We start from the raw sequence: 72,089 nt of genomic DNA on the forward strand, positions 1-72,089 counted from the left end.
ATCAGCGGCTCTTTAGATTAGCAGATCATTCAATGCCACTCGACCGACCTTTTCCCAGAGGCATGAATTTGATTGCTGTGGTTTCTGGCATTGACATTTGAAAACCACTGTTGTCTCTGCCTCCACCAATCTCACAGGCAGTGCAGACCAGATAATTGAACTGTATCCCAGGACATTGAAATAATTGTTGGAAACATGGAACTGAAAAATCTTATTTCTCAGATATCTTCATCTGCGAGTGCTGTGGCAACTGGAACTGATCGCAAATGACAACATAGGGAGTCTATGCGGATAATCATTCCTGCCCCAACATTCAGTTTAATCACAGCTGAGCTTCTGCATCAAGGTAATTTGCTGCCTGTTCCTCAGATACTTTCATTCCCTCAAAGTTCACTGTCGATAAGAAAAATCGAGGCAGACACCCACAGCAAAATTTCAAACCCATTTCGACATATAGATGGAGAACTCCAATCTGCAGCGACACAGATCTGGAAGTGGGACAGGTGATAGATTCATCGATGTTCACCGCATGGAAATAGGTGCGTCGGTCTAACTTGTCCATGCCTCCCAGTTTTTATTGCACAAAGCCTGGTTGATTCCCCATATTTGGTCATATTCCTCTGTACCCGTCTTCTCCACATAAATATCGAAATACTTATTAAAAGGCAGAATTGTAGACGGCTGTACTACTGCCAATATTTCCAACACTCACCACCCTCAGTGCGAACACATTGTTCACCTGGACACTTTTGTATCTCTCCTCTCTCACCTTTAACCTTTGCCCTCTACTTTTGGATTCCATTACCTTTGGGAACATCTACAATATCTATGCCCCGCATTATTTTATTGTCGCCGTCATGATCACTCCGAGGCTTCAAGAAAAATGTTCGAGCCTATCGAGCCTCTCCTTATAACTCAAATCATCAAGTCCGGTAGCAACCTAGCAAATCTTTTCTGCCCTCATTCTAGGTTAATAACATCCTTTCTATATTAGGGTGACCAGAACTGTACACAGTATTCCAAGTGTGTCCTCCCCAATGACTTGTTCAAGTTCAGCAAGATCTCCAAACTCCTGCATTCAATTATCTGACCATGTATCTGTATAATAGTAATAATGGCGACAGACACAGTAATTGTGGAACAAAGAGCCGCTTCTATGTTGTGAATTTTCAATTATTCATCATCTTTGCAGAGGTTAAAAAAAAAACAAAGTCACAGAATGTATCTGACTGGGAAAAATGTAGAAGAATATCTTGATCAAGAGACCCACAACTAATTAAATCTTCAGCCGAAACGAACAGAAACAAAACAGAAACAGAATAAAGGAGAATGGTAAAGAGAGAAAGGGGGAGAGCGGGTTTAATGCTGGAGTACATTGCACACCACTCCCTTCCACCTTACTGCAGCAAGCACATTGTTTCTATCTTACAGGATTAATGCAATTAGAAATAACTTAGATCCAGTTTCCTCTGAAGTGGAAGTTACATGATTCATTCCACCGTTGGAACAACAAACAGAGCCAGCACAATGGTCCAGTGGTTAGCATTGCTGCCTCACGACGCCGAGTTCTCAAGTTCGATCTCGGCTCTGGGTCACTGTGAACAAAGAAGTGCACAGGAACAGGCCCTTCGGCCCTCCAAGCCCGTGCCGACCATGCTGCCCGACAGAACTACAATCTTCTACACTTCCTGGGTCTGTATCCCTCTATTCCCTTCCTACTCCTATATTTGTCAAGATGCCCCTTAAATGTCACTATCGTCCCTGCTTCCACCACCTTCTCCGGTAGCGAGTTCCAGGCACCCACTACCCTCTGTGTAAAAAAACTTGCCTCGTTCATCTACTCTAAACCTTGCCATTCTGTCTGTGTGGAGTTTGCACATTAGCCCTGTATTTGCTTTGATTTCTCCCCCACAAGCAAAGATGTGCATAATAGGTGGATTGGCCACACGAAATTGCCTCTTCTTTGAAAACAATGAATTGAGTTCTCTATATTTATTGCTGTTAGGACAGAATCTATTGCCCATTCCCAGTTGACCTTCAGAAGGTGCTTATTTGAAACGCTGCAGTCCGTGAAGATAAACCTAACGTGCTTTTATGGAGGAAGCTAAATGATTTTCTTTCCCGTTACCGCGAAGGAACGTTTATATGGGTCCAAGTGGGAGTGGTGAGTGATTTAGAGGGGAAATTCCAGTTGTTGATTTTCCCAAGTAGGGGTTTGTCTAGTTCTACAAAATGATAGTGGTCGTAGGTATGGAAGGTGCTGTCTAAGGGACAATTGCCTGAGGACATTTGTTCAGTTATTGCGGTGCATTTTGGGATGGCTGTTGGAGGGATTGAATGCCTGTGGCAGGAGGAGTAATCAAGCGCACTGCTTGTTACGGGATGCTTTCGAACTCCATGATCGTTCTTGGAAATCTGGGGAGCAGCATTTCACTTAGAAAAAAATAGATTAATCAATTTGCCTGCGGAACCAATCTTGTTCTGAAATTTCACAAAATGTATAATAGATGATTGTTAATGCTCTTTCCACAATTTACGTTGTGAGTAATTGACAATGTGCGATAGGTCAGTTATTGTACAGAGCTGGAATCGAACTTGGGTTTCCGCAGTGTGAGATCAGAAAATAAAGACGTGGCATAAGCATCTTTTTCAAACAGGTTAATGTTAGCTCAAAACAAAATACACCTACTTCCAATTATCAATGTGCTGCTGCTTTCATTTATGCAACACACATGTTTTGGAAATATTAAAAACGCTAAGCAGCGCCCAAGGTGAGACAGGTCCGAACTTACAATTAAGTTGATGCTGTGAAGTAACCAGTGAGCTAAAGCTGACGCTGACTTAACACACGGACACATTGTAGAAAAGGATTACCGTGATCCTACTCGCCGTGGTGGGTCACATTCAGGGAAAACTCCAGGTGTTGATGCACATCATCTTACAGCCAGACGTGACCAAAAACATAAAAGTGCGTGAAGTAACGAAGGAGCACATTCATTCCGTTTGACATCAGCGGCTCTTTAGATTAGCAGATCATTCAATGCCACTCGACCGACCTTTTCCCAGAGGCATGAATTTGATTGCTGTGGTTTCTGGCATTGACATTTGAAAACCACTGTTGTCTCTGCCTCCACCAATCTCACAGGCAGTGCAGACCAGATAATTGAACTGTGTCCCAGGACATTGAAATAATTGTTGGAAACATGGAACTTAAAAATCTTATCTCGCAGATATCTTCATCTGCGAGTGCTGTGGCAACTGGAACTGATCGCAAATGGCAACATAGGGAGACTATGCCGATAATCGTTCCTGCCCCAACATTCAGTTTAATCACAGCTGAGCTTCTGCCTCAATGTAATTTGCTGCCTGTTGCTCAGATACTTTCATTCCCTCAGAGTTCACTGTCGATAAGAAAAATCGAGGCAGACACACACAGCAAAATTTCAAACTGATTTGGACATATAGATGGAGAACCCCAATCTGCAGCGACACAGATCTCGAAGTGGGACAGGTGATCGATTCATCGATGTTCACCGCATGGAAATAGGTGCGTCGGTCTAACTTGTCCATGCCTCCCAGTTTTTACTGTACAAAGCCTGCCCGATTGCCCATATTTGGTCATACTCCTCTGTACCCATCTTCTCCACATAAATATCTAAATATATTTTAAAAGGCAGAATTGTAGACGGCTGTACTACTGCCAATATTTCAAACACTCACCAACCTCAGTGCGAAATAAATGTTCACCTGGACCCTTTTGTACCTCTCCCCTCACACCTTAAACATTTGCCCTCTAGGTTTGGGTTCCATTACCTTTGGGAATATCTACAATATCTATGCCCCGCATTATTTTATAGTCGCCGTCATGATCACTCCGAGGCTTCAAGAAAAATGTTCGAGCCTATCGAGCCTCTCCTTATAACTCAAACCATCAAGTCCGGTAGCAACCTAGCAAATCTTTTCTGCCCTCATTCTAGGTTAATAACATCCTTTCTATATTAGAGTGACCAGAACTGTACACAGTATTCCAAGTTTGTGCTTCCCAATGTCCTGTTCAAGTTCAGCAAGATCTCCAAACTCCTGTCTTCAATTATCTGACCATGTATCTATATAATATTAATAATGGCGACAGACACAGTAATTGCGGAACAAAGAGCCGCTTCTATGTTGTGAATTTCCAATTATTCATCATGTTTGCAGAGGTTAAATAAAACAACAAAGTCGCAGAATGTATCTGACTGGGAAAAATGTAGAAGAATATCTTGATCAAGAGACTCACAGCTAATCAAATCTTCACCCGATACTAATAGAAACAAAACAGAAACAAAATAAAGGATAGTGGTAAAGAGATAAAGGGGGAGAGAGCGTTTAATGCTGGAGTATATTGCACACCACTCCCTTCCACCTTACTGCAGCAAGCACATTGTTTCTATCTTCCAGGATTCATGCTCTTAGAAATACCTTAGATCCAGTTTCCTCTGAAGTAGGAGTTACATGATTAATTCCACCATTAGACCGACAAAGGAGACAGAACAATGGCCCAGTGGTTAACACTGCTGTCTCACGACGCCGTGTTCTCAAGTTCGATCTCGGCTCTGGGTCACTGTCAACAAAGAAATGTACAGCACATGAACAGGCGCTTCGGCCCTCCAAGCCCGTGCCGATCATGCTGCCCGACAAAACTACAATCTTCTACACGTCCTGGGTCCGCATCCCTCTATTCCTATCCTATTCATTTATTTGTAAATATGCCCCTTAAATGTCACTATCGTCCCTGCTTCCACCACCTCCTCCCGTTGCGAGTTCCAGGCACCCTACCCTCTGTGTAAAAAAACTTGCCTCGTTTATCTACTCTAAGCCTTGCCCTGTCCGTGTGGAGTTTGCACATTGGCCCCGTATTTGCGTTGGATTCTCCCCCACAACCAAAGATGTGCATGATTAATGGATTGGCAACTCGAAATTGTCCCTTATTTGAAAAAAAAATTGAGTACTCTCTGTTTAACGTTAAAGAATGCAGAACAGTTCATCCCAGGCTCCAGCAATTCAAAGTATCAATGCATTAAAAAGATCACTTTTACTGGATGTGAAAGTTGCTGGTTAGGAGAGAATTTATTGCCCATTCCCAGTTACCCTTCAGAAGGTGGAGGTGAGCTGCTTTCTTCAAACGTTGCAGTCCGTGAGGTGTGGATACACCCAACGTGCTGTTATGGAGGAAGCTAAATGATTTTTTTCCCCGTTTCCGCGAAGGAACGTTTATATGGGTCCAAGTGGGAGTGGTGAGTGATTTTGATGGGAAATTCCAGTTGGTGATTTTCCCAAGTAGGGGTTTGTCTAGTTCTTGAAAATGATAGTGGTCGTAGGTATGGAAGGTGCTGTCTAAGGGACAATAGCCTGAGGACATTTGTTGAGTTATTGCGGTGCATTTTGGGATGGTTGCTGGAGGGATTGAATGTCTGTGGCAGGAGGAGTAATCAAGCGCACTGCTTGTTACGGGATGCTTTCGAACTCCGTGAGCGTTCTTGGAAATCTGGCGAACAGCGTTTCACTTGGACAAATAATGGATTAATCAATTTGCCTGCGGAACCAATCTTGTTCTGAAATTTCACAAAATGTATAATAGTTGATTGTTAATGCTCTTTTCCACAATTTACGTTGTGAGTAATTGACAATGTGTGATAGGTCAGTTATTGTACAGAGCTGGAATCGAACTTGGGTTTCTGCAGTGTGAGATCAGAAAATAAAGACGTGGCATAAGCATCTTTTTCAAACAGGTTAATGTTAGCTCAAAACAAAATACACCAACTTCCAATCCTAAATGTGCTGCTGCTTTTATTTATGCAACACGCATGTTTTGGATATATTATAAACGCCAGGCAGCGCCCATGGTGAGACAGGCTCGAACTTACAATTAAGTTGATGCTGTGAAGTAACCAATGAGCTTTAAAGCTGACGCTCGCTTAAAGCTCGGACACATTGTAGAAAAGGATGACCGTTATCCTACTCGCCGTGGTGGGTCACATTCGGGGAAAACTCCAGGTGTTGATGCACATCATCTCACAGCCAGACGTGACCAAAAACATAAAAGTGCGTGAAGTACCGAAGGAGGACATTCATTCCGTTTAACATCAGCGGCTCTTTAGATTAGCAGATCATTCAATGCCACCCGACCGACCTTTTCCCAGAGGCATGAATTTGATTGCTGTCGTTTCTGGCATTGACATTTGAAAGTCACTGTTGTATCTGCCTCCATTAATCTCACAGGCAGTGCAGACCAGATAACTGAACTGTATCCCAGGACATTGAAATAATTGTTGGAAACATGTCACTTAACAATCTTATCTCGCAGATATCTTCATCTGCGAGTGCTGTGGCAACTGGAACTGATCGCAAATGAGAACATAGGGAGAGTATGCGGATAATCATTCCTGCCCCAACATTCAGTTTAATCACAGCTGAGGTTCTGCCTCAATGTAACTTGCTGCCTGTTCCTCAGGTACTTTAATTCCCTCAAAGTTCACTGTCGATAAGAAAAATCGAGGCAGACACCCACAGCAAAATGTCAAACCGATTTGGACATATAGATGGAGTACTCCAATCTGCAGCGACACAGATCTGGAAGGTGGGACAGCTGATTGAGTCATCGAAGTTCACCGCATGGAAAATGGAGCTTTGGCCTGACTTGTCCATACCTCCCAGTTTTTACTACACAAAGCCTGCCCGATTGCCCACATTTGGTCATATTCCTCTATACCCATCTCCTCCACATAAATATCTAAATATATTTTAAAAGGCAGAATTGTAGACGGCTGTACTACTGCCAATGTTTCAAACACTCACCACCCTCAGTGCGAACAAATTGTTCACCTGGACACTTTTGTATCTCTCCCCTCTCACCTTAAACCTTTGCCCTCTATTTTTGGATTCCATTACCTTTGGGAACATCTACAATATCTATGCCCCGCATTATTTTATAGTCGCCGTCATGATCACTCCGAGGCTCCAAGAAAAATTTTCGAGCCTATCGAGCCTCTCCTTATAACTCAAACCATCAAGTCCGGGAGCAACCTAGCAAATCTTTTCTGATGTTAATCACATCCTTTCTATATTAGGGTGACCAGAACTGTACACAATATTCCAAGTGTGTCCTTCCCAATGTCTTGTTCAAGTTAAGCAAGATCTCCAAACTCCTGTATTCAATGATCTGACCATGTATCTATATAATATTAATAATGGCGACAGCCACAGTAATTGCGGAACAAAGAGCCGCTTCTATGTTGTGAATTTCCAATTATTCAACATGTTTGCAGAGGTTAAATAAAACAACAAAGTCGCAGAATGTATCTGACTGGGAAAAATGTAGAAGAATATCTTGATCAAGAGACTCACAGCTAATCAAATCTTCAACCGATACTCATAGAAACAAAACAGAAACAGAATAAAGGAGAGTGGTAAGAGATAAAGGGGGAGAGAGCGTTTAATGCTGGAGTACATTGCACACCACTCCCTTCCACCTTACTGCAGCAAGCACGTTGTTTGAACTTCCAGGATACATGCTCTTAGAAATACCTTAGATCCAGTTTCCTCCGAAGTAGAAGTGTGAGAAACACCGGTCACCTTTTAACAAGTTACACTTACTCAAATTCTGAAGAACTATTTATTATCGATCTTGCAAGAGCGGGTGCCGCCAGTAAGCAATAGTAGACACAAAGAATTCACACAACATCACTTTGTTATATACAATCCATTAAAATACAATCCGTGAGAAATACATCCCACAAACTATAGAAAGGGCAGTTCCCTTATCAGTGATCCCTTATTTGGCCTCCCCCTTGCCTAGTGGTTTCTGTCAGCTCCTGGTATATCCTTGGATCGTCAGTTTAAGATAAGAATGAGGCCCCCTGCTGGCACCTGCTATCTTCCCCCTTGCTTAACAATTTCTGTTATTGTACATCCCGTTCTTCCCCGAAGGTCAACCTTGTACATAGTTACAACAACTCGCTCACTATTGGTTACTCAGAACTTGACATGTTAATTTTCCCATCAGGCTTCATTGTTGACATCTTAATTGTGAACCAGAGTTTATACATGTAGAAACAACACAACATGTTCATTTCTCACAAGCCCCCTTTTTTTCTTTTTACTCTTGTTGCTTTTTACACTTTGTCGCCTCTTCTAACCTACCCCAAAATTGTCCAACATCCTCTCAACTTCCCTTTCTATGGTGCCGTCCTCTCCTTCAGTCTTCCCTCTTTCTAGTAGGCAAATTGTATCCTGGCCTCCTTTACCCAGGGGTAATGGCATCTGCTTGGTCAAGGCTGTTTCGTTGAGCCTCTGCACCAAGCCTCTTACGCACGGGATGATGCAACAGCCTATTGCCGCCAATGCTCCTATCACCACGATGATGGAGGTGAGGATGGACACAATTAACCCTTTCCATTTCCCAAACATTGATACAAGCCACCCAGTCATGGATGTGTCTGCCACTGAGTTGTCTGCCATTTCCTCAGCCAGAGTGGTTAACCCTTGTAGCGCACGGGTAATCGATCCGTCGGGTGCCGTGTTGTTAGGGATAAACGTGCAACACTGTCCCTTAAGCATAAAGCATACACCACCTTTCTCTGCCAAAATCATATCCAGAGCCAATCTATTCTCCCAGACAATTCTACTGGTTGCGTCCAGTTGTTCTGCTATGCCCTTCACGGCGTCCCTGGGATAATTGATGAACCTCTGTTGATTATAGTATATATAGTTTATCCAATCCACATTCTTATTGACCGTAAGCCACCAGAAGAGGGACTCGAACCCAGCTGCAATCTGATTTCGGGCTTTGAACTCATCTGGTACTCCTCTGGGAATGCCAACGGGGTCCAGGTAAATACTGTCATTAAATGAGGTGGGTATGCTTCGTTTAGATCGTTCCCCTTTTACACTCCCCCTCTCCTCTTGTCTTTCATAGGCTATACTGAACTGAATGGCGAGCTGAACTAATGCGCATGTCCCTTTCCATTGGGGGGGGGGGGTAGAGTGGGCCTTAGAATCTTTCCTCCGCAATACCACCATATATCCGCACGTGGTATTTTTAGTGATGAGTAATTTCCCTGGGTGGTCACGTTCTTCGTCTCAATACAAGTCTTGAGTTCTCCCATATCTTTACTTAGCCCTGTATCAGAACGACTTATACACGATTTCTGATGTGTCACGGTAACCAAGAAGGAGGGAGGGTTTGCTGATAGTTTCTTATTAACAGGAGGAAACATCAGAGATAGGGCAGTGCAGGTCTTGTTGCCCCAGGCTGTCTCATCTTGGTACAAGGCCATCATGCATTCCATGCTCCCTCTATTGTCTGTCCACCCCAGTGTAAAGGGCTCCATATGGGCCTGTGGTCTACCTGATGCGCAAGCATAACAATTGTCTTTCTTCTGCGTCTGGGCCGAATACCTCACCCACTCAATCCACGCATTCTGTTCCTCATAGCCGGTCTCTATCTCAAAGGCTTGCTCTAAATGTTTCACTTCAATTATTTTGACTCCCTGTCCTTTCTCCGCCTTGTCGTTCCTAGTTCCATTAGTGGGAGTTCCTCCTTGGTCTAATGAGATACGGAAGCAGCATTCAGTCTTGCCATTTCTCATGTTTACCCCGAATATCTCATGTCTAAGTGAACAAACCCGATTGCCTGTCTCAATCCAGGCCGTGTGTTTTACGGTGATATATACGAGGTGACAAGTTCCAGCCTTGCACGTTGAGGGGGAATTTCCATTAATCTGGTGAATAGTACGACCGGTGGTGCCCCTCTGGGGAATTGGCAGAACCTTTTCAGCCAACCCCCCCTCTCCGTAATCATTCCTCTCGGTAATAATGAAGAGAATCTACCCTAAATTGCTTTCCATTCCCCTCTGACTCGCAGTCTATGAGGGTGCATAGGTCAGTCCGTATTACCTGAGGGTACCGACTTTCTGGGATTGTTAATTTAAACATATGACCGATTCCTTCCCCCCCACATTATTAATGTTATAATACATCGTATAGTCCATTTTAGCTGTAGTTTTGTCATATTATTGAACAATTCAGGATTTTGAGCCTTTTTAATCTTATCTTTAATGATTCCTCAGTGGCCTCCACATGCCATTGTTCCTGTTCAGGTGGTGATTTCACGGGACCCTTCGTTCTGCTGTAATGAGTCCAACCTTTTTCCGCGGTTCGTATGGCAGTCTCTGTGGTTAACAAAACCAGGAACGGTCCGTCCCAAGTGGGTTGAAGCTTGGTTTCCTGCCACGATTTCACCAGTACCCAATCTCCTGGTTTAAATTTGTGGACTGCGAATTCAAGGTGCGGTGTCTGCGCTAGCAGTCCTTGTCTCCCGAGGAATGATAATGAGGAACAATGCCAGTATATATTTCTTTACATAGTTATCTTTATATTCTGCAATGGGCCATTCTGCCATTGTTCCAAGGTATGGCAATCCGAACAACATTTCGTATGGGGACAACCCCAAATCTTTTCTTGGAGCCGTTCGGATTCTTAGAAGGGCTATCGGTAAACATTTTGTCCAGGGGAGCCTAGTTTCTAGTATTATTTTTGACAAATGATTTTTCAGGGTTTGATTCATCCTTTCCACTCGTCCCGATAAGCGGGGGTGCCAAGGAGTGTGGAAGTCCCAATTTATCTCCAAACTTCTAGTAGTTGCCTTCTTTAATAGAATCGACGAATTCATCTACAGAAAACCTGTATGTTTAATAAGTTATTGTGTTTGATATTTTAAAATAAATGTTTAGAATTAGCCTGGAAATTAAAACTTAAAATGATGTGGAAGCTGGTCTTAAAAAAACAAAACAGCTTTGATTAAAAAGAACAGATCGTTCAAGGACATTTGATAACGGGAATTTGGCAGCAATCCAACTTTTACTCCCAGTCGATGAATTTTAGCTGAAATACTATTATTGAAATGTTACTGAATCAGTAGTATCAAATTTGATTAATTTATTAATTATAATAATTATTTTGAAATGCCTGGTTGTTGGGCCCCTGCGGTTGGCAGGTTTGTATGCTATATTGGGAACTTGCCGGACGGGGAACTGACACTGCTCTTGATAAGACCTTAGAGGTAAAGTGACTTCCCCTGTCCTCGTCTAGATTTTCTACCAACCCTTATCGGGGAACAATTTGCTCCAGAATGATTTTAGAGACTCCGCCTGCGGTGGCCGTGGTTGTAGGGTAAGCTTATTTCAGTCTTCGCAGGGGTGGTAGTTCAGTATTTGCAGCCTTCTCTGCAACAAACTGTCTCTCTCTCTCTCTGCATTGAAACACTGACTCCAGGCATGCTGCAGCCTTCTCTGTCCCTCTCTCTCTGTATTGAAACAGTGACTCCAGGCATTTTGCAGCCTTCTCTGTCTCTCTCTCTCTCTGTATCTCTCTCTCTGTCTCTCTCTATGTCTCTTTGTCTCTCTCTGTCTCTTTCTCTCTCTATCTCTCTCTGTCTCACTGTTCTCTCTCTCTGTCTCTGTATCTCTCTCTCTGTGCCTGTCTCTCTCTCTCTGTATCTCTCTCAGTCTCAGTCTCTCTCTCTCTCTGTATCTATCTGTCTCTCTCACTCTCTGTATCTCTCTATCTCTGTTCTCTGTATCTATCTTTCTCTGTCTCTCTCTGTCTCTCTCTTTCTCTCTCTGTCTCTCTCTGTCTCTTTCTCTCTCTCTCTCTCTGCCTCTGTCTCTCTCTGTATCTCTTACTCCCTGCCTGTCTCTCTCTCTCTCTTTATCTCTCTCTCTGTCTCTCTGTGTCTCTTTCTCTCTCTGTATCTCTCTCTCTCTCTGCCTCTCTCTGTCTCTTTCTCTCTCTGTATCTCTGTATCCCCCTCTCTCTCTCTGTTATCTGTATCTCTCTCTCTCTCTGTCTGTCTTTCTCTCTTTCTCTCTCTCTCTGTCTCTTTGGATCTCTCTGTCTCTCTCTGTATCTCTCTGTCTCTCAGTATCTCTATGCCTCTCTCTCTCTCTGTCTCTCTGTTCTCTCTCTCTGTCTCTGTATCTCTCTGTTTCGGTCTCCCTCTGTCTCTCTCTGTGTATCTCTCTCCCTGTCCCTTTCTCTCTCTCTCTCTCTCGCTGTATCTCCCAGTCTCTGTCTCTCTCTGTCTCTCTCTGTCTCTCTGTTCTCTCTCTCTCTCTGTATCTCTCTCTCTCTCTGCCTGTCTCTCTCTCTCTGTCTCTCTCTGTCTCTCTCTGTTCTCTGTATCTCTCTCTCTCTCTTTCTTTCTCTGTCTCTTTCTCTCTGTCTCTCTGTCTCTCTCTCTCTCTCTCTGTTCTCTGTATCTCTCTCTCTCTCTGTCACTCTCTGTCTCTTTCTCTCTCTGTCTCTCTGTATCTCTCTCTCTGTTCTCTGTATCTGTCTCTCTGTTCTCTGTATCTGTCTCTCTGTCTCTCTGTATCTCTGTATCTCTCTGTCTGTCTCTCGCTGTCTGTCTCTCTCTCTGCCTGTCTCTCTCTCTCTCTCTCTGTATCACTCTCTCTGTCTCTGTCTCTCTCTGTCTGTCTCTCTCTCTCTGTCTCTCTGTATCTCTCTGTCTGTCTCTCTCTGTCTGTCTCTCTCTCTGCCTGTCTCTCTCTCTCTCTCTCTGTATCACTCTCTCTGTCTTTATCGCTTCCCCCTGTCGGGTGTTTATTCTCCCACAGTCGCATGCCTGCTCTTCTAATCATTCCCTTTCATCCCCCGTGAATACGATACTCATAATGGACATTAATTCGGTCCATGTGTATATATTAGGACCTAAGAACTGATTGAATTGTTCCGCCAGTCCTAAGGGGTCTTCCATTAACGTACATAGAGATCTTTTTTTTAATGCTGACTTCTCCTGAATTTAAAAGAGAATTTACAAATCCTACTTCGCCCTCTCCAATAGGGACTTCCCGAAGGAGGTTCGTTTTTGTTATTTCTGGTTCCTTTCCCTGTCCTTTCGTGGATCTTAATATCATTTGACCCTCTCCTTCTTTTTCAGGGACTTTCTCTGATTTGCCTTTATTAATTTGTTGGTCATTTGGCGAGTCCTTGTTGTTTGACGTATTCTTATAAGGGGTGGCAAATTATCTAGGACGTCCCATTGTTTAAGAGGGGCTGTGGGAACGCCTTTGCCCTGTGGGATTAATGGATATATTCGGGTGGCGTTCCTGCTGGGAAGCCAACAACTCGCGTAACTTACTTCTTTATCGGAACAGGGTCTTTTATCATTGACATATATATTCAAAATTTGGCACACCCAATCTTCGTCCGAACCGTATTTCGGCCAAAAGACTGTGGGTTTACGGATTGCTTCTCTTATCCATATGAAGCAACAACATTTTATCATTGTTTTCCTGTCCTTACATTTTTTGTACATGGCTCTCAAAATCCCAATTCACTAACTACCGACCCACTGGACTTTCTGGTGGGATATTCTTAGGGATTTTCTTATCGGCGCCGTCTCCTTGTTTCGAGTGTTTACTTCTCATTGTAATGTACTCAACTTCCACTTATTTCGAAGTAAAGTGTCTCGTTATGACTGGTCCGTCAAAAGAATCACAATCCTGAAAGTACTTATATCATCAATCCGCCCATTCACTGATACGGATGTCTGGATATGAACTCGAGAGTCCTTATATCATCAATCCGCCCTTGCGGATGTCTAGATACGAACTCAAGTCAACAAGGTAATACTTAAAAGTCGCTTTTCTTCCCTTACTCCGTGCACAGAGTTGCCTGACTTTCACTTCCACGGCGTGCCTGCCATTATAATCCGTGACTTGCTTCTTCAGAATGACTACCCTAGGAACGTGTTCAGTTGACCGTGGGTAACTACTCAAGATGATCTAAGAGACGGTTTAAATAATGGGACGCGTCTTCTCGGTTCCTCTTGAGCCGCCCCCCTCGATCAATGAAAACTATTCCGGACGAGCCCCCAATTGTGAGAAACACCGCTCACATTGTAATAATTTACACTTAGTCAAATTCTGAAGAAGTATTTATTATCGATCTTGCAAGAGTGCGTTGCACATCACTCCCTTCTACCTTACTGCAGCAAGCACATTGTTTCTATCTTCCAGGATTCATGCTGTTAGAAATACCTTAGATCCAGTTTCCTCTGAAGTAGAAGTTACATGATTCCTCACACCGTTAGAACGACAAACAGAGGCAGCACAATGGCCCAGTGGTTAGCACTGCTGCCTCACGACGCCGAGTTCTCAAGTTTGATCTCGGTTCTGGGTCACTGTCAACAAAGAACAAAGAAATGGACAGCACAGGAACAGGCACTTCGGCCCTCCAAGCCCGTGCCGATAATGCTGCCCGACAGAACTACAATCTTCTACACTTCCTGGGTCCGTATCCCTCTCTTCCCATCCTATTCATGTATTTGTCAAGATGCCCCTTAAATGTCACTACCGTCCCTGCTTCCACCACCTCCTCCGGCATCGAGTTCCAAGCATCCACTCCCCTCTGTGTAAAAAACTTGCCTCTTTCATTTACTCTAAACCTTGCCCTTCTGTCCGTGTGGAGTTTGCACATTGGCCCCGTATTTGCGTTTGTTTCTCCCCCACAAACAAAGATGTGCATGCTAGGTGGATTGGCCGCACGAAATTGACCCTTATTTGAAAAAAAATGAATTGAGTACTCTCTGTTTATTTTTAAAGAATGCAGAACAGTTCATCCCAGGCCCCAGAAATTCAAAGCATCAATGCATTAACAAGATCACTTTTACTGGATGTGAAAGTTGCTGGTTAGGAGAGAATTTATTGCCCCTTCCCAGTTGCCCAACAGAATGTGGTGGTGAGCTGCTTTCTTGAAACGTTGCAGTCCGTGAAGTTTGGGTCCACCCAACGTGCTTTTATGGAGAAAGCTAAATTATTTTTTCCCGGTTACCGCGAAGGAACGTTTATATGGGTTCAACTGGGAATGGTGAGTGATTTTGAGGGGACATTCCAGTTGGAAATTTTCCCAAGTAGGGGCTTGTCTAGTTCTTCAAAATGATAGTGGTCGTAGGTATGGAAGGTGCTGTCTAAGGGACAATTGCCTGAGGTAATTTGCTGAGTTATTGCGGTGCATTTTGGGATGGCTGTTGGAGGGATTGAATGCCTGTGGCAGGAGGAGCAATGAAGCGCACTGCTTGGTATGGGATGCTTTCGAACTCCCTCAGCGTTCTTGGAGATCTTGGGAACAGCGTTTCACTTGGACAAAAAATGGATTAATCAATTTGCCTGCGTCACCAATCTTGTTCTGAAATTTCACAAAATGTAAAATAGATGATTGTTAATGCTCTTTTCCACAATTTACGTTGTGAGTAATTGACAATGTGTGACAGGTCAGTTATTGTACAGAGCTGGAATCGAACTTGGGTTTCCGCAATGTGAGATCAGAAAATAAAGACGTGGCATAAGCATCTTTTCCAAATAGTTAGCTCCAAATGTTAATGTTAATGTTAGCTCCAAACAAAATACACCAACTTCCAATTTTAAAAGTGCTTCTGCTTCTATTTATGCAACACACATGTTTTGGAAATATTAAAAACGCCAGGCAGCGCCCATGGTGAGACAGGCCCGAACTTACAATTAAGTTGATGCTGTGAAGTAACCCGTGAGCTAAAGCTGACGCTAGCTTAAAGCACGGACACATTGTAGAAAAGGATTACCGTGATCCTACTCGCCGTCGTGGGTAACATTCAGGGAAAACTCCAGGTGTTGATGCACATCACCACACAGCCAGACGTGACCAAAAACATAAAAGTGCGTGAAGTACCGACTTAGACCATTCATTCCGTTTAACATCAGCGGCTCTTTAGATTAGCAGATCATTCAATCCCACTCGACCGACCTTTTCCCAGAGGCATGCATTTGATTGCTGTCGTTTCTGGCATTGACATTTGAAAGTCACTGTTGTATCTGCCTCCAACAACCTCACAGGCAGTGCAGACCAGATCATTGAACTGTATCCAAGGACATTGAAAAAATTGTTGGAAACATGTACCTTAAAAATCTTATCTCGCAGATATCTTCATCTGCGAGTGCTGTGGCAACTGGAATTGATCGCAAATGACAACATAGGGAGACTATGCGGATAATCATTCCTGCCACAACATTCAGTTTAATCTCAGCTGAGCTTCTGCCTCAATGTAATTTGCTGCCTCTTCCTCAGATACTTTCATTCCCCCAAAGTTCACTGTCGATAAGAAACATCGAGGCAGGCACCCACAGCAAAATTTCAAATCGATTTGGACATATAGATGGAGTACTCCAATCTGCAGCGACACCGATCTGGAAGGTTGGACAGGTGATAGATTCATCGAAGTTCACCGCATGGAAATATGTGCATCGGCCTAACTTGTCCATGCCTCCCAGTTTTTACTACACAATGCCTGCACGATTGCCCACATTTGGTCATATTCCTCAGTACCCATCTTCTCCACAGAAATATCTAAATATATATTAAAAGGCAGAACTGTAGAAGGCTGCATTACTGCCAATATTTCAGACACTCTCCACCCTCAGTGCGAACAAGTTTTCACCAGGACCCTTTTGTATCTCTACCCTCTCACCTTAAACCTTTGCCTTCTAGTTTTGGATTCCATTACCTTTGGGAACATCTACAATATCTATGCCCCGCATTATTTTTTAGTCGCCGTCAAGATCACTCCGAGCCTCCAAGAAAAATGTTCGAGCCTATCGAGCCTCTCCTTATAACTCAAATCATCAAGTCCGGTAGCAACCTAGCAAATCTTTTCTGCCCTCATTCTAGGTTAATAATATCCTTTCTATATTAGAGTGACCAGAACTGTACACAGTATTCCAAGTGTGTCCTTCCCAATGTCTTGTTCAAGTTAAGCAAGATCTCCAAACTCCTGTATTCAATTATCTGACCATGTATCTGTATAATAGTAATAATGGCGACAGACACAGTAATTGTGGAACCAAGAGCCGCTTCTATGTTGTGAATTTCCAATTATTCATCATGTTTGCAGAGGTTAAAAAAAACAACAAAGTCGCAGAATGTGTCTGACTGGAAAAAATGTAGAAGAATATCTTGATCAAGAGACTCACAGCTAATCAAACCTTCACCCGATACTAATAGAAACAAAACAGAAACAGAATAAAGGAGAGTGGTAAAGAGATAAAGGGGAAGAGAGTGTTTAATGCTGGAGTATATGGAACACCACTCCCTTCCACCTTACTGCAGCAAGCACATTGTTTCTATCTTCCAGGATTCATGCTCTTAGAAATACCTTACATCTCGTTTCCTCTGAAGTAGAAGTTACATGATTCATTCCACCGTTAGAACGACAAACGAGACAGCACAATGGCCCAGTGGTTAGCACTGCTGCCTCACGGCGCCGTGTTCTCAAGTTCGATCTCGGCTCTGGGTCACTGTCAGCAAAGAACAAAGAAATGTACAGCACAGGAACAGGCCCTTCCGCCCTCCAGGCCCGTGCCGACCATGCTGCCCGACTAAACTATAATCTTCTACACATCCTGGGTCCGTATCCCTCTATTCCCATCCTATTCAAGTATTTGTCAAGATGCCCTTTAAATGTTACTATCGTCCCTGCTTCCACCACCTCCTCCAGTAGCGAGTTCAAGGCACCCACTACCCTTTGTGTAAAAAATCTTGCCTGGTTCATCTACTCTAAACCTTGCCCTTCTGTCCGTGTGGGTTTTGCACATTGGCCCCGTATTTGCGTTGGTTTCTCCTCCACAACCAAAGATGTGCATGTTAGGTGGATTGGCCACACGAAATTGCCGCTTATTTGAAAAAAAATGAATTGTGTACCCTATATATATTTTATAAGAATAGAGATAACTTCATCCCAGGGTTCAGAAATTCAAATCACCAATGCATTACAAAGATCACTTTTATTGGTTGTGAAAGTTGCTGGTTGGGACAAAATTTATTGCCCATTCCCAGTTGCCCTTCAGACGGTGGTGGTGAGCTGTTTTCTTGAAACGCTGCAGTCCGTGAGGTTTGGGTACACCCAACGTGCTTTTATGGAGGAAGCTAAATGAATTTTTTCCCCCGTTACCGCGAAGGATCGTTTATATGGGTCCAAGTGGGAGTGGTGAGTGATTTTGAGGGGAAATTCCAGTTGGTGATTTTCCCAAGTAGGGGCTTGTCTAGTTCTTCAAAATGATAGTGGTCGTAGGTATGGAAGGTGATGTATAAGGAAAAATTGCCTGAGGAAATTTGTTGAGTTATTGCGGTGCATTTTGGGATGGCTGTTGGAGGGATTGAATGCCTGTGGCAGGAGGAGTAATCAAGCGCACTGCTTGGTCCGGGATGCTTTCGAACTCCATGAGCGTTCTTGGAGATCTGGGGAACAGTGTTTCACTTTGACAAAAAATGGATTAAAAATCTGCCTAAGAACCAATCTTGTTCTGAAATTTCACACAATGTATAATAGATGATTGTTAATGCTCCTTTACAAAATTTACGTTGTGAGTAATTGACAATGTGTGATAGGTCAGTTATTGTACAGAGCTGGAATCGAACTTGGGTTTCCGCAGTGTGAGGTCAGAAAATAAAGACGTGGCAGAAGCATCTTTTTCAAACAGGTTAATGTTAGCTCAAAACAAAATACACCAACTTCAAATTATAAATGCCTGCTGCTTTTATTTATGCAACACACATGTTTTGGAAATATTAAAAACGCCAAGCAGCGCCCATGGTGAGACAGGTCCGAACTTCCAATTACGTTGATGCTGTGAAGTAACCAGTGAGCTAAAGCTGACGCTGGCTTGAAGCACGGACACATTGTGGAAAAGGATTACCGTTATCCTGCTCGCCGTGGTGGGTCACATTCAGGGAAAACTCCAGGTGTTGACGCACATCACCTCACAGCCAGACGTGACCAAAGACATAAAAGTGCGTGAAGTACCGAAGGAGGACATTCATTCCGTTTAACATCAGCGGCTCTTTAGATTAGCAGATCATTCAATCCCACTCGACCGACCTTTTCCCAGAGACATGCATTTGATTGCTGTCGTTTCTGGCTTTGACATTTGAAAGCCACTGTTGTATCTGCCTCCACCAATCTCACAGGCAGTGCAGACCAGATAATTGAACTGTATCCCAGGACATTGAAATAATTGTTGGAAACATGTAATTTAAAAATCTTATCTCGCAGAAATCTTCATCTGCGAGTGCTGTGGCAACTGGAACTGATCGCAAATGACAACATCGGGAGACTAACATAGAACAAAGAACAAAGAAAAGTACAGCACAAGAACAGGCCCTTCGGCCCTCCAAGCCCGTGCCGACCATGCTGCCCGTCTAAACTAAAATATTCTACACTCCCGGGGTCCTCACCCCTCAATTCCCATCCTATTCATGTATTTGTCAAGATGCCCTTTAAACATCACTATCATCCCTGCTTCCACCACCTCTTCTGGCAGCAGGTTACAAGCACCCACAACCACCTGTGTAAAAAACTTGCCTCGTACATCTACTCTAAACATTGCCCCTCGCACCTTAAACCTCTGCCCCCTAGTAATTGACCCCTCTACCCTGGGATAAAGCCTCTGACTATCCACTCTGTCTATGCCCCTCATAATTTTGTAGACCACTATCAGGTCGCCCCTCAACCTTCTTCGTTCCGTGAGAACAAACCAAGTTTATTCAACCTCTCCTCATAGCTAATGCCCTCCATACCAGGCAACATCCTGGTAAATCTCTTCTGCAACCTCTCGAAAGCCTCAACGTCCTTCTGGTAGTGTGGCGACCAGAATTGAACACTATACTCCAAGTATGGAGGGTGCTTTACTCTGTATCTAACTCTGTGCTGTACCTGTCCTGGGAGTGTTTGATGAGGACACTATAGAGGGAGCTTTACTCTATATCTAACCCCGTGCTGTACCTGTCCTGGGAGTGTTTGATGGGGACAGTGTAGAGGGAGCTTTACTCTGTATCTAACCCTGTGCTGTACCTGTCCTGGGAAATTTTGATGAGGACAGTATAGAGGGATCTTTACTCTGTATGCGGATAATCATTCCAGCCCCAACATTCAGTTTAATCACAGCTGAACTTCTGCCTCAATGTAATTTGCTGCCTGTTCCTCAGACACTTTCATTCCCTCAAACTTCACTGTCGATAAGATAAATCGAGGCAGGCACCCACAGCAAAATTTCAAAGCGATTTGGACATATAGATGGAGTACACCAATCTGCAGTGACACAGATCTGGAAGGTGGAACAGGTGATAGATTCATCGAAGTTCACCGCATGGAAATAGGTGCGTCGGCCTAACTTGTCCATGCCTCCCAGTTTTTACTACACAAAGCCTGCCTGATTGCCCACATTTGGTCATATTCCTCTATACCCATCTTCTCCACATAAATATCAAAAACGTTTTAAAAGCAGAATTGTAGACATCTGTACTACTGCCAATATTTCAAACACTCACAACCCTCAGTGCGAAAAAAACGTTCACCTGGACCCTTTTGTATCCCTCCCCTCTCACCTTAAACCTTTGCCCTCGAGGTTTGGATTCCATTACCTTTGGGAACATCTACAATATCTATGCCCCGCATTATTTTATAGTCGCCGTCATGATCAATCCGAGCCTCCAAGAAAAATGTTCGAGCCTATCGAGCCTCTCCTTATAACTCAAACCATCAAGTCCGGTAGCAACCTAGCAAATCTTTTCTGCCCTCATTCTAGGTTAATAACATCCTTTCTATATTAGGGTGACCAGAACCGTACACAGTATTCCATGTTTGTCATTCCCAATGTCTTGTTCAAGTTCAGCAAGCTCTCCCAACTCCTGTATTCAATTATCTGACTATGCATCTGTATAATAGTAATAATGGCGACAGACACAGTAATTGTGGAACAAAGAGCCGCTTCTATGTTGTGAATTTCCAATTATTCATCATGTTTGCAGTGGTTCCAAAAAGCAACAATGTCGCAGAATGTGTCTGACTGGAAAACATGAAGAAGAATATCTTGATCAAGAGACTCGCAGCTAATCAAATCTTCACCCGATACTAATAGAAACAAAACAGAAACAGAATAAAGGAGAGTGGTAAAGAGAGAAAGGGGGGAGAGCGTTTAATGCTGTAGTACATTGCACACCAATCCCTACCACCTTACTGCAGCAAGCACATTGTTTATATCTTCCAGGATTCATGCTCTTAGAAATACCTTAGATCCAGTTTCCTCTGAAGTAGAAGTTACATGATTCATTCCACCGTTAGAAGGTGGTGGTGAGCTGCTTTCTAGAATCGTTGCAGGCCGTGAAGTTTGGGTACACCCACGTGCTTTAAGGGAGGAAGCTAAATGATTTCCCCCCGTTACCGTGAAGGAACGTTTATATGGTTCCTAGTGGGAGTGGTGAGTGATTTGGAGGGTGAATTGCAGTTGGTGATTTTCCCAAGTAGGGGCTTGTTTAGTTCTTCCGAATGATAGTGGTCGTAGGTCTGGAAGGTGCTGCCGAACGAACAATTGCCTGAGGGACATTGTGGAGTTATTGCGGTGCATTTTGGGGTGTCTGTGGCGGAGGGATTGAATGCTTGTGGCAGGAGGAGCAATCAAGCGCACTGCTTGGTCCTGGATGCTTCCTAACACCCTGAGTGTTCTTGGAGATCTGGGGAACAGCGTTTCACGTGAAAAAAAATGGATTAATCAATTTGCCTGCGAAGCCAATCTTGTTTCGAAATTTCAAAAATGTATAATAGATAATCGTTAATGCTCTTTTCCTCCATTTAGGTAGTGAGTAATTGGCAAAGTGTGACAGGTCAGTTATTGTACAGAGCTGGAATCGAACAAGGGTTTCTGCAGCGCGAGCCCAGAAAGTAAACACGTGGTATAAGCTGCTTTTTAAACAGATCAATGCAGCCTGGAACAAAATACACCGACTCCTAATTATAAATGTGCTGCTGCTTTTATTTATGCACCACACATGTGGAAATATAAAAAACGCCAGGCAGCGCCCACGGTGAGACAGGTCCGAACTTACAGCTAAGTTGATGCTGTGAAGTAACCAGTGAGCTAAAGCTGACGCTGACGTCAAATACGGACACATTGTATATAAAGGATTACCGTCATCAAACTTGCCGTGGTGGGAAACATTGAGGGGAAACTGCAGGTGTCGCTGCACATCACCTCACAGCCAGACGTGACCAAAAACTTGAAAGTGCGTGAAGTACCGACGGGGACATTCATTCCGTTTAACCTCAGCGGCTCTTTAGATTAGCAGATCATTCAATCCCACTCGACCGACCTTTTCCCAGAGACATGCATTTGATTGCTGTCGTTTCTCGCATTGAAGTTGGAAAGCCACTGTTGTATCTGCCTCCACCAATCTCACAGGCAGTGCAGACCAGATAATTTAAATGTATCCCAGAACATTGAAATAATTGTTGCAAAGATCTAAGTTAAAAATCTTATCTCGCAGTTATATTCACCTGCGAGCTGCGAGTGCTGTGGCAACTGGACCTGATCGCAAATGACAACATTGGGAGACGACACGACCACTCACTCCTACCCCAACTTTCAGTTTGATCACAGCTGAGCTTCTGCCTCAATGTCAATTCCTGCCTGTTCCTCAGATACTTTCATTCTCTCAAAGTTCACAGTCGATAAGAAAAATGGAGGCAGACACCCACAGCAAAATTTCAAACACACTGGCACATACAGATGGAGTGCTCGAAAATGCGGTGAAACAGACCTGGAAGGTGGGACAGGTTATAGAGTCACAGACGTTTACAGCATGGAAATTGGGCCTTCGGCCTAATTTGTCCATGCCGCCCAGTTTTTCCGACACAAAGCCTGTCCAATTGCTCACATTTGGTCATATTCGTCTCTACCCATCTTCTCCATATAACTATATAAATGCTTTTTAAAAGGCAGAATTGCAGACGCTTCTACTACTGCCTCAGCCAGCTCGTTCCAGACACTCACCAACCTCTGTGTGAAACAACTGTTCCTCTGGACCCTTTTGCATCAACCCCCTCTCACCTTAAACCTATGCCCTCTAGTTTTGGATTCCATTACCTTTGGGAACATCTACCTGATCTATTCCCCGCATTATTTTACAGCCGTCGTCAAGATCACCCCTAGCCTCCAAGAAAAAAGTTCCAGAATATCCAGCCGATCCTATTAACTCAAACCATTAATTCCCGTAGCAGCCTAGCAAACCTTTTCTGCATTCCTTCTCCCTAAATAATATCCTTTATGTATCCCAGCACTGTACACAACCTGTCCAATTACCCACATTTGGTCTTATTCCCCTATACCCATCTTCTCCATATAAATATCTAAATGTTTTTAAAGGGCAGAATTGCAGACGCTTCGACTACTGCCTCTGCCAGCTCGTTCCAGACACTCACAAACCTCTGTGCGAAACAAACCTTTGCATAGCAAACCTTTTCTGCATTCCTTCTGCCTAAATAATATTTTTTCGAAATTCCAGAACTGTACACAGTATTCCAAGTGTGTCCTTCCCAATGCCTTGAACAACTTGTGCAAGACGACCAAACTCCTGTTTTCAATTATCTGGCCATGTGTCTGTATAATAGTAATAGTGGGCACAGACACAGTAATTGTGGAGCAAAGAGCCTCCTTCAATGTTGTGAATTTCCAACTGTTTATCATGTTTGCAGTGGTTCCAAAAAGCAACAAAGTCAGAAAATGTGCATGCCTAGAAAAAGATGCAGAAGAATATCTTGCTGAAGAGTCCCACAGCAAATCAAATCGTCACCCGACACCAATAAAAACAAATTAGAAACAGAATAAATGAGAATGGTAAAGAGAGAAAGGGGGAGAGAACGTTTAATGCTCTCGTATATTGCACATCACTCCCTTCCACCTTACTGCAGCAAGCACATTGTTTCTGTCTTCCAGGATTCATGCTCTTAGAAATACTTTTGATCCAGGTTCCTCTGAAGCAGAAGTTACATGATTCATTCCACCGTTAGAATGAAAAATCAGGAACAGCGCAATGCCGCAGTGGTTAGCACTGCTGCCTCACGACGCCGAATTCTCAGGTTCTTTCCCGTCTCTGGGTCACTATCCGTGTGGAGTTTGCACATTATCCCCGTTTTTGCGTCGGTTTCTCCCCGACAACCCAAAGATCAGCAGGGTAGGTGAGCTCGCCAGCTCAAATTACCCCATAATGGAAAAAATGAATTGTGTACTCAATATATTTTTTTAAAGAATGGAGAACAGTTCATCCCAGGCCCCAGAAATTCAAAGCACAAATGCATGAAAAAGATCACTTTTACTGGATGTGAAAGTTGCTGGTTAGGACAGAATTTATTACCCATTCCCAGTTGCCCTTCAGAAGGTGGTGGTGAGCTGCTTTCTTGAATCGTTGCAGTCCGTGAAGATTGGGTAAACCCAAAGTGCTTTTAGGGAGGAAGCTAAATGATTTTTCCCCGGCACCGTGAAGGAACGTTTTTTATGGTTCTAACTGGGAGTGGTGAGTGATTTCGTGGGGAAATTCTAGTTGGTGATTGTCCCAAGTAGGGGCTTTTCTAGTTCTTCAAAATGATAGTGGTCGTAGGTATGGCAGGTGCTGTCCAAGGGACAATTGCCTGAGGAAATTTGTTGAGTTATTGCGGTGCATTTTGGGATGGCTGTTGGAGGGATTGAATGCCTGTGGTAGGAGGAGCAATCAAGCGCACTGCTTGGTCCGGGATGCTTTAGAACTCCCTCAGCGTTCTTGGAGATCTGAGAAACAGCGTTTCACTTGGGCAAAAAATGGATTAATTAATTTGCCTGCGTAACCAATCTTGTTCTGAAATTTCACAAAATGTATAATAGATAATTGTTAATGCTCTTTTCCACAATTTATGTTGTGACTAATTGACAATGTGTGATAGGTGAGTTATTGCACAGAGCTGGAATCGAACTTGGGTTTCCGCAGTGTGAGGTCAGAAAGTAAACACGTGGCACAAACATCTTTTTCAATCAGATTAATGTAACCTCTAAACAAAATACACCAACTTCCAATTATAAAGTGCTGCTGCTTTTATTTATGAAAAACACATGTTTTGGAAATATTAAAAACGCCAATCAGCGCCCATGGTGAGACAGGACCGAACTTACAATTAAGTTGATGCTGTGAAGTAACCAGTGAGCTAAAGCTGACGCTGGCTTAAAGCACGGACACATTGTAGAAACGGATTACCGTGATCCTACTCGCCGTGGTGGGTAACATTCAGGGGAATCTATAGGTGTTGGTGTACATCATCTCACAGCCAGACGTGACCAAAAACTTAAAGTGCGTGAAGTACCGACGGAGGACATTCATTCTGTTTAACTTTAGCGGCTTTTTGAATTAGCAGATCATTCAATCCCACTGGACCGACCTTTCCCCAGAGGCATGCATTTGATTGCTGTCGTTTTTCGCATTGAAATTTGAAAGCCACTGTTGTATTTGTCACCACCAATCTCACAGGCAGTGCAGACCAGATAATTGAAATCTATCCCAGAACATTGAAATAATTGTTGGAAAGATGTAACTTAAAAACCTTATCTCGCAGTTGCGAGCTGCGAGTACTGTGCCAACTGGAACTGATAGCAAATGACAACATAGGGAGACTACACGACCAATCACTCCTGCCCCAACATTCAGTTTGATCATAGCTGAGCTTCTGCTTCAATGTAATTTCCTGTCTATTCCTCAGATACTGTCGTTCCCTCAAAGTTCACTATCGCGAATAAAAATGGAGGCAGACATTCAAACCGATTTGGACATATAGATGGAGTGCTCGAATCTGCAGCGAGGCAGAGCTGAAAGGTGGGACAGGTTATAGAGTCATAGACGTTTACATGATGGAAATAGGTCCTTCGGCATTACTTGTGCATGTCGCCCAGTTTTTACTACACAAAGCCTGTCCAAGTGCTCACATTTGGTCATATTCCCCTACACCCATCTTCTCCATATAACTATTTAAATGCTTTTTAAAAGGCAGAATTGTAGACGACTCTACTACTGCCTCTGCCATCTCGTTCCAGACACTCACCACCCTCTGTGTGAAACAATTTTTCATGTGGACCGTTTTGTATCTCTCCCCTCTCACCTTAAACCTACGCGCTCTAGTTTTGGATTCCACTACCTTTGTGATAATCTACCTGATCCATGCCCCCCATTATTTAATTGCCGTCGTCAAGATCACCCCTAGGCTCCAATAAAAATATTCCAGTTTAAACAGCTCCGGATAACTCAAACCATCAAATCCGGTAGCAGCCTAGCAAATCTTTTATGCCCTCTTTCTAGGTTAATAATATCGTTTCTATATTAGGGTGACGAGAACTGTACATAATATTCCAAGTGTGGTCTTCCCAACGTCTTGTAGAACTTCAGCAAGACATCTCAACTCCTGTGTTCAATTATCTGACCATGTATCTGTACAATAGTAATAATGGGCAGACACAGTAATTGTGGAAAAAATAGCCTCCTTCAGTGTTGTGAATTCCCAATTATTCATCACGTTTGCTGTGGTTGCAAAAAGCAGCAAAGTCGCAGAATGTGTCTGACTGGAAAAAATGTTGAAGAATATCTTGCTCAAGAGAACCACAGCTAATCAAATCTTCACCCGATACCAATACAAACAAATTAGAAACAGAATAAAGGAGAATGGTAAAGAGAGAAAGGGGGAGAGAGCCTTTAATGCTGGAGTATATTGCACACCACTCCCACCTCACTGCAGCAAGCACATTGTTTCTATTTTCAAGGATTCTTGCTGTTAGACATCCATTAGATGTACTTTCCTCTGAAGCAGAAGTTACATGATTCATTCCACCGTTAGAATGACCAATAGGGACAGCAGGATGGCTCAGTGGTTAGCACTGCTGCCTCACGGCGCTGAGTTCTTAGTTTCAATTCCGGCTCTGGGTCTCTGTCCGTGTGGAGTTTGCACATTATACCCGTTTTTGCGTGGGTTTCTCCCCACAACCAATGACGTGCAGGGTACGTAAATTTGCGACACGAAATTGCCCTTTAATTGGAAAAAAGGAATTGGGTACTGCATATTTATTTTTGAAGGTTGGAGAACAGTTCATACAGGCCCCAGAAATTTAAAGCACTAATGCATAAAAAGATCACTTTCACTGGATGTGAAAGTTGCTGGTTAGGACAGAATTTATTGCCCATCCCTAGTTGCCCTTCAGAAGGTGGTGGTGAGCTGCTTTCTAGAATCGTTGCAGGCCGTGAAGTTTGGGTACACCCACGTGCTTTAAGGGAGGAAGCTAAATGATTTCCCCCCGTTACCGTGAAGGAACGTTTATATGGTCCCTAGTGGGAATGGTGAGTGATTTGGAGGGTGAATTGCAGTTGGTGATTTTCCCAAGTTGGGGCTTGTTTAGTTCTTCCGAATGACAGTGGTCGTAGGTCTGGAAGGTGCTGACGAAGGAACAATTGCCTGAGGGACATTGTGGAGTTATTGCGGTGCATTTTGGGATGTCTGTGGCGGAGGGATTGAATGCTTGTGGCAGAAGGAGCAATCAAGCGCACTGCTTGGTCCTGGATGCTTCCTAACACCCTGAGTGTTCTTGGAGATCTGGGGAACAGCGTTTCACGTGAAAAAAATGGATTAATCAATTTGCCTGCGAAACCAATCCTGTTTCGAAATTTCAAAAAATGTATAATAGGCAATCGTTAATGCTCTTTTCCTCCATTTAGGTAGTGAGCAATTGGCAAAGTGTGATAGGTCAGTTATTGGACAGAGCTGGAATCGAACTAGGGTTTCCGCAGCGCGAGCCCAGAAAGCAAACACGTGGCAGAAGCTGCTTTTTAAACAGATCAATGCAACCAGTAACAAAATACACCGACTTTTAATTATAAATGTGCTGCTGCTTTCATTTACGCACCACACATGTTATGGAAATATAAAAAAACGCCAGGCAGCGCCCACGGTGAGACAGGCTCGAACTTACAATTAAGTTGATGCTGTGAAGTAACCAGTGAGCTAAAGCTGACGCTGACGTCAAGCACGGACACATTGTATATAAAGGATTACCGTCATCAAACTCGCCGTGGTGGGTAACATTGAGGGGACACTCCAGGTGTCGCTGCACATCATCTCACAGTCAGACGTGACCAAAAACTTGAAAGTGTGAAGTACTGACGGGGACATTCATTCCGTTTAACCTCAGCGGCTCTTTCGATTAGCAGATCATTCAAACCCACTCGACCGACCTTTTCACAGAGGCATGCATTTGATTGCTGTCGTTTCTCGCATTGAAGTTGGAAAGCCACTGTTGTATCTGCCTCCACCAATCTCACAGGCAGTGCAGACCAGATAATTTAAATGTATCCCAGAACATTGAAATAATTGTTGCAAAGATGTACGTTAAAAATCTTATCTCGCAGTTATATTCACCTGCGAGCTGCGAGTGCTGTGGCAACTGGACCTGATCGCAAATGACAACATTGGGAGACGACACGACCACTCACTCCTACCCCAACTTTCAGTTTGATCACAGCTGAGCTTCTGCCTCAATGTCAATTCCTGCCTGTTCCTCGGATACTTTCATTCTCTCAAAGTTCACAGTCGATAAGAAAAATGGAGGCAGACACCCACAGCAAAATTTCAAACACACTGGCACATACAGATGGAGTGCTCGAAAATGCGGCGAAACAGATCTGGAAGGTGGGACAGGTTATAGAGTCACAGACGTTTACAGAATGAAAATTGGGCCTTCGGCCTAATTTGTCCATGCCGCCCAGTTTTCCCTACACAAAGCCTGTCCAATTGCTCACATTTGGTCATATTCGTCTCTACCCATCTTCTCCATATAACTATATAAATGCTTTTTAAAAGGCAGAATTGCAGACGCTTCTACTACTGCCTCAGCCAGCTCGTTCCAGACATTCACCAACCTCTGTGTGAAACAACTGTTCCTCTGGACCCTTTTGCATCAACCCCCTCTCACCTTAAACCTATGCCCTCTAGTTTTGGATTCCATTACCTTTGGGAACATCTACCTGATCTATTCCCCGCATTATTTTACAGCCGTCGTCAAGATCACCCCTAGCCTCCAAGAAAAAAGTTCCAGAATATCCAGCCGATCCTATTAACTCAAACCATTAATTCCCGTAGCAGCCTAGCAAACCTTTTCTGCATTCCTTCTCCCTAAATAATATCCTTTATGTATCCCAGCACTGTACACAACCTGTCCAATTACCCACATTTGGTCTTATTCCCCTATACCCATCTTCTCCATATAAATATCTAAATGCTTTTTAAAGGGCAGAATTGCAGACGCTTCTACTACTGCCTCTGCCAGCTCGTTCCAGACACTCACAAACCTCTGTGTGAAACAATTGTTCCGCTGGACCCTTTTGTATCAGCCCGCTCTCACCTTAAACCTATGCCCTCTAGTTTTGGATTCCATTACGTTTGGGAACATCTACCTGATCTATTCCCCTCATTAGTATACAGCCGTCGTCAAGATCACCACTAGCCTCCAAGAAACATGTTCCAGTCTATCCAGCCGCTCCTAATCACTCTAACCATCAAGTCCCGTAGCAGCATAGCAAACCTTTTCTGCATTCCTTCTGCCTAAATAATATTTTTTCGAAATTCCAGAACTGTACACAGTATTCCAAGTGTGTCCTTCCCAATGCCTTGAACAACTTGAGCAAGACGACCAAACTCCTGTTTTCAATTATCTGGCCATGTCTCTGTATAATAGTAATAATGGGCACAGACACAGTAATTGTGGAGCAAAGAGCCTCCATCAATGTAGTGAATTTCCAACTGTTTATCATGTTTGCAGTGGTTCCAAAAAGCAACAAAGTCAGAAAATGTGCATGCCTAGAAAAAGATGCAGAAGAATATCTTGCTGAAGAGTCCCACAGCAAATCAAATCGTCACCCGATACCAATAGAAACAAAACAGAAACAGAATAAAGGAGGGTGGTGAAGAGAGAAAGGAGGAGAGCGCGTTTAATGCTGGAGTACATTGCACACCACTCCCTTCCACCTTACTGCAGCAAGCACGTTGTTTCTGTCTTCCAGGATTCATGCTCTTAGAAATACTTTTGATCCAGGTTCCTCTGAAGCAGAAGTTACATGATTCATTCCACCGTTAGAATGAAAAATCAGGGACAGCGCAATGGCGCAGTGGTTAGCACTGCTGCCTCACGGCGCCGAATTCTCAGGTTCTTTCCCGTCTCTGGGTCACTGTCCGTGTGGAGTTTGCACATTATCCCCGTTTTTGCGTCGGTTTCTCCCCCACAAACCAAAGATCCGCAGGGTAGGTGAGCTGGCCAGCTTAAATTACCCCATAATGGAAAAAATGAATTGTGTACTCAATATATTTTTTTTAAGAAAGGAGAACAGTTCATCCCAGGCCCCAGAAATTCAAAACACCAATGCATTAAACAGATCACTTTTACTGGATCTGAGAGTTGCTGGTTGGGACAGAATTTATTGCCCATTCCCAGTTGCCCTTCAGAAGGTGGTGGTGAGCTGCTTTCTTGAATCGTTGCAGTCCGTGAAGATTGGGTAAACCCAAAGTGCTTTTAGGGAGGAAGCTAAATGATTTTTTCCCCCATCACCGTGAAGGAACGTTTATATGGTTCCAAGTAGGAGTGGTGAGTGATTTCGTGGGGAAATTCTAGTTGGTGATTGTCCCAAGTAAGGGGCTTTTTCTAGTTCTTCAAAATGATAGTGGTCGTAGGTATGGCAGGAGCTGTCCAAGGGTCAATTGCCTGAAGAAATTTGTTGAGTTATTGCGGTGCATTGTGGGATGGCTGTTGGAGGGATTGAATGTCTGTGGCAGGAGGAGCAATCAAGCGCACTGCTTGGTACGGGATGCTTTCGAACTCCCTGAGCGTTCTTGGAGATCTGGGGAACAGCGTTTCACTTGGGCAAAAAATGGATTAATTAATTTGCCTGCGTAACCAATCTTGTTCTGAAATTTCACAAAATATATAATAGATAATTGTTAATGCTCTTTTCCACAATTTATGTTGTGACTAATTGACAATGTGTGATAGGTCAGTTATTGCACAGAGCTGGAATGGAACTTGGGTTTCCGCAGTGTGAGGTCAGAAAGTAAACACGTGGCACAAACATATTTTTCAATCAGATTAATGTACCCTCTAAACAAAATACACCAACTTCCAATTATAAATGTGCTGCTGCTTTTATTTATGAAAAACACATGTTTTGGAAATATTAAAAACGCCAAGCAGCGCCCATGGTGAGACAGGCTCGAACTTACAACTAAGTTGATGCTGTGAAGTAACCAGTGAGCTAAAGCTGACGCTAGCTGAAAGCACGGACACATTGTAGAAAAGGATTACCGTGATCCTACTCGCCGTGGTGGGTAACATTCAGGGGAAACTCAAGGCGTTGGTGCACATCATCTCACAGCCAGATGTGACCAAAAACTTAAAAGTACGTGAAATACCGACGGAAGACATTCATTCCGTTTAACCTCAGCGGCTCTTTAGATTAGCAGACCATTCAATCCCACTCGACCATCCTTTCCCAGAGGCACGCATTTGATTCCAGTCGTTTCCCGCATTGACAATTGACATTTGAAAGCCACTGTTGTATCTGCCTCCACCAATCTCACAGGCAGTGCAGACCAGATAATTGAACTGTATCCCAGAATATTGAAATAATTAATTGAAAGATGTAACTTAAAAATCTTATCTCGCAGTTGCGAGCTGCGAGTGCTGTGCCAACTGGAACTGATAGCAAATGACAACATTGGGAGACTACACGGCCACTCACTCCTGCCCCAACAATCAGTTTGATCACAGCTGAGCTTCTGCCTCAATGTCAATTCCTGCCTGTTCCTCAGATACTTTCATTCCCTCAAAGTTTACAGTCGATAAGAAAAATCGAGGCAGCCACCCACAGCAGTGAAGTGTTTCTAGGCGCCATGGAGGGGTTCAGGACACCATGAAGTGTGTCCATGCACCATGGAGCAGTTCAGGACACCGGGTAGGGTCTCCAGGCGCCATGGAGCGCTGCAGGGCACAGCGATGAGCTTCGAAGCGCCATAGAGGGGTTCTGGGCACCGTGAATTGTTTCTAGCCGCCATGGAGAGGTTCAGGATACCGGGTAGAGTCTCCAGGTGCCATGGCGGGCTTCAGGACACAGTGAAGGGTCTCTAGGCGCCATGGAGGGGTTCTGGGCACCGTGAAGGGTTTCCAGCCGCCATGGAGGGGTTCAGGGCACCGTGAAGGGTGTCCAGGCGCCATGGAGAAGTTCAGGACACCGGGTAGGGTCTCCAGGCGCCATGCAGGGGTTCAGGGCACAGTGAAGGATTTCTAGGCGCCATGGAGGGGTTCTGGACACCGGGTCTGTGTCTCCAGGCGCCTTGGAGGGGTTCTGGGCACCGTGAAGGGTTTCTAGGCGCCATGGATGGGTTCTGGGCACCGTGAAGGGTCTCTAGGCGCCATGGAGGGGTTCTGGCACCATGAAGGGTTTCTAGGCGCCATGGAGGGGTTCAGGCACCGTGAAGGGTTTCTAGGCGCCATGGATGGGTTCAGGCACCGTGAAGGGTCTCTAGGCGCCATGGAGGGGTTCTGGGCACCGTGAAGGGTTTTTAGGCGCCATGGAGGGGTTCAGGCACCGTGAAGGGTTTCTAGGCGCCATGGATGGGTTCTGGGCACCATGAAGGGTTTCTAGGCGCCATGGAGGGGTTCAGGCACCGTGAAGAGTTTCTAGGCGCCATGGAGGGGTTCAGGACACAGTGAAGGGTTTCTAGGCGCCATGGATGGGTTCAGGCACCGTGAAGGGTCTCTAGGCGCCATGGAGGGGTTCTGGGCACCGTGAAGGGTTTCTAGGCGCCATGGAGGGGTTCAGGCACCGTGAAGGGTTTTTAGGCGCCATGGAGGGGTTCAGGCACCGTGAAGGGTTTCTAGGCGCCATGGAGGGGTTCAGGCACCGTGAAGGGTCTCTACGGAGTTCCGCCTTTTTTCCGTTGTGGAAGTGTGGAGCACTCGTCGAGATGCTTTTAAATCATTGCACTGTTTCTGCAATTTGTCTTCTAATTACGTTTTGCTCTAGAGTGGCCTGCTATCTTTCGATACCGCCACATTTTATTGCTCACACAGACAGGAATATTTCCCAGATCTGGATCCAAATCTTGGGGCGTGATGACAACATGACTTCAAACTGAAATTATTCTGTCCATAGAGGTCACAGGAGCTGAATAGAACTAAAGAAGCTCAAGGGAAGTTCCACTCACTGAGGGATTGTGTAAATGCTGCTCGGAGGTGAAGTGAGCGTGATATAATCTAGCTGCCTGTTTCTGAGCCTGTGCTCGGTGTATTGGGAGGTTTGCTCCTGGTTGGAGTACCCCCGGGATGGGTAGTAACCCGCTGAGTGAAGCGGCAGTCCCGCGTTCTGTTGGTAGCGCCTGAATGGAGAGTTGGGCGAAAATCCTGCTGTTTGTCCCTCTCTCACCCACTGTGGAGCCAGGCAAGAAAGATTCTCATTCAAGACTGTGGAAGTGTAAATGTCACATGGCTGTGAGATGACGTGTTGTGTTAATGTTGAACGGCAAATCGGACCAAGGAAGCTTTGACTCCTGATTACAGAGGAGAGAATTTTAATGTTTCTGCCCAGTATGAAACAGGGAAGTGTGTGTATGTTCAGCAAACGTGATAGTTTCACTTCAGAAAATGATGACCACATAATGGAAACTATTGAAATTTTGATCAAAACTTAATTCCGAAAATGAACAAAGATCAAAGAAAAGTACAGCGCAGGAAGAGGCCCTTCGGCCCTCCAAGCCCACGCCGACCATACTGCCCGTCAAAACTAAAATTGTCTATACTTTCGTGGTCCGTATCCCACTATTGCCATCCTATTTATGTATTTGTCAAGCTGCCCCTTAAACATCACTCCTGCCGGAGGAGATGGTGGAATCCTCCGTTCCTGCTTCTACCGCCTCCTCCGGCAGCAGTTCTAGCCACCCACTGCCCTCTTTGTAAACAAATTGCGTCGTTCATCTCCTCTCAACATTACCCCTCGCACCTTAAACCTATGCCCCCTATTAAGTGACCCCTCAACCCTGGGAAAATGTATCTGACTATCCACTCCATCGAAACCCCTCATAATTTCGTAGACCTCATTCAGGTCGCCCGTCAACCTCCTTCGTTCCACTGAAAACAAACCAATTTTATTCAAACTCCCCTCATAGCTAATGCCCTCCATACCAGGCAACATGCTGGTAAATCTCTTCTGCCCCCTTTCTAAAGCCTCCACAAAAATATTAGCCATCAATGTTTTTTTCAAATGGAAGTCTGTTATTTCCAATTACTGATTAATGCCCGCCGGATGTCGTGTTGTAGGTTTCATAGCAGCCACAGAAATTATCTAGCTCATTCCTGTCCTCTGTCTCGTCATTGTTTGAAATGCGATCCACTATGGTGGTGCCATCAGCAAATTTGAAAATCGAGTTGGAGGGGAATTTGGCCACACAGTCATAGGTGAACAAGGAGTATCGTAAGGGGCTGAGGACAAAGCCTTGTTGGGCACCGGTGTTGAGGATGATCATGGAGGAGGTGTTGTTGCCTATCTTTACTGATTGTGGCCTGTGGGTTAAAAAGTTTAGGATCCACAGAGGGACGGAGCCCAGGCCAAGGCCACGGCGTTTGGAGGTGAGTTTTGTAGGAATGAATGTGTTGAAGGCTGAGCTGTAGTCGATAAATAGGAGTCTGACATAAGTGTCTTTGTATCTAGATGTTCCATGGTAGAGTGCAGGGCCATAGACATGGCGTCTGCCGTGGACATGTTGCAGCTGTAGGCGAACTGTAGTGGATCAAGGCAATCCGGGAGGCTGGAGTTGATTCGTGCCATGACTAACCTTTCGAAGCGCTTCATGATGATGGATGTCAGAGCCACTGGACGATAGTCATTAAGGCACGCTGCTTGGATTTCTTTTGTGATGATGGTCGTCTTCTTGAAGCATATAGGGACCTCAGATGGTTGTAAAACGAGGTTGAAGATGTCTGCAAATACCCCCGCCAGCTGATCCGTGCAAGATCTAGGTGCTCGTCCGGGCACCCCATCCGGGCCGGTGGCATTCCGTCGGTTTACCTTCACGAAGGCTGCTCCGACGTCCGCAGTGATCTCTGATACAAGTTCATCCGCGGCTTCTGGGGGTGGAGGGCTTGTTCTCGCTGACCTCTTGCTCAAAGTGGGCATAGAATGCGTTGAGCTCATCAGGGAGGGGTGCATTGGAGCCGGCGAGTATACATGCCTCCATCGTGTAGCCCGTTATGTCTTGCAACCTTGCCATTGACACGGGGATTGGTTTGGCTAGCCTGGGACTCGAGCTTGATCCGGAACTGTCTATTGGCATCTTTGATAAATTTCTTTAGATCATATCTGACTTTCATGTACAGGTCAGGGTCGCCTGACTTGAACGCCTCAGACCTAGACTTCAGCAAGCAGTGCATATCCCTGTTCATCCAGGGTTTCCGGTTACGAAGCAGGCGGATTTGCTCCTTTGGCACACAGTCTTCTACACTCTTCCTAATGAAGTCAGTTACTGTAATGGCGTATTCGTTCACGCTGGTCGCATAGTTTTGAAATACTAACCAGTCCACTGAGTGTAAGCAGTTCCATAGATCATCGATTCCTCAGACCAACAATGCTCGACTTTCTTTGACCGATTCCCCCGCTTCAGCTTTTGCTTTTAAGCTGGGAGCAGGAGCGCAGCCTTGTGGTCAGATTTGCCAAAGTGTGGGCAGACGATAGAGCGGTAGGCATGTTTGATATTTGTGTAGCAGTGGTCCAGGATGTTTGGGCCTCTGGTGGAACAGGTGGCGTGTTGGTGGTAACTTTATGTTACGCGCTTGAGCTTGGCCTGATTGTAGTTCCCAGCTAATCCCTCTGGTTGTAGGGCGCAGTCTCCGTGAAGCAGAGCACACAGCAGTCCCTCAGTTCTCTTTGAAAAGTGAGTCTGGCAGTAAGTTCGCCTTGCTTATTTTCCAGAGATTGGACATTAGGAAGGCTAAGCGAGGCAGAGGGACTTTGGGGCCGCGTTGTTTCACTCTCACCTGCAGGTCTGCACGTGTTCTACGCTTCCTGGAGTGACTGCTTCTTTTTCAACCAAGGAGATGGTGTGGTATGCGGTGTTAAGGGTATAGTTGGGTCCAATGAGGTTATTCACTGGTCGGTGTGTAGATGGAGGGTTTGTTTCCTTGCTTGCGGTTCCTGTGTCAAGTAGATGGGTCTGCGCGGCCGATCGTTCCGGGTCGGTGTCGGGCAATGGTTTGGCTTCACAGGTCTGTGGATGTCCAGACCGCACTGCGCCATGGATGGGTTGAAGGCCGGCAAGTGGATGACGTCTCTGGGGTCGCGGTTGCGGATGAAGTGATGGCCGCTCCGGGTGTTGGTGCACAACACATAACGCTACTCTGCCAACCTCTATGCACTTCAAAGGATCCACGTGATTGCAGCTGCCTCTGCATGTTACATGCCTCCTTCTTCTTTTTGACCAGGGCCTAAATATCCTGAGTTCCAATAACATGCGCATAACCTGAGCAGTGACTTCCTCGTCCATTTCAGCTACCACATCAAAATGTTATCATGTTTATCGAACATGTTTTTCAATTCATACATTGGTGAGGATTGCCTTCTATTAAAACATTTCCGCCAAGTAAACAATACTGTTGTATTTGCCCAAGGCCTTGTGGAAGACGAGCTGAGTAACCTAGACGGACTGTCTGAATTCACAGTGTTTCCCTCCTTTTCTCTTTACACTAAAAACAAATGTACTCAACTATTATGAACCATACAATCAGCCTGAACAACTGACATAACCAATCTCGATTGAACGGTGATATTTCCTCCCTCCACTATTTCCCATTTTCCTTTCCTCAGTAACCGTCAGATATCCCAGCATTACCGCACATTCTTCCACTTCATCAAGGTACACAATGGGTTGCAAGTGGTTAACTGAAACTGTTTGTTCCGTGACTGGAATTAATGTCGGTCTCGCTGGAACCCACCTGTGCCGCTGGAGAGATACCCACTCCTATAAATATGTCGATTAATGAGGGATAGAATCTCAGAACATCAGATTAGTATTGTACAACATTGGGTGAGAATCGTGGAATACTCGAATGAACGTTACAGCAATGAATCAGAGTCAGAGCAACATTCATTGGACTGTGACAGAAATGTCTGGGAATTTCAATACATCAGATTGGAATGTCACAGCAGCCGACAGAGCTTTATCAGTGGCTCTTTTCTGTCTTTTTTCATTTTACGAAAGGATGTCAGCGTTATGTCGGTTCGAGTGCATACTGAAAGTTATTCAGGCTGGTTACTATCCATTTCTCGCCATCGTGGGTGTACCCAGTAAGTATTTCTACCCAGCTGTACATGCTATGGACGATATTTAACTGCATATTTTTTGTCACTTACATTTAGACACACTCATCAATTGACTTCACTTGTCCTCTCACTCTGTGGTCACACGTTCATTGATTACGAACTTGTCGTTGGCCAGCACATGAGGTGGCCGATTTCAAAGTAGAAATAGCCCTTGAAGAGCATTGTGCCTGCGTCGGCCTTTAGGAATGTCTCTGTTCTTATCCTATTTACCAGCTCCTCAGTCATAGCTTTGCAAATTATGTTGCGTGAAGTGTTCGGCGAGGCACGTTGGCTCAGTGGTTAGCATTGGGACTACAACACTGACGACGCGGGTTCGAATCCCGGCCCTGGGTTACTGTTCGTGTGGAGTTTGCACATTCTCCTCGTGTCTGCGTGGGTTTCACCCCCACAACCCAAAGATGTGCAGGTTAGGTGAATTGACCACGCTAAATTTCCCCTTAATTGGAAAAAATACATATAATTGGGTACTCTAAATTTATTATAGAAAAATAAATAAATGAAGTGTTCATCGAGCAGTCTCATGAATGTTCCCGTCTCTACAGTTTCAGGCAGTGATTTCCAGATTCCAACAGCCCTCTCAGTGATAAATGTTTTCTCACACCCTCTTTAAATGTTCTTTAAATCGCGGCCATCTCTTCACTAAGGAGTATTCCAGCTGGGGGCAAAGAGCGGTTTATCCGATCCATGATAACCTTTCTACTCTTATACTCTGTACCTGGACTAATTAGAACGAGTATTTCACATACCTTCTTCAGCTCCTTATTGAACTTTTCAGACACCTTGAAGGATCTTCCGAGATGCATTCCAAGGTCGCTCTGGTCCTCTCTGCTTCCTATTGTCCGACTGTTCATTGTGCCCACCCTCGACGTTTTAGTCCTCTCAAAATGCATTACGTCACATCTTACAGTGTTAAGGTATTTTTGCTACTATTTTATACATCTAAACAGTCCGTCTGCATCGCCCCGCAATCTAAGTCTTTCGTCTTCGCTGTTTACCATAGAATCAGACAATTTTTAGCGCAGAAGATGGCCATTCGGCCCATCGAATCTGCACCGGCCATTGGAAAGAGCACCCTACCGAAGCCCACAACTCCACCCTATACTCGTAACTCAGTAACCCCTCCTAATCTTTTTGGACACTAAGGGCAATTTAGCTTAGCTAAACCAACAAACCTGCACATCTTTGGACTGTGGGAGGAAACGGGAGCACCCGGAGGAACCCCACGCAGACACGGGGAGAACGTGCAGACTCCGCACAAACAGTGACCCAGCAGGGAATTGAACCTGGAACCCTGGAGCTGTGAAACAACTGTGCCACACCAGTAATTGCCCTGGCATCTGCGATGCTACAGATCGTACCTCCAACTTTCATGTGTACATCATCAATGTTTACTGAAAACAGTAGAGGAGGCAGCGCAAATTCCTGAAGTGCACGACTGGATATCGGCTTCCTGTCACAGGAACAGTGATCGCCCATCACTTTCTGTCTGCAGCCAATAAGCCTGTTTTGTTCGACCAGTCAAATTGCCCTGGATCCCAGATGTTCTTACCTTCTCGATCATAGTCATCATGTGAGAACTTGTTGAATGTCTCACTGAAGTACATCACCAGCTCTCTGTTGAGAAATGTACATAGACGCGATAAAAATTGAATCAAATTTGCAAGAACTGACCTCCTGATGACAAAGTAATGCTGTAATATCTTCATCATAAACTTCAACTGCTTGTTTTAACAATACACCCGACCTAACACCATCGAATTGGTCCTTTTAGAATCTACAAAACACCAATAGCTTTATGCTCCTCCAATAATTTTCTCAACCACATCCCTTCAACATCCTCGCCTTGCCTTAACTTGCCTGCGCCGAAAGTTCTGCAAATCTCTTGATACATATTTGCCGTTCTGACCGGCATTTTCACAATAAAATATGTTCATTGCTATAGCATCTTTGACCAGCGACTGAACAGTATATCCCCATGTGACTCAGTGTCATATTTTAGTTGTTCACCTTCACGGTCGGTCTGGAAATCTCAGTTATTGTTTTTGCTGAAATGCTGACGTACAGAGATCAAGAGAGACAATGGCCCGGACCTTGGGCCCCAAATAATGGAGTATTCCACATAATTCCTTCTGCAAACCCCACACACCGGTTTATATTCAGAATTAGTGGGGTGCATACTGATGTTTCTCCTGGGACTAGTCAATCAGAATATTATGCTATTCGTCTGGAACTCACACCACATTTCCTTATTACACTGTATTGTTCATTGCAAATCGACACTTTCAGTGGCATTTCACAGGCACATAGATTTGAACTAGCAGGAGTTTGAAAGCACTCGCCACTTTCTCCTTTGCTCAGCAATAATCCAACAAAACATCCCATTCTTCATTTCCGGCCAGGCAGCCCTCCCAAACACATCCACGCCCGGCTCCGCTTCCTGCTCTCCGTAACTCCGCCTGTATAACCTCACTAACTCCACTGTTCTGTGTCAAATCCTCCAAAGGCATTCCACCTTTCAACACCCTTTCGCACATCCCTGCCTTTCCTGCCCTGGTATCCCAGGCTTCTCGCTGGTCACTGCACATGATGTAATAACCCGGCTGCAGTTCACAACGCATTCCTTCCTTTCGGCACATTTGGCTTCTTTATATCAGACGCACAAAAAGGCTTGGGAGGCCTTGTTCACGATTCTCTTCAGGTTAACGTTCAGGTTCAGTCGGCAGTTAGGAAGGCAAATGCAATGTAAGCATCCACGTCGAGGTGGTTAGAATACAAGACCAGGAATGTACTTTTGAGGCTGTATAAGGCTCTAGTCACACCCCATTTGGAGTATTGTGAGCAGTTCTGGGCCTCATATCTATGGAAGGATGTGCTGGCCTTGGAAAGAGTCCAGAGGAGGTTCACAAGAATGATCCCTGGAATGAAGAGCTTAACGTATGAGGAGCGATTGAGGACTCTGTGCCTGTACTCGTTGGGGTTTAGAAGGATGAGGGGGAGCTCTCATGGAAACTTACAGGATACTGCGTGGCCTGCATAGAGTGGACGTGGAGAAGATGTTTCCGCTTGTAAGAAAAACTAGAACTGGAGGACACCTTCTCAGGCCAAATAGACGATCCTCTAAAACAGAGATGTGGAGGAATTTCTTCAGCCAGAGGGTGGTGAATCTGTGAAACTCTTCGCCCCAGAAGGCTATGGAGGCCAAATCACTGAGTGTCATTAAGACGGAGATAGGTCAGTTCTTGGTTAATAAGGGCATCAGGGGTTACAGGGAGGTGGCAGGAGAATGGGGATGAGAAACATATCAGCCATGATTGAATGGCGGTGCAGACTCGATGGGCCGAGCGACCTAATTCTACTCCTATGTCTTATGATCTCGTAGTCCTCCACACGCCATCGCCACCTTCTCTGGTTCATAAGCATATCTTCATATATTTTCTGCTCTACCCGTGCCACTGTATGGTCCCTGATTTTCAGCTAAAAATACTCTTGCTACTAAAGATCCGCATAAATATCAAAAACGTTTTAAAAGCAGAATTGTAGACAGCTGTACTACTGCCAATATTTCAAACACTCACAACCCTCAGTGCGAAAAAAACGTTTACCTGGACCCTTTTGTATCCCTCCCCTCTCACCTTAAACCTTTGCCCTCGAGGTTTGGATTCCATTACCTTTGGGAACATCTACAATATCTATGCCCCGCATTATTTTATAGTCGCCGTCATGATCAATCCGAGCCTCCAAGAAAAATGTTCGAGCCTATCGAGCCTCTCCTTATAACTCAAACCATCAAGTCCGGTAGCAACCTAGCAAATCTTTTCTGCCCTCATTCTAGGTTAATAACATCCTTTCTATATTAGGGTGACCAGAACTGTACACAGTATTCCATGTTTGTCATTCCCAATGTCTTGTTCAAGTTCAGCAAGCTCTCCCAACTCCTGTATTCAATTATCTGACTATGCATCTGTATAATAGTAATAATGGCGACAGACACAGTAATTGTGGAACAAAGAGCCGCTTCTATGTTGTGAATTTCCAATTATTCATCATGTTTGCAGTGGTTCCAAAAAGCACCAATGTCGCAGAATGTGTCTGACTGGAAAACATGAAGAAGAATATCTTGATCAAGAGACTCACAGCTAATCAAATCTTCACCCGATACTAATAGAAACAAAACAGAAACAGAATAAAGGAGAGTGGTAAAGAGAGAAAGGGGGGGAGAGCGTTTAATGCTGTAGTACATTGCACACCACTCCCTACCACCTTACTGCAGCAAGCACATTGTTTATATCTTCCAGGATTCATGCTCTTAGAAATACCTTAGATCCAGTTTCCTCTGAAGTAGAAGTTACATGATTCATTCCACCGTTAGAACGACAAACAGAGATAGCACAATGGCCCAGCGGTTAGCACTGCTGCCTCACGACGCAGAGTTCACAAGTTCGATCTCGGCTCTGGGTCACTGTCAACAAAGAACAAAGAAATGTACAGCACAGGAACAGCCCCTTCAGCCCTCCAAGCCCGTGCAGACTATGCTGTCCGACTAAACTACAATCATCTACACTTCCTGACTCCGTACCCCTCTATTCCCATCCTATTAATATATTTGTCATAATACCCCTTTAATGTCACTATCGTCCCTGCTTCCATCACCTCCTCCGGTAGAGAGTTCCAGGCACCCACTACCCTCTGTGTAAAAACACTTGCCTCGTTCATCTACTCTAAATCTTGCCCTTCTGTCCGTGTGCAGTTTGCACATTGGCCCCGTATTTGCGTTGGTTTCTCCCCCACAAGCAAAGATGTGTATGATAGGTGGACTGGCGACACGAAATTGCCTCTTCTTTGAAAATAATGAATTGAGTACTCTATATTTATTTTTAAAGAATGCAAAACTGTTCAGTCCAGGCCCCAGAAATTCTAAGTATCAATGCATTAAAAAGATCACTTTTCCTGGATATGAAAGTTGCTGGATAGGACAGAATGTATTGCCCATTCCCAGTTGCCCTTCAGAAGGTCGTGGTGAGCTGCTTTCTTGAAACGTTGCAGTCCGTGAAGATTGGGTACACCCAACGTGCTTTTATGGAGGAAGCTAAATGATCTTTCTCCCCGTTACCGCGAAGGAACGTTTGTATGGGTCCAAGTGGGAGTGGTGAGTGATTTTGAGGAGAAATTCCAGTTGGTGATTTTCCCAAGTAGGGGCTTGTCTTGTTCTTCAAAATGATAGTGGTCGTAGGTATGGAAGGTGCTGTCGAAGGGACAATTGCCTGAGGACATTTGTTGATTTGTTGTGGTGCATTTTGGGATGGCTGTTGGAGGATTGAATGCCTGTGGCAGGAGGAGCAATCAATCGCACTGCTTGGTCCGGGATGCTTTCGAAATCCCCGAGCGTTCTTGGAGATCTGGGGAACAGCGTTTCACTTGGGCAAAAAATGGATTAATCAATTTGCCTGCGGAACCAATCTTGTTCTGAAATTTCACAAAATGTAGAATAGATGATTGTTAATACTCTTTTCCACAATTTCCGTTGTGAGTATTTTGACAATGTGTGATAGGTCAGTTATTGTACAAAGCTGGAATCGAACTTGGGTTTCCGCAGTGTGAGATCAGAAAATAAAGACGTGGCATAAGCATCTTTTCCAAAGAGTTAGCTCCAAATGTTAATGTTAATGTTAGCTCCAAAGAAAATACACCAACTTCCAATTTTAAAAGTGCTTCTGCTTTTATTTATGCAACACACATGTTTTGGGAATATTAAAAACGCCAGGCAGCGCCCACGGTGAGACAGGTTCGAACTTACAATTAAGTTGACGCTGTGAAGTAACCAGTGAGCTAAAGCTGACGCTGGCTTAAAGCACGGACACATTGTAGAAAAGGATTACCGTGATCCTACTCGCCGTGGTGGGTAATATTCAGGGAAAAATTCAGGTGTGGGTGCACATCATCTCACAACCAGATGTGATCAAACACTTAAAAGTACGCGAAATAAAGTCGGAGGACATTCATTCCGTTTAAACTCAGTGGCTCTTTAGATTAGCAGATCATTCAATCCCACTCGACCGACCTTTCCCCAGAGACAGGCATTTGATTGCTGACGTTTCTCGCATTGACATTTGAAAGCCACTGTTGTATCTGCCTCCACCAATCTCACAGGCAGTGCAGACAAGATAATTGAACTGTATCCCAGGACATTGAAATAATTGTTGGAAACATGTAACTTGAAAATCTTATCTCGCAGATATCTTCATCTAGAGTGCTGTGGCAACTGGAACTGTTCGCAAATGACCACATGGGGAGACGACACGACCACTCACTCCTGTCCCAACATTCAGTTTGATCACAGTTGAGCTTAAGAATCCCAGGGCCCAGAAATTCAAAGCACCAATGCATTAAAAAGATTACTTTTCCTGGATATGACAGCTGCTGGTTCGGACAGTTATTGTCCATCCCTCGTTGCCCTTCAGAAGGTGGTGGTGAGCTGCTTTCTTGAATCTTTGCAGGCCCTGAGGTTGGGATACACCCAACGTGGTTTTTGGTGGAAGCTAAATGATTTTTTTCCCCGTTACCGTGAAGGAACGATTATATGGTTCCAAGTGGGAGTGGTGAGTGATTTGGAGGGGAAATTCCAGTTGGTGATTGTCCCAAGTAGAGGCTTTTCTCGTTCTTCAAATGACAGTGGTCGTAGGTCTGGAAGGTGCTGTCTAAGGAACAAATGTCTAAGGAACTTTGTTGAGTCATTGCGGTGCATTTTGGGATGTCTCTGGCGGAGGGATTGAATGCTTGTGGCAGGAGGAGCAATCAAGCGCACTGCTTAGTCCTGGATGCTTCCTAACTCCCTGAGTGTTCTTGGAGATCTGGGGAACAGGTTTTCACGGAAATAAATGCATTAATGAATTTGCCTGCGTAAACAATCTTGTTCCGAATTTTTAAAAAATGTATAATCGATAATCGTTAATGTTCTTTTCCTGCACTTAGGTTCTGAGTAATTAACAAAGTGTGATAGATCAGTTATTGTACAGAGCTGGAATCTAACTTGGGTTTCCGCAGTGTGAGATCAGAGAGCAAACACGTGGCACAAGCCTCTTTTTAAAACATACTGATGCAACCTCCAAACAAAATGCACCTACTTCTAAATATAAATGTGCTGCTGCTTTTATTTATGCAACACACATGTTTTGAAAATATTAAAAACGCCAGGCATCGCCCAGTGTGAGACAGGAACGAACTTACAACTAAGTTGATGCTTTAAAGTAACCAGTGAGCTAAAGCTGACGCGATCGTCAAGCATGGACACATTGTATATAGATGATTACCTAGATCATACTCGCCGTGGTGGGTAACATTGAGGGGAATCTACAGGTGTTGGTGTACATCATCTCACAGCCAGACGTGACCAAAAACGTAAAGTGCGTGAAGTACCGACGGAGGACATTCATTCTGTTTAACTTCAGCGGCTCTTTGAATTAGCAGATCATTCAATCCCACTGGACCGACCTTTCCCCAGAGGCATGCATTTGATTGCTTTCGTTTTTCGCATTGAAATTTGAAAGCCACTGTTGTATTTGTCACCACCAATCTCACAGGCAGTGCAGACCAGATAATTGAAATCTATCCCAGAACATTGAAATAATTGTTGGAAAGATGTAACTTAAAACCTTATCTCGCAGTTATATTCACCTGCGAGTACTGTGGCAACTGGAACTGGTAGCAAATGACAACATAGGGAGACGTCACGGCCACTCACTCCTGCCCCAACATTCAGTTTGATCACATCTGAGCTTCTGCTTCAATGTCATTTCCTGTCTATTCCTCAGGTACTGTCGTTCCCTCAAAGTTCACTATCGCGAATAAAAATGGAGGCAGACATTCAAACCGATTTGGACATATAGATGGAGTGCTCGAATCTGCAGCGAGGCAGAGCTGAAAGGTGGGACAGGTTATAGAGTCATAGACGTTTCCATGATGGAAATAGGTCCTTCGGCATTACTTGTGCATGTCGCCCAGTTTTTACTACACAAAGCCTGTCCAATTGCCCACATTTGGTCATATTCCTCTACACCCATCTTCTCCATATAACTATTTAAATGCTTTTTAAAAGACAGAATTGTAGACGACTCTACTACTGCCTCTGCCATCTCGTTCCAGACACTCACCACCCTCTGTGTGAAACAATTTTTCATGTGGACCGTTTTGTATCTCTCCCCTCTCACCTTAAACCTACGCGCTCTAGTTTTGGATTCCACTACCTTTGTGATAATCTACCTGATCCATGCCCCCCATTATTTAATTGCCGTCGTCAAGATCACCCCGAGGCTGCAATAAAAATATTCCAGTTTAAACAGCTCCGTATAACTCAAACCATCAAATCCGGTAGCAGCCTAGCAAATCTTTTCTGCCCTCTTTCTAGGTTAATAATATCGTTTCTATATTAGGGTGACCAGAACTGTACATAATATTCCAAGTGTGGTCTTCCCAACGTCTTGTAGAAATTCAGCAAGACATCTCAACTCCTGTGTTCAATTATCTGACCATGTATCTGTACAATAGTTATAATGGGCAGACACAGTAATTGTGGAAAAAATAGCCTCCTTCAGTGTTGTGAATTTCCAATTATTCATCACGTTTGCTGTGGTTGCAAAAAGCAGCAAAGTCGCAGAATGTGTCTGACTGGAAAAAATGTTGAAGAATATCTTGCTCAAGAGAACCACAGCTAATCAAATCTTCACCCGATACTAATACAAGCAAATTAGAAACAGAATAAAGGAGAATGGTAAAGAGAGAAAGGGGGAGAGAGCCTTTAATGCTGGAGTATATTGCACACCACTCCCTTCCACCTCACTGCAGCAAGCACATTGTTTCTAGTTTCAAGGATTCTTGCTGTTAGAAATACATTAGATGTACTTTCCTCTAAAGCAGAAGTTACATGATTCATTCCACCGTTAGAATGACCAATAGGGACAGCAGGATGGCTCAGTGGTTAGCACTGCTGCCTCACGACGCTGAGTTCTTAGTTTCAATTCCGGCTCTGGGTCTCTGTCCGTGTGGAGTTTGCACATTATACCCGTTTTTGCGTGGGTTTCTCCCCACAACCAATGACGTGCAGGGTACATAAATTTGCGACACGAAATTGCCCTTTAATTGGAAAAAAGGAATTGGGTACTGCATATTTATTTTTGAAGGTTGGAGAACAGTTCGTACAGGCCCCAGAAATTTAAAGCACTAATGCATAAAAAGATCACTTTCACTGGATGTGAAAGTTGCTGGTTAGGACAGAATTTATTGCCCATCCCTAGTTGCCCTTCAGAAGGTGGTGTTGAGCTGCTTTCTAGAATCGTTGCAGGCCGTGAAGTTTGGGTACATCCACGTGCTTTAAGGGAGGAAGCTAAATGATTTCCCCCCCGTTACCGTGAAGGAACGTTTATATGGTTCCTAGTGGGAGTGGTGAGTGATTTGGAGGGTGAATTGCAGTTGGTGATTTTCCCAAGTAGGGGCTTGTTTGGTTCTTCCGAATGACAGTGGTCGTAGGTCTGGAAGGTGCTGCCGAAGGAACAATTGCCTGAGAGACATTGTGGAGTTATTGCGGTGCATTTTGGGATGTCTGTGGCGGAGGGATTGAATGCTTGTGGCAGAAGGAGCAATCAAGCGCACTGCTTGGTCCTGGATGCTTCCTAACACCCTGAGTGTTCTTGGAGATCTGGAGAACAGCGTTTCACGTGAAAAAAATGGATTAATCAATTTGCCTGCGAAACCAATCCTGTTTCGAAATTTCAAAAAATGTATAATAGGCATTCGTTCATGCTCTTTTCCTCCATTTATGTAGTGAGTAATTGTCAAAGTGTGACAGGTCAGTTATTGTACAGAGCTGGAATCGAACTCGGGTTTCCGCAGCGCGAGGCCAGAAAGTAAACACGTGGCATAAGCTGCTTTTTAAACAGATCAATGCAGCCTGGAACAAAATACACCGACTTCTAATTATAAATGTGCTGCTGCTTTGATTTACGCACCACACATGTGATGGAAATATAAAAAACGACAGGCAGCGCTCACGGTGAGACAGGTTCGAACTTACAATTAAGTTGATGCTGTGAAGTAACCAGTGAGCTAAAGCTGACGCTGACGTCAAACACGGACACATTGTAAATAAAGGATAACCGTCATCAAACTCGCCGTGGTGGGCAACATTGAGGGGAAACTCCAGGTGTCGCTGCACATCACCTCACAGCCAGATGTGACCAAAAACTTAAAAGTACGTGAAATACCGACGGAGGACATTCATTCCGTTTAACCTCAGCGGCTCTTTAGATAAGCAGATCATTCCATCCCACTCGAACATCCTTTCCCCAGAGACATGCATTTGATTCCAGTCGTTTCTCGCATTGACATTTGAAAGCCACTGTTGTATCTGCCTCCCCCAATCTCACAGGCAGAGCAGACCAGATAATTGAACTGTATCCCAGAATATTGAAATAATTATTCGAAAGATGTAACTTAAAAATCTTATCTCGCAGTTGCGAGCTGCGAGTGCTGTGCCAACTGGAACTGATAGCAAATGACAACATTGGGAGACTACACGACCACTCACTCCTGCCCCAACAATCAGTTTGATCACAGCTGAGCGTCTGCCTCAATGTCAATTCCTGCCTGTTCCTCAGATACTTTCATTCCCTCAAAGATTACAGTCGATAAGACAAATCGAGGCAGACACCCACAGCAGTGAAGTGTTTCTAGGCGCCATGGAGGGGTTCAGGACACCATGAAGGGTGTCCATGCACCATGGATGAGTTCAGGACACTGGGTAGGGTCTGCAGGCGCCATGGAGCGCTGCAGGGCACAGCGATGAGTTTCGAAGCGCCATGGAGGGGTTCTGGGCACCGTGAAGGGTTTCTAGCCGCCATGGAGAGGTTCAGGACACCGGGTAGAGTCTCCAGGCGCCATGGAGGGGTTCAGGACACAGTGAAGGGTCTCTAGGCGCCATGGAGGGGTTCTGGGCACCGTGAAGGGTTTCTAGTCGCCATGGAGGGGTTCTGGACACCGTGAAGGGTTTCTAGCCGCCATGGAGAGGTTCAGGACACCGGGTAGAGTCTCCAGGCGCCATGGAGGGGTTCAGGACACAGTGAAGGGTCTCTAGGCGCCATGGATGGGTTCTGGGCACCGTGAAGGGTTTCTAGCCGCCATGGAGGGGTTCAGGGCACCGTGAAGGGTTTCCAGGCGCCATGGAGAAGTTCAGGACACCGGGTAGGGTCTCCAGGCGCCATGGAGGGGTTCAGGGCACAGTGAATGATCTCTAGGCGCCATGGAGGGGTTCTGGACACCGTGAGGGGTCTCCAGGCGCCTTGGAAGGGTTCTGGGCACCGTGAAGGGTTTCTAGGCGCCATGGAGGGGTTCTGGGCACCGTGAAGGGTTTCTAGGCGCCATGGAGGGGTTCAGGCACCGTGAAGGGTTTCTAGGCGCCATGGAGGGGTTCAGGCACCGTGAAGGGTCTCTAGGCGCCATGGAGGGGTTCTGGGCACCGTGAAGGGTTTTTAGGCGCCATGGAGGGGTTCAGGCACCGTGAAGGGTTTCTAGGCGCCATGGAGGGGTTCAGGCACCGTGAAGGGTCTCTACGGAGCTCCGCCTTTTTTCCGTTGTGGAAGTGTGGAGCACTCGTCGAGATGCTTTTAAATCATTGCACTGTTTCTGCAATTTGTCTTCTAATTACGTTTTGCTCTAGAGTGGCCTGCTATCTTTCGATACCGCCACATTTTATTGCTCACACAGACAGGAATATTTCCCAGATCTGGATCCAAATCTTGGGGCGTGATGACAACATGACTTCAAACTGAAATTATTCTGTCCATAGAGGTCACAGGAGCTGAATAGAACTAAAGAAGCTCAAGGGAAGTTCCACTCACTGAGGGATTGTGTAAATGCTGCTCGGAGGTGAAGTGAGCGTGATATAATCTAGCTGCCTGTTTCTGAGCCTGTGCTCGGTGTATTGGGAGGTTTGCTCCTGGTTGGAGTACCCCCGGGATGGGTAGTAACCCGCTGAGTGAAGCGGCAGTCCCGCGTTCTGTTGGTAGCGCCTGAATGGAGAGTTGGGCGAAAATCCTGCTGTTTGTCCCTCTCTCACCCACTGTGGAGCCAGGCAAGAAAGATTCTCATTCAAGACTGTGGAAGTGTAAATGTCACATGGCTGTGAGATGACGTGTTGTGTTAATGTTGAACGGCAAATCGGACCAAGGAAGCTTTGACTCCTGATTACAGAGGAGAGAATTTTAATGTTTCTGCCCAGTATGAAACAGGGAAGTGTGTGTATGTTCAGCAAACGTGATAGTTTCACTTCAGAAAATGATGACCACATCATTGTACAGAGCTGGAATCGAACTAGGATTTCCGCAGCGCGAGCCCAGAAAGCAAACACGTGGCAGAAGCTGCTTTTTAAACAGATCAATGCAGCCAGTCACAAAATACACCGACTTTAAATTATAAATGTGGTGCTGCTTTCATTTACGCACCACACATGTTATGGAAATATAAAAAAACGCCAGGCAGCGCCCACGGTGAGACAGGCTCGAACTTACAATTAAGTTGATGCTGTGAAGTAACCAGTGAGCTAAAGCTGACGCTGACGTCAAGCACGGACACATTGTATATAAAGGATTACCGTCATCAAACTCGCCGTGGTGGGTAACATTGAGGGGACACTCCAGGTGTCGCTGCACATCATCTCACAGTCAGACGTGACCAAAAACTTGAAAGTGTGAAGTACCGACGGGGACATTCATTCCGTTTAACCTCAGCGGCTCTTTCGATTAGCAGATCATTCAAACCCACTCGACCGACCTTTTCACAGAGGCATGCATTTGATTGCTGTCGTTTCTCGCATTGAAGTTGGAAAGCCACTGTTGTATCTGCCTCCACCAATCTCACAGGCAGTGCAGACCAGATAATTTAAATGTATCCCAGAACATTGAAATAATTGTTGCAAAGATGTACGTTAAAAATCTTATCTCGCAGTTATATTCACCTGCGAGCTGCGAGTGCTGTGGCAACTGGACCTGATCGCAAATGACAACATTGGGAGACGACACGACCACTCACTCCTACCCCAACTTTCAGTTTGATCACAGCTGAGCTTCTGCCTCAATGTCAATTCCTGCCTGTTCCTCGGATACTTTCATTCTCTCAAAGTTCACAGTCGATAAGAAAAATGGAGGCAGACACCCACAGCAAAATTTCAAACACACTGGCACATACAGATGGAGTGCTCGAAAATGCGGCGAAACAGATCTGGAAGGTGGGACAGGTTATAGAGTCACAGACGTTTACAGAATGGAAATTGGGCCTTCGGCCTAATTTGTCCATGCCGCCCAGTTTTCCCTACACAAAGCCTGTCCAATTGCTCACATTTGGTCATATTCGTCTCTACCCATCTTCTCCATATAACTATATAAATGCTTTTTAAAAGGCAGAATTGCAGACGCTTCTACTACTGCCTCAGCCAGCTCGTTCCAGACATTCACCAACCTCTGTGTGAAACAACTGTTCCTCTGGACCCTTTTGCATCAACCCCCTCTCACCTTAAACCTATGCCCTCTAGTTTTGGATTCCATTACCTTTGGGAACATCTACCTGATCTATTCCCCGCATTATTTTACAGCCGTCGTCAAGATCACCCCTAGCCTCCAAGAAAAAAGTTCCAGAATATCCAGCCGATCCTATTAACTCAAACCATTAATTCCCGTAGCAGCCTAGCAAACCTTTTCTGCATTCCTTCTCCCTAAATAATATCCTTTATGTATCCCAGCACTGTACACAACCTGTCCAATTACCCACATTTGGTCTTATTCCCCTATACCCATCTTCTCCATATAAATATCTAAATGCTTTTTAAAGGGCAGAATTGCAGACGCTTCTACTACTGCCTCTGCCAGCTCGTTCCAGACACTCACAAACCTCTGTGTGAAACAATTGTTCCGCTGGACCCTTTTGTATCAGCCCGCTCTCACCTTAAACCTATGCCCTCTAGTTTTGGATTCCATTACGTTTGGGAACATCTACCTGATCTATTCCCCTCATTAGTATACAGCCGTCGTCAAGATCACCACTAGCCTCCAAGAAACATGTTCCAGTCTATCCAGCCGCTCCTAATCACTCTAACCATCAAGTCCCGTAGCAGCATAGCAAACCTTTTCTGCATTCCTTCTGCCTAAATAATATTTTTTCGAAATTCCAGAACTGTACACAGTATTCCAAGTGTGTCCTTCCCAATGCCTTGAACAACTTGAGCAAGACGACCAAACTCCTGTTTTCAATTATCTGGCCATGTCTCTGTATAATAGTAATAATGGGCACAGACACAGTAATTGTGGAGCAAAGAGCCTCCATCAATGTAGTGAATTTCCAACTGTTTATCATGTTTGCAGTGGTTCCAAAAAGCAACAAAGTCAGAAAATGTGCATGCCTAGAAAAAGATGCAGAAGAATATCTTGCTGAAGAGTCCCACAGCAAATCAAATCGTCACCCGATACCAATAGAAACAAAACAGAAACAGAATAAAGGAGGGTGGTGAAGAGAGAAAGGAGGAGAGCGCGTTTAATGCTGGAGTACATTGCACACCACTCCCTTCCACCTTACTGCAGCAAGCACGTTGTTTCTGTCTTCCAGGATTCATGCTCTTAGAAATACTTTTGATCCAGGTTCCTCTGAAGCAGAAGTTACATGATTCATTCCACCGTTAGAATGAAAAATCAGGGACAGCGCAATGGCGCAGTGGTTAGCACTGCTGCCTCACGGCGCCGAATTCTCAGGTTCTTTCCCGTCTCTGGGTCACTGTCCGTGTGGAGTTTGCACATTATCCCCGTTTTTGCGTCGGTTTCTCCCCCACAAACCAAAGATCCGCAGGGTAGGTGAGCTGGCCAGCTTAAATTACCCCATAATGGAAAAAATGAATTGTGTACTCAATATATTTTTTTTAAGAAAGGAGAACAGTTCATCCCAGGCCCCAGAAATTCAAAACACCAATGCATTAAACAGATCACTTTTACTGGATCTGAGAGTTGCTGGTTGGGACAGAATTTATTGCCCATTCCCAGTTGCCCTTCAGAAGGTGGTGGTGAGCTGCTTTCTTGAATCGTTGCAGTCCGTGAAGATTGGGTAAACCCAAAGTGCTTTTAGGGAGGAAGCTAAATGATTTTTTCCCCCATCACCGTGAAGGAACGTTTATATGGTTCCAAGTAGGAGTGGTGAGTGATTTCGTGGGGAAATTCTAGTTGGTGATTGTCCCAAGTAAGGGGCTTTTTCTAGTTCTTCAAAATGATAGTGGTCGTAGGTATGGCAGGAGCTGTCCAAGGGTCAATTGCCTGAAGAAATTTGTTGAGTTATTGCGGTGCATTGTGGGATGGCTGTTGGAGGGATTGAATGTCTGTGGCAGGAGGAGCAATCAAGCGCACTGCTTGGTACGGGATGCTTTCGAACTCCCTGAGCGTTCTTGGAGATCTGGGGAACAGCGTTTCACTTGGGCAAAAAATGGATTAATTAATTTGCCTGCGTAACCAATCTTGTTCTGAAATTTCACAAAATATATAATAGATAATTGTTAATGCTCTTTTCCACAATTTATGTTGTGACTAATTGACAATGTGTGATAGGTCAGTTATTGCACAGAGCTGGAATGGAACTTGGGTTTCCGCAGTGTGAGGTCAGAAAGTAAACACGTGGCACAAACATATTTTTCAATCAGATTAATGTACCCTCTAAACAAAATACACCAACTTCCAATTATAAATGTGCTGCTGCTTTTATTTATGAAAAACACATGTTTTGGAAATATTAAAAACGCCAAGCAGCGCCCATGGTGAGACAGGCTCGAACTTACAACTAAGTTGATGCTGTGAAGTAACCAGTGAGCTAAAGCTGACGCTAGCTGAAAGCACGGACACATTGTAGAAAAGGATTACCGTGATCCTACTCGCCGTGGTGGGTAACATTCAGGGGAAACTCAAGGCGTTGGTGCACATCATCTCACAGCCAGATGTGACCAAAAACTTAAAAGTACGTGAAATACCGACGGAAGACATTCATTCCGTTTAACCTCAGCGGCTCTTTAGATTAGCAGACCATTCAATCCCACTCGACCATCCTTTCCCAGAGGCACGCATTTGATTCCAGTCGTTTTCCGCATTGACAATTGACATTTGAAAGCCACTGTTGTATCTGCCTCCACCAATCTCACAGGCAGTGCAGACCAGATAATTGAACTGTATCCCAGAATATTGAAATAATTAATTGAAAGATGTAACTTAAAAATCTTATCTCGCAGTTGCGAGCTGCGAGTGCTGTGCCAACTGGAACTGATAGCAAATGACAACATTGGGAGACTACACGGCCACTCACTCCTGCCCCAACAATCAGTTTGATCACAGCTGAGCTTCTGCCTCAATGTCAATTCCTGCCTGTTCCTCAGATACTTTCATTCCCTCAAAGTTTACAGTCGATAAGAAAAATCGAGGCAGCCACCCACAGCAGTGAAGTGTTTCTAGGCGCCATGGAGGGGTTCAGGACACCATGAAGTGTGTCCATGCACCATGGAGCAGTTCAGGACACCGGGTAGGGTCTCCAGGCGCCATGGAGCGCTGCAGGGCACAGCGATGAGCTTCGAAGCGCCATAGAGGGGTTCTGGGCACCGTGAATTGTTTCTAGCCGCCATGGAGAGGTTCAGGATACCGGGTAGAGTCTCCAGGTGCCATGGCGGGCTTCAGGACACAGTGAAGGGTCTCTAGGCGCCATGGAGGGGTTCTGGGCACCGTGAAGGGTTTCCAGCCGCCATGGAGGGGTTCAGGGCACCGTGAAGGGTGTCCAGGCGCCATGGAGAAGTTCAGGACACCGGGTAGGGTCTCCAGGCGCCATGCAGGGGTTCAGGGCACAGTGAAGGATTTCTAGGCGCCATGGAGGGGTTCTGGACACCGGGTCTGTGTCTCCAGGCGCCTTGGAGGGGTTCTGGGCACCGTGAAGGGTTTCTAGGCGCCATGGATGGGTTCTGGGCACCGTGAAGGGTCTCTAGGCGCCATGGAGGGGTTCTGGCACCATGAAGGGTTTCTAGGCGCCATGGAGGGGTTCAGGCACCGTGAAGGGTTTCTAGGCGCCATGGATGGGTTCAGGCACCGTGAAGGGTCTCTAGGCGCCATGGAGGGGTTCTGGGCACCGTGAAGGGTTTTTAGGCGCCATGGAGGGGTTCAGGCACCGTGAAGGGTTTCTAGGCGCCATGGATGGGTTCTGGGCACCATGAAGGGTTTCTAGGCGCCATGGAGGGGTTCAGGCACCGTGAAGAGTTTCTAGGCGCCATGGAGGGGTTCAGGACACAGTGAAGGGTTTCTAGGCGCCATGGATGGGTTCAGGCACCGTGAAGGGTCTCTAGGCGCCATGGAGGGGTTCTGGGCACCGTGAAGGGTTTCTAGGCGCCATGGAGGGGTTCAGGCACCGTGAAGGGTTTTTAGGCGCCATGGAGGGGTTCAGGCACCGTGAAGGGTTTCTAGGCGCCATGGAGGGGTTCAGGCACCGTGAAGGGTCTCTACGGAGTTCCGCCTTTTTTCCGTTGTGGAAGTGTGGAGCACTCGTCGAGATGCTTTTAAATCATTGCACTGTTTCTGCAATTTGTCTTCTAATTACGTTTTGCTCTAGAGTGGCCTGCTATCTTTCGATACCGCCACATTTTATTGCTCACACAGACAGGAATATTTCCCAGATCTGGATCCAAATCTTGGGGCGTGATGACAACATGACTTCAAACTGAAATTATTCTGTCCATAGAGGTCACAGGAGCTGAATAGAACTAAAGAAGCTCAAGGGAAGTTCCACTCACTGAGGGATTGTGTAAATGCTGCTCGGAGGTGAAGTGAGCGTGATATAATCTAGCTGCCTGTTTCTGAGCCTGTGCTCGGTGTATTGGGAGGTTTGCTCCTGGTTGGAGTACCCCCGGGATGGGTAGTAACCCGCTGAGTGAAGCGGCAGTCCCGCGTTCTGTTGGTAGCGCCTGAATGGAGAGTTGGGCGAAAATCCTGCTGTTTGTCCCTCTCTCACCCACTGTGGAGCCAGGCAAGAAAGATTCTCATTCAAGACTGTGGAAGTGTAAATGTCACATGGCTGTGAGATGACGTGTTGTGTTAATGTTGAACGGCAAATCGGACCAAGGAAGCTTTGACTCCTGATTACAGAGGAGAGAATTTTAATGTTTCTGCCCAGTATGAAACAGGGAAGTGTGTGTATGTTCAGCAAACGTGATAGTTTCACTTCAGAAAATGATGACCACATAATGGAAACTATTGAAATTTTGATCAAAACTTAATTCCGAAAATGAACAAAGATCAAAGAAAAGTACAGCGCAGGAAGAGGCCCTTCGGCCCTCCAAGCCCACGCCGACCATACTGCCCGTCAAAACTAAAATTGTCTATACTTTCGTGGTCCGTATCCCACTATTGCCATCCTATTTATGTATTTGTCAAGCTGCCCCTTAAACATCACTCCTGCCGGAGGAGATGGTGGAATCCTCCGTTCCTGCTTCTACCGCCTCCTCCGGCAGCAGTTCTAGCCACCCACTGCCCTCTTTGTAAACAAATTGCGTCGTTCATCTCCTCTCAACATTACCCCTCGCACCTTAAACCTATGCCCCCTATTAAGTGACCCCTCAACCCTGGGAAAATGTATCTGACTATCCACTCCATCGAAACCCCTCATAATTTCGTAGACCTCATTCAGGTCGCCCGTCAACCTCCTTCGTTCCACTGAAAACAAACCAATTTTATTCAAACTCCCCTCATAGCTAATGCCCTCCATACCAGGCAACATGCTGGTAAATCTCTTCTGCCCCCTTTCTAAAGCCTCCACAAAAATATTAGCCATCAATGTTTTTTTCAAATGGAAGTCTGTTATTTCCAATTACTGATTAATGCCCGCCGGATGTCGTGTTGTAGGTTTCATAGCAGCCACAGAAATTATCTAGCTCATTCCTGTCCTCTGTCTCGTCATTGTTTGAAATGCGATCCACTATGGTGGTGCCATCAGCAAATTTGAAAATCGAGTTGGAGGGGAATTTGGCCACACAGTCATAGGTGAACAAGGAGTATCGTAAGGGGCTGAGGACAAAGCCTTGTTGGGCACCGGTGTTGAGGATGATCATGGAGGAGGTGTTGTTGCCTATCTTTACTGATTGTGGCCTGTGGGTTAAAAAGTTTAGGATCCACAGAGGGACGGAGCCCAGGCCAAGGCCACGGCGTTTGGAGGTGAGTTTTGTAGGAATGAATGTGTTGAAGGCTGAGCTGTAGTCGATAAATAGGAGTCTGACATAAGTGTCTTTGTATCTAGATGTTCCATGGTAGAGTGCAGGGCCATAGACATGGCGTCTGCCGTGGACATGTTGCAGCTGTAGGCGAACTGTAGTGGATCAAGGCAATCCGGGAGGCTGGAGTTGATTCGTGCCATGACTAACCTTTCGAAGCGCTTCATGATGATGGATGTCAGAGCCACTGGACGATAGTCATTAAGGCACGCTGCTTGGATTTCTTTTGTGATGATGGTCGTCTTCTTGAAGCATATAGGGACCTCAGATGGTTGTAAAACGAGGTTGAAGATGTCTGCAAATACCCCCGCCAGCTGATCCGTGCAAGATCTAGGTGCTCGTCCGGGCACCCCATCCGGGCCGGTGGCATTCCGTCGGTTTACCTTCACGAAGGCTGCTCCGACGTCCGCAGTGATCTCTGATACAAGTTCATCCGCGGCTTCTGGGGGTGGAGGGCTTGTTCTCGCTGACCTCTTGCTCAAAGTGGGCATAGAATGCGTTGAGCTCATCAGGGAGGGGTGCATTGGAGCCGGCGAGTATACATGCCTCCATCGTGTAGCCCGTTATGTCTTGCAACCTTGCCATTGACACGGGGATTGGTTTGGCTAGCCTGGGACTCGAGCTTGATCCGGAACTGTCTATTGGCATCTTTGATAAATTTCTTTAGATCATATCTGACTTTCATGTACAGGTCAGGGTCGCCTGACTTGAACGCCTCAGACCTAGACTTCAGCAAGCAGTGCATATCCCTGTTCATCCAGGGTTTCCGGTTACGAAGCAGGCGGATTTGCTCCTTTGGCACACAGTCTTCTACACTCTTCCTAATGAAGTCAGTTACTGTAATGGCGTATTCGTTCACGCTGGTCGCATAGTTTTGAAATACTAACCAGTCCACTGAGTGTAAGCAGTTCCATAGATCATCGATTCCTCAGACCAACAATGCTCGACTTTCTTTGACCGATTCCCCCGCTTCAGCTTTTGCTTTTAAGCTGGGAGCAGGAGCGCAGCCTTGTGGTCAGATTTGCCAAAGTGTGGGCAGACGATAGAGCGGTAGGCATGTTTGATATTTGTGTAGCAGTGGTCCAGGATGTTTGGGCCTCTGGTGGAACAGGTGGCGTGTTGGTGGTAACTTTATGTTACGCGCTTGAGCTTGGCCTGATTGTAGTTCCCAGCTAATCCCTCTGGTTGTAGGGCGCAGTCTCCGTGAAGCAGAGCACACAGCAGTCCCTCAGTTCTCTTTGAAAAGTGAGTCTGGCAGTAAGTTCGCCTTGCTTATTTTCCAGAGATTGGACATTAGGAAGGCTAAGCGAGGCAGAGGGACTTTGGGGCCGCGTTGTTTCACTCTCACCTGCAGGTCTGCACGTGTTCTACGCTTCCTGGAGTGACTGCTTCTTTTTCAACCAAGGAGATGGTGTGGTATGCGGTGTTAAGGGTATAGTTGGGTCCAATGAGGTTATTCACTGGTCGGTGTGTAGATGGAGGGTTTGTTTCCTTGCTTGCGGTTCCTGTGTCAAGTAGATGGGTCTGCGCGGCCGATCGTTCCGGGTCGGTGTCGGGCAATGGTTTGGCTTCACAGGTCTGTGGATGTCCAGACCGCACTGCGCCATGGATGGGTTGAAGGCCGGCAAGTGGATGACGTCTCTGGGGTCGCGGTTGCGGATGAAGTGATGGCCGCTCCGGGTGTTGGTGCACAACACATAACGCTACTCTGCCAACCTCTATGCACTTCAAAGGATCCACGTGATTGCAGCTGCCTCTGCATGTTACATGCCTCCTTCTTCTTTTTGACCAGGGCCTAAATATCCTGAGTTCCAATAACATGCGCATAACCTGAGCAGTGACTTCCTCGTCCATTTCAGCTACCACATCAAAATGTTATCATGTTTATCGAACATGTTTTTCAATTCATACATTGGTGAGGATTGCCTTCTATTAAAACATTTCCGCCAAGTAAACAATACTGTTGTATTTGCCCAAGGCCTTGTGGAAGACGAGCTGAGTAACCTAGACGGACTGTCTGAATTCACAGTGTTTCCCTCCTTTTCTCTTTACACTAAAAACAAATGTACTCAACTATTATGAACCATACAATCAGCCTGAACAACTGACATAACCAATCTCGATTGAACGGTGATATTTCCTCCCTCCACTATTTCCCATTTTCCTTTCCTCAGTAACCGTCAGATATCCCAGCATTACCGCACATTCTTCCACTTCATCAAGGTACACAATGGGTTGCAAGTGGTTAACTGAAACTGTTTGTTCCGTGACTGGAATTAATGTCGGTCTCGCTGGAACCCACCTGTGCCGCTGGAGAGATACCCACTCCTATAAATATGTCGATTAATGAGGGATAGAATCTCAGAACATCAGATTAGTATTGTACAACATTGGGTGAGAATCGTGGAATACTCGAATGAACGTTACAGCAATGAATCAGAGTCAGAGCAACATTCATTGGACTGTGACAGAAATGTCTGGGAATTTCAATACATCAGATTGGAATGTCACAGCAGCCGACAGAGCTTTATCAGTGGCTCTTTTCTGTCTTTTTTCATTTTACGAAAGGATGTCAGCGTTATGTCGGTTCGAGTGCATACTGAAAGTTATTCAGGCTGGTTACTATCCATTTCTCGCCATCGTGGGTGTACCCAGTAAGTATTTCTACCCAGCTGTACATGCTATGGACGATATTTAACTGCATATTTTTTGTCACTTACATTTAGACACACTCATCAATTGACTTCACTTGTCCTCTCACTCTGTGGTCACACGTTCATTGATTACGAACTTGTCGTTGGCCAGCACATGAGGTGGCCGATTTCAAAGTAGAAATAGCCCTTGAAGAGCATTGTGCCTGCGTCGGCCTTTAGGAATGTCTCTGTTCTTATCCTATTTACCAGCTCCTCAGTCATAGCTTTGCAAATTATGTTGCGTGAAGTGTTCGGCGAGGCACGTTGGCTCAGTGGTTAGCATTGGGACTACAACACTGACGACGCGGGTTCGAATCCCGGCCCTGGGTTACTGTTCGTGTGGAGTTTGCACATTCTCCTCGTGTCTGCGTGGGTTTCACCCCCACAACCCAAAGATGTGCAGGTTAGGTGAATTGACCACGCTAAATTTCCCCTTAATTGGAAAAAATACATATAATTGGGTACTCTAAATTTATTATAGAAAAATAAATAAATGAAGTGTTCATCGAGCAGTCTCATGAATGTTCCCGTCTCTACAGTTTCAGGCAGTGATTTCCAGATTCCAACAGCCCTCTCAGTGATAAATGTTTTCTCACACCCTCTTTAAATGTTCTTTAAATCGCGGCCATCTCTTCACTAAGGAGTATTCCAGCTGGGGGCAAAGAGCGGTTTATCCGATCCATGATAACCTTTCTACTCTTATACTCTGTACCTGGACTAATTAGAACGAGTATTTCACATACCTTCTTCAGCTCCTTATTGAACTTTTCAGACACCTTGAAGGATCTTCCGAGATGCATTCCAAGGTCGCTCTGGTCCTCTCTGCTTCCTATTGTCCGACTGTTCATTGTGCCCACCCTCGACGTTTTAGTCCTCTCAAAATGCATTACGTCACATCTTACAGTGTTAAGGTATTTTTGCTACTATTTTATACATCTAAACAGTCCGTCTGCATCGCCCCGCAATCTAAGTCTTTCGTCTTCGCTGTTTACCATAGAATCAGACAATTTTTAGCGCAGAAGATGGCCATTCGGCCCATCGAATCTGCACCGGCCATTGGAAAGAGCACCCTACCGAAGCCCACAACTCCACCCTATACTCGTAACTCAGTAACCCCTCCTAATCTTTTTGGACACTAAGGGCAATTTAGCTTAGCTAAACCAACAAACCTGCACATCTTTGGACTGTGGGAGGAAACGGGAGCACCCGGAGGAACCCCACGCAGACACGGGGAGAACGTGCAGACTCCGCACAAACAGTGACCCAGCAGGGAATTGAACCTGGAACCCTGGAGCTGTGAAACAACTGTGCCACACCAGTAATTGCCCTGGCATCTGCGATGCTACAGATCGTACCTCCAACTTTCATGTGTACATCATCAATGTTTACTGAAAACAGTAGAGGAGGCAGCGCAAATTCCTGAAGTGCACGACTGGATATCGGCTTCCTGTCACAGGAACAGTGATCGCCCATCACTTTCTGTCTGCAGCCAATAAGCCTGTTTTGTTCGACCAGTCAAATTGCCCTGGATCCCAGATGTTCTTACCTTCTCGATCATAGTCATCATGTGAGAACTTGTTGAATGTCTCACTGAAGTACATCACCAGCTCTCTGTTGAGAAATGTACATAGACGCGATAAAAATTGAATCAAATTTGCAAGAACTGACCTCCTGATGACAAAGTAATGCTGTAATATCTTCATCATAAACTTCAACTGCTTGTTTTAACAATACACCCGACCTAACACCATCGAATTGGTCCTTTTAGAATCTACAAAACACCAATAGCTTTATGCTCCTCCAATAATTTTCTCAACCACATCCCTTCAACATCCTCGCCTTGCCTTAACTTGCCTGCGCCGAAAGTTCTGCAAATCTCTTGATACATATTTGCCGTTCTGACCGGCATTTTCACAATAAAATATGTTCATTGCTATAGCATCTTTGACCAGCGACTGAACAGTATATCCCCATGTGACTCAGTGTCATATTTTAGTTGTTCACCTTCACGGTCGGTCTGGAAATCTCAGTTATTGTTTTTGCTGAAATGCTGACGTACAGAGATCAAGAGAGACAATGGCCCGGACCTTGGGCCCCAAATAATGGAGTATTCCACATAATTCCTTCTGCAAACCCCACACACCGGTTTATATTCAGAATTAGTGGGGTGCATACTGATGTTTCTCCTGGGACTAGTCAATCAGAATATTATGCTATTCGTCTGGAACTCACACCACATTTCCTTATTACACTGTATTGTTCATTGCAAATCGACACTTTCAGTGGCATTTCACAGGCACATAGATTTGAACTAGCAGGAGTTTGAAAGCACTCGCCACTTTCTCCTTTGCTCAGCAATAATCCAACAAAACATCCCATTCTTCATTTCCGGCCAGGCAGCCCTCCCAAACACATCCACGCCCGGCTCCGCTTCCTGCTCTCCGTAACTCCGCCTGTATAACCTCACTAACTCCACTGTTCTGTGTCAAATCCTCCAAAGGCATTCCACCTTTCAACACCCTTTCGCACATCCCTGCCTTTCCTGCCCTGGTATCCCAGGCTTCTCGCTGGTCACTGCACATGATGTAATAACCCGGCTGCAGTTCACAACGCATTCCTTCCTTTCGGCACATTTGGCTTCTTTATATCAGACGCACAAAGAGGCTTGGGAGGCCTTGTTCACGATTCTCTTCAGGTTAACGTTCAGGTTCAGTCGGCAGTTAGGAAGGCAAATGCAATGTAAGCATCCACGTCGAGGTGGTTAGAATACAAGACCAGGAATGTACTTTTGAGGCTGTATAAGGCTCTAGTCACACCCCATTTGGAGTATTGTGAGCAGTTCTGGGCCTCATATCTATGGAAGGATGTGCTGGCCTTGGAAAGAGTCCAGAGGAGGTTCACAAGAATGATCCCTGGAATGAAGAGCTTAACGTATGAGGAGCGATTGAGGACTCTGTGCCTGTACTCGTTGGGGTTTAGAAGGATGAGGGGGAGCTCTCATGGAAACTTACAGGATACTGCGTGGCCTGCATAGAGTGGACGTGGAGAAGATGTTTCCGCTTGTAAGAAAAACTAGAACTGGAGGACACCTTCTCAGGCCAAATAGACGATCCTCTAAAACAGAGATGTGGAGGAATTTCTTCAGCCAGAGGGTGGTGAATCTGTGAAACTCTTCGCCCCAGAAGGCTATGGAGGCCAAATCACTGAGTGTCATTAAGACGGAGATAGGTCAGTTCTTGGTTAATAAGGGCATCAGGGGTTACAGGGAGGTGGCAGGAGAATGGGGATGAGAAACATATCAGCCATGATTGAATGGCGGTGCAGACTCGATGGGCCGAGCGACCTAATTCTACTCCTATGTCTTATGATCTCGTAGTCCTCCACACGCCATCGCCACCTTCTCTGGTTCATAAGCATATCTTCATATATTTTCTGCTCTACCCGTGCCACTATATGGTCCCTGATTTTCAGCTAAAAATACTCTTGCTACTAAAGATCCGCATAAATATCAAAAACGTTTTAAAAGCAGAATTGTAGACAGCTGTACTACTGCCAATATTTCAAACACTCACAACCCTCAGTGCGAAAAAAACGTTTACCTGGACCCTTTTGTATCCCTCCCCTCTCACCTTAAACCTTTGCCCTCGAGGTTTGGATTCCATTACCTTTGGGAACATCTACAATATCTATGCCCCGCATTATTTTATAGTCGCCGTCATGATCAATCCGAGCCTCCAAGAAAAATGTTCGAGCCTATCGAGCCTCTCCTTATAACTCAAACCATCAAGTCCGGTAGCAACCTAGCAAATCTTTTCTGCCCTCATTCTAGGTTAATAACATCCTTTCTATATTAGGGTGACCAGAACTGTACACAGTATTCCATGTTTGTCATTCCCAATGTCTTGTTCAAGTTCAGCAAGCTCTCCCAACTCCTGTATTCAATTATCTGACTATGCATCTGTATAATAGTAATAATGGCGACAGACACAGTAATTGTGGAACAAAGAGCCGCTTCTATGTTGTGAATTTCCAATTATTCATCATGTTTGCAGTGGTTCCAAAAAGCACCAATGTCGCAGAATGTGTCTGACTGGAAAACATGAAGAAGAATATCTTGATCAAGAGACTCACAGCTAATCAAATCTTCACCCGATACTAATAGAAACAAAACAGAAACAGAATAAAGGAGAGTGGTAAAGAGAGAAAGGGGGGGAGAGCGTTTAATGCTGTAGTACATTGCACACCACTCCCTACCACCTTACTGCAGCAAGCACATTGTTTATATCTTCCAGGATTCATGCTCTTAGAAATACCTTAGATCCAGTTTCCTCTGAAGTAGAAGTTACATGATTCATTCCACCGTTAGAACGACAAACAGAGATAGCACAATGGCCCAGCGGTTAGCACTGCTGCCTCACGACGCAGAGTTCACAAGTTCGATCTCGGCTCTGGGTCACTGTCAACAAAGAACAAAGAAATGTACAGCACAGGAACAGCCCCTTCAGCCCTCCAAGCCCGTGCAGACTATGCTGTCCGACTAAACTACAATCATCTACACTTCCTGACTCCGTACCCCTCTATTCCCATCCTATTAATATATTTGTCATAATACCCCTTTAATGTCACTATCGTCCCTGCTTCCATCACCTCCTCCGGTAGAGAGTTCCAGGCACCCACTACCCTCTGTGTAAAAACACTTGCCTCGTTCATCTACTCTAAATCTTGCCCTTCTGTCCGTGTGCAGTTTGCACATTGGCCCCGTATTTGCGTTGGTTTCTCCCCCACAAGCAAAGATGTGTATGATAGGTGGACTGGCGACACGAAATTGCCTCTTCTTTGAAAATAATGAATTGAGTACTCTATATTTATTTTTAAAGAATGCAAAACTGTTCAGTCCAGGCCCCAGAAATTCTAAGTATCAATGCATTAAAAAGATCACTTTTCCTGGATATGAAAGTTGCTGGATAGGACAGAATGTATTGCCCATTCCCAGTTGCCCTTCAGAAGGTCGTGGTGAGCTGCTTTCTTGAAACGTTGCAGTCCGTGAAGATTGGGTACACCCAACGTGCTTTTATGGAGGAAGCTAAATGATCTTTCTCCCCGTTACCGCGAAGGAACGTTTGTATGGGTCCAAGTGGGAGTGGTGAGTGATTTTGAGGAGAAATTCCAGTTGGTGATTTTCCCAAGTAGGGGCTTGTCTTGTTCTTCAAAATGATAGTGGTCGTAGGTATGGAAGGTGCTGTCGAAGGGACAATTGCCTGAGGACATTTGTTGATTTGTTGTGGTGCATTTTGGGATGGCTGTTGGAGGATTGAATGCCTGTGGCAGGAGGAGCAATCAATCGCACTGCTTGGTCCGGGATGCTTTCGAAATCCCCGAGCGTTCTTGGAGATCTGGGGAACAGCGTTTCACTTGGGCAAAAAATGGATTAATCAATTTGCCTGCGGAACCAATCTTGTTCTGAAATTTCACAAAATGTAGAATAGATGATTGTTAATACTCTTTTCCACAATTTCCGTTGTGAGTATTTTGACAATGTGTGATAGGTCAGTTATTGTACAAAGCTGGAATCGAACTTGGGTTTCCGCAGTGTGAGATCAGAAAATAAAGACGTGGCATAAGCATCTTTTCCAAAGAGTTAGCTCCAAATGTTAATGTTAATGTTAGCTCCAAAGAAAATACACCAACTTCCAATTTTAAAAGTGCTTCTGCTTTTATTTATGCAACACACATGTTTTGGGAATATTAAAAACGCCAGGCAGCGCCCACGGTGAGACAGGTTCGAACTTACAATTAAGTTGACGCTGTGAAGTAACCAGTGAGCTAAAGCTGACGCTGGCTTAAAGCACGGACACATTGTAGAAAAGGATTACCGTGATCCTACTCGCCGTGGTGGGTAATATTCAGGGAAAAATTCAGGTGTGGGTGCACATCATCTCACAACCAGATGTGATCAAACACTTAAAAGTACGCGAAATAAAGTCGGAGGACATTCATTCCGTTTAAACTCAGTGGCTCTTTAGATTAGCAGATCATTCAATCCCACTCGACCGACCTTTCCCCAGAGACAGGCATTTGATTGCTGACGTTTCTCGCATTGACATTTGAAAGCCACTGTTGTATCTGCCTCCACCAATCTCACAGGCAGTGCAGACAAGATAATTGAACTGTATCCCAGGACATTGAAATAATTGTTGGAAACATGTAACTTGAAAATCTTATCTCGCAGATATCTTCATCTAGAGTGCTGTGGCAACTGGAACTGTTCGCAAATGACCACATGGGGAGACGACACGACCACTCACTCCTGTCCCAACATTCAGTTTGATCACAGTTGAGCTTAAGAATCCCAGGGCCCAGAAATTCAAAGCACCAATGCATTAAAAAGATTACTTTTCCTGGATATGACAGCTGCTGGTTCGGACAGTTATTGTCCATCCCTCGTTGCCCTTCAGAAGGTGGTGGTGAGCTGCTTTCTTGAATCTTTGCAGGCCCTGAGGTTGGGATACACCCAACGTGGTTTTTGGTGGAAGCTAAATGATTTTTTTCCCCGTTACCGTGAAGGAACGATTATATGGTTCCAAGTGGGAGTGGTGAGTGATTTGGAGGGGAAATTCCAGTTGGTGATTGTCCCAAGTAGAGGCTTTTCTCGTTCTTCAAATGACAGTGGTCGTAGGTCTGGAAGGTGCTGTCTAAGGAACAAATGTCTAAGGAACTTTGTTGAGTCATTGCGGTGCATTTTGGGATGTCTCTGGCGGAGGGATTGAATGCTTGTGGCAGGAGGAGCAATCAAGCGCACTGCTTAGTCCTGGATGCTTCCTAACTCCCTGAGTGTTCTTGGAGATCTGGGGAACAGGTTTTCACGGAAATAAATGCATTAATGAATTTGCCTGCGTAAACAATCTTGTTCCGAATTTTTAAAAAATGTATAATCGATAATCGTTAATGTTCTTTTCCTGCACTTAGGTTCTGAGTAATTAACAAAGTGTGATAGATCAGTTATTGTACAGAGCTGGAATCTAACTTGGGTTTCCGCAGTGTGAGATCAGAGAGCAAACACGTGGCACAAGCCTCTTTTTAAAACATACTGATGCAACCTCCAAACAAAATGCACCTACTTCTAAATATAAATGTGCTGCTGCTTTTATTTATGCAACACACATGTTTTGAAAATATTAAAAACGCCAGGCATCGCCCAGTGTGAGACAGGAACGAACTTACAACTAAGTTGATGCTTTAAAGTAACCAGTGAGCTAAAGCTGACGCGATCGTCAAGCATGGACACATTGTATATAGATGATTACCTAGATCATACTCGCCGTGGTGGGTAACATTGAGGGGAATCTACAGGTGTTGGTGTACATCATCTCACAGCCAGACGTGACCAAAAACGTAAAGTGCGTGAAGTACCGACGGAGGACATTCATTCTGTTTAACTTCAGCGGCTCTTTGAATTAGCAGATCATTCAATCCCACTGGACCGACCTTTCCCCAGAGGCATGCATTTGATTGCTTTCGTTTTTCGCATTGAAATTTGAAAGCCACTGTTGTATTTGTCACCACCAATCTCACAGGCAGTGCAGACCAGATAATTGAAATCTATCCCAGAACATTGAAATAATTGTTGGAAAGATGTAACTTAAAACCTTATCTCGCAGTTATATTCACCTGCGAGTACTGTGGCAACTGGAACTGGTAGCAAATGACAACATAGGGAGACGTCACGGCCACTCACTCCTGCCCCAACATTCAGTTTGATCACATCTGAGCTTCTGCTTCAATGTCATTTCCTGTCTATTCCTCAGATACTGTCGTTCCCTCAAAGTTCACTATCGCGAATAAAAATGGAGGCAGACATTCAAACCGATTTGGACATATAGATGGAGTGCTCGAATCTGCAGCGAGGCAGAGCTGAAAGGTGGGACAGGTTATAGAGTCATAGACGTTTCCATGATGGAAATAGGTCCTTCGGCATTACTTGTGCATGTCGCCCAGTTTTTACTACACAAAGCCTGTCCAATTGCCCACATTTGGTCATATTCCTCTACACCCATCTTCTCCATATAACTATTTAAATGCTTTTTAAAAGACAGAATTGTAGACGACTCTACTACTGCCTCTGCCATCTCGTTCCAGACACTCACCACCCTCTGTGTGAAACAATTTTTCATGTGGACCGTTTTGTATCTCTCCCCTCTCACCTTAAACCTACGCGCTCTAGTTTTGGATTCCACTACCTTTGTGATAATCTACCTGATCCATGCCCCCCATTATTTAATTGCCGTCGTCAAGATCACCCCGAGGCTGCAATAAAAATATTCCAGTTTAAACAGCTCCGTATAACTCAAACCATCAAATCCGGTAGCAGCCTAGCAAATCTTTTCTGCCCTCTTTCTAGGTTAATAATATCGTTTCTATATTAGGGTGACCAGAACTGTACATAATATTCCAAGTGTGGTCTTCCCAACGTCTTGTAGAAATTCAGCAAGACATCTCAACTCCTGTGTTCAATTATCTGACCATGTATCTGTACAATAGTTATAATGGGCAGACACAGTAATTGTGGAAAAAATAGCCTCCTTCAGTGTTGTGAATTTCCAATTATTCATCACGTTTGCTGTGGTTGCAAAAAGCAGCAAAGTCGCAGAATGTGTCTGACTGGAAAAAATGTTGAAGAATATCTTGCTCAAGAGAACCACAGCTAATCAAATCTTCACCCGATACTAATACAAGCAAATTAGAAACAGAATAAAGGAGAATGGTAAAGAGAGAAAGGGGGAGAGAGCCTTTAATGCTGGAGTATATTGCACACCACTCCCTTCCACCTCACTGCAGCAAGCACATTGTTTCTAGTTTCAAGGATTCTTGCTGTTAGAAATACATTAGATGTACTTTCCTCTAAAGCAGAAGTTACATGATTCATTCCACCGTTAGAATGACCAATAGGGACAGCAGGATGGCTCAGTGGTTAGCACTGCTGCCTCACGACGCTGAGTTCTTAGTTTCAATTCCGGCTCTGGGTCTCTGTCCGTGTGGAGTTTGCACATTATACCCGTTTTTGCGTGGGTTTCTCCCCACAACCAATGACGTGCAGGGTACATAAATTTGCGACACGAAATTGCCCTTTAATTGGAAAAAAGGAATTGGGTACTGCATATTTATTTTTGAAGGTTGGAGAACAGTTCGTACAGGCCCCAGAAATTTAAAGCACTAATGCATAAAAAGATCACTTTCACTGGATGTGAAAGTTGCTGGTTAGGACAGAATTTATTGCCCATCCCTAGTTGCCCTTCAGAAGGTGGTGTTGAGCTGCTTTCTAGAATCGTTGCAGGCCGTGAAGTTTGGGTACATCCACGTGCTTTAAGGGAGGAAGCTAAATGATTTCCCCCCCGTTACCGTGAAGGAACGTTTATATGGTTCCTAGTGGGAGTGGTGAGTGATTTGGAGGGTGAATTGCAGTTGGTGATTTTCCCAAGTAGGGGCTTGTTTGGTTCTTCCGAATGACAGTGGTCGTAGGTCTGGAAGGTGCTGCCGAAGGAACAATTGCCTGAGAGACATTGTGGAGTTATTGCGGTGCATTTTGGGATGTCTGTGGCGGAGGGATTGAATGCTTGTGGCAGAAGGAGCAATCAAGCGCACTGCTTGGTCCTGGATGCTTCCTAACACCCTGAGTGTTCTTGGAGATCTGGAGAACAGCGTTTCACGTGAAAAAAATGGATTAATCAATTTGCCTGCGAAACCAATCCTGTTTCGAAATTTCAAAAAATGTATAATAGGCATTCGTTCATGCTCTTTTCCTCCATTTATGTAGTGAGTAATTGTCAAAGTGTGACAGGTCAGTTATTGTACAGAGCTGGAATCGAACTCGGGTTTCCGCAGCGCGAGGCCAGAAAGTAAACACGTGGCATAAGCTGCTTTTTAAACAGATCAATGCAGCCTGGAACAAAATACACCGACTTCTAATTATAAATGTGCTGCTGCTTTGATTTACGCACCACACATGTGATGGAAATATAAAAAACGACAGGCAGCGCTCACGGTGAGACAGGTTCGAACTTACAATTAAGTTGATGCTGTGAAGTAACCAGTGAGCTAAAGCTGACGCTGACGTCAAACACGGACACATTGTAAATAAAGGATAACCGTCATCAAACTCGCCGTGGTGGGCAACATTGAGGGGAAACTCCAGGTGTCGCTGCACATCACCTCACAGCCAGATGTGACCAAAAACTTAAAAGTACGTGAAATACCGACGGAGGACATTCATTCCGTTTAACCTCAGCGGCTCTTTAGATAAGCAGATCATTCCATCCCACTCGAACATCCTTTCCCCAGAGACATGCATTTGATTCCAGTCGTTTCTCGCATTGACATTTGAAAGCCACTGTTGTATCTGCCTCCCCCCATCTCACAGGCAGAGCAGACCAGATAATTGAACTGTATCCCAGAATATTGAAATAATTATTCGAAAGATGTAACTTAAAAATCTTATCTCGCAGTTGCGAGCTGCGAGTGCTGTGCCAACTGGAACTGATAGCAAATGACAACATTGGGAGACTACACGACCACTCACTCCTGCCCCAACAATCAGTTTGATCACAGCTGAGCGTCTGCCTCAATGTCAATTCCTGCCTGTTCCTCAGATACTTTCATTCCCTCAAAGATTACAGTCGATAAGAAAAATCGAGGCAGACACCCACAGCAGTGAAGTGTTTCTAGGCGCCATGGAGGGGTTCAGGACACCATGAAGGGTGTCCATGCACCATGGATGAGTTCAGGACACTGGGTAGGGTCTGCAGGCGCCATGGAGCGCTGCAGGGCACAGCGATGAGTTTCGAAGCGCCATGGAGGGGTTCTGGGCACCGTGAAGGGTTTCTAGCCGCCATGGAGAGGTTCAGGACACCGGGTAGAGTCTCCAGGCGCCATGGAGGGGTCCAGGACACAGTGAAGGGTCTCTTGGCGCCATGGAGGGGTTCTGGGCACCGTGAAGGGTTTCTAGTCGCCATGGAGGGGTTCTGGGCACCGTGAAGGGTTTCTAGCCGCCATGGAGAGGTTCAGGACACCGGGTAGAGTCTCCAGGCGCCATGGAGGGGTTCAGGGCACAGTGAAGGGTCTCTAGGCGCCATGGATGGGTTCTGGACACCGTGAAGGGTTTCTAGCCGCCATGGAGGGGTTCAGGGCACCGTGAAGGGTTTCCAGGCGCCATGGAGAAGTTCAGGACACCGGGTAGGGTCTCCAGGCGCCATGGAGGGGTTCAGGGCACAGTGAATGATCTCTAGGCGCCATGGAGGGGTTCTGGACACCGTGAGGGGTCTCCAGGCGCCTTGGAAGGGTTCTGGGCACCGTGAAGGGTTTCTAGGCGCCATGGAGGGGTTCTGGGCACCGTGAAGGGTTTCTAGGCGCCATGGAGGGGTTCAGGCACCGTGAAGGGTTTCTAGGCGCCATGGAGGGGTTCAGGCACCGTGAAGGGTCTCTAGGCGCCATGGAGGGGTTCTGGGCACCGTGAAGGGTTTTTAGGCGCCATGGAGGGGTTCAGGCACCGTGAAGGGTTTCTAGGCGCCATGGAGGGGTTCAGGCACCGTGAAGGGTCTCTACGGAGCTCCGCCTTTTTTCCGTTGTGGAAGTGTGGAGCACTCGTCGAGATGCTTTTAAATCATTGCACTGTTTCTGCAATTTGTCTTCTAATTACGTTTTGCTCTAGAGTGGCCTGCTATCTTTCGATACCGCCACATTTTATTGCTCACACAGACAGGAATATTTCCCAGATCTGGATCCAAATCTTGGGGCGTGATGACAACATGACTTCAAACTGAAATTATTCTGTCCATAGAGGTCACAGGAGCTGAATAGAACTAAAGAAGCTCAAGGGAAGTTCCACTCACTGAGGGATTGTGTAAATGCTGCTCGGAGGTGAAGTGAGCGTGATATAATCTAGCTGCCTGTTTCTGAGCCTGTGCTCGGTGTATTGGGAGGTTTGCTCCTGGTTGGAGTACCCCCGGGATGGGTAGTAACCCGCTGAGTGAAGCGGCAGTCCCGCGTTCTGTTGGTAGCGCCTGAATGGAGAGTTGGGCGAAAATCCTGCTGTTTGTCCCTCTCTCACCCACTGTGGAGCCAGGCAAGAAAGATTCTCATTCAAGACTGTGGAAGTGTAAATGTCACATGGCTGTGAGATGACGTGTTGTGTTAATGTTGAACGGCAAATCGGACCAAGGAAGCTTTGACTCCTGATTACAGAGGAGAGAATTTTAATGTTTCTGCCCAGTATGAAACAGGGAAGTGTGTGTATGTTCAGCAAACGTGATAGTTTCACTTCAGAAAATGATGACCACATAATGGAAACTATTGAAATTTTGATCAAAACTTAATTCCGAAAATGAACAAAGATCAAAGAAAAGTACAGCGCAGGAAGAGGCCCTTCGGCCCTCCAAGCCCACGCCGACCATACTGCCTGTCAAAACTAAAATTGTCTATACTTTCGTGGTCCGTATCCCACTATTGCCATCCTATTTATGTATTTGTCAAGATGCCCCTTAAACATCACTCCTGCCGGAGGAGATGGTGGAATCCTCCGTTCCTGCTTCTACCGCCTCCTCCGGCAGCAGTTCTAGCCACCCACTGCCCTCTTTGTAAACAAATTGCGTCGTTCATCTCCTCTCAACATTACCCCTCGCACCTTAAACCTATGCCCCCTATTAAGTGACCCCTCAACCCTGGGAAAATGTATCTGACTATCCACTCCATCGAAACCCCTCATAATTTCGTAGACATCA

The sequence above is a fragment of the Scyliorhinus torazame genome, unplaced genomic scaffold (assembly GCF_047496885.1).
Source record: "Scyliorhinus torazame isolate Kashiwa2021f unplaced genomic scaffold, sScyTor2.1 scaffold_156, whole genome shotgun sequence".
In the NCBI taxonomy this organism is placed as follows: Eukaryota; Metazoa; Chordata; class Chondrichthyes; order Carcharhiniformes; family Scyliorhinidae; genus Scyliorhinus; species Scyliorhinus torazame.